The 72,089-nt window shown below is 37.7% G+C and overlaps 2 protein-coding genes across 4 annotated transcripts; one reads left to right on the top strand and one right to left on the bottom strand.

Moving 5' to 3' along the window:
* Window positions 1-12,940: 12,940 nt before the first annotated feature.
* Window positions 12,941-32,419, bottom strand: APIP (APAF1 interacting protein). The gene is made up of 8 exons (XM_071558684.1): window positions 32,169-32,419; window positions 26,816-26,916; window positions 24,160-24,208; window positions 22,739-22,856; window positions 21,544-21,679; window positions 18,865-19,032; window positions 18,229-18,351; window positions 12,941-17,156 (listed from the first exon to the last, which is right to left on the bottom strand). The coding sequence occupies exons 1-7, from the start codon at window positions 32,196-32,198 to the stop codon at window positions 18,252-18,254; spliced, it is 702 nt and encodes a 233-aa protein (XP_071414785.1). The 5' UTR covers window positions 32,199-32,419; the 3' UTR covers window positions 12,941-17,156; window positions 18,229-18,251.
* Window positions 32,256-70,660, top strand: PDHX (pyruvate dehydrogenase complex component X). 3 transcript variants are annotated; one of them, XM_071558681.1, is made up of 11 exons: window positions 32,256-32,636; window positions 38,860-38,943; window positions 43,450-43,550; window positions 49,323-49,525; window positions 50,894-50,992; window positions 55,770-55,953; window positions 58,220-58,367; window positions 63,236-63,294; window positions 65,913-66,071; window positions 67,850-67,914; window positions 69,482-70,660. In XM_071558681.1, the coding sequence occupies exons 1-11, from the start codon at window positions 32,501-32,503 to the stop codon at window positions 69,744-69,746; spliced, it is 1,503 nt and encodes a 500-aa protein (XP_071414782.1). In that variant the 5' UTR covers window positions 32,256-32,500; the 3' UTR covers window positions 69,747-70,660. The 3 variants fall into 3 exon arrangements, with proteins under 3 accessions (XP_071414782.1, XP_071414783.1, XP_071414784.1); XM_071558682.1 differs by having other exon boundaries at window positions 32,523-32,673; XM_071558683.1 differs by lacking the exon at window positions 32,256-32,636 and adding an exon at window positions 33,023-33,128.
* Window positions 70,661-72,089: the final 1,429 nt, after the last annotated feature.

The following is a 72,089-nucleotide window of genomic DNA, read 5'->3' as shown; positions in this document are numbered from 1 at the left end:
GTTATACCCCCAACTCTTACATGACCAGTAGTCAGTGCCTAACAGACTGCCTGGAAGAACACTGTTGAATTATTTTTAATCCGTATATATTAAAGTGTATCACTCTTTGGAACATGTGACTCTCTTGCTGTACTCAAGGATGCTAAATTTACAAGACTAGTAATTATTTACAGCACTAGGTGGTTAACTTGCTCTTGTATCAGCTACCAGTCCTATCCTGATTAATCAGTATTTAATTCTGCATTCCACATCTCTGTTGACCTTTGAAAATACTTTTTACTACCTATCAGATAATTGTATACAGTAGGAATTTACTGCAGTCGATCTTATTTGGATGATTAATTCTTTGTTTTTCAATGCAGTGAGTGCATTTCTCAAAATTACATTAAAGTAATTCCTGAGCAATAGAAGTGGCAGATCTGTGACATGGGTGCAGAAATCTGAGCTATATGATAGAAAATTACATTAATGCCTTTTTGCTTTTTTCTTTTTAAGTTATTTGTTTCCTTATTTCCCATAGCCTCTTTTCAAAGATTATCCCAAAGATAATGCTTACCTATAGCAGCAAGGATTGAATAGTAGACATGCTTTGGGATGAGTTTTAATCTGTACTGAATCTCATCACTAAATAATGAATGATATGTAGCTGATGGAAGAGATACAGGAGAGAAAGAGCAGCTGGTGTTTTGACTGATTCTATGATATTATAATTATGTTTCTAAATGTCTGCCAGGTGCTTTAACAATTCTAGCTAGGATTTATTCTATGTGGATGTAAACAAATAGAGATTGTGGTTAATTTTCCTGTTTCCTGAAATAAGAATTCATGGGTGTCAGTGAAAACCATGTAATTGAGGCCTAGAAAAAAATAGGAGACTTAATTATTGAAACTGTGCAACTAAAGAAATGGGGTGCTTGAGAGGTTGGCTAGGTAGCTAGGGATGATTTAGAGATGATTTAGCAGGTTGTTTATAGTCCATCAAAGGGTCTGTATTTGTCTTTTAATAAGCACATGAAAGCTAGGAAATGACCAAACTCACAGCATGAGCCCACGGTGCAGTCAGTGCTTGGAGTTAACATGGATGCCTATTGTTTGGGTAAGTCACTAATCAATGGAAAATGAGTTGCAGATTGATGACAGAAGCCAAACAGTAGAGAATACAGGGAAAATGTAAAAGGAACAGATTACATGTAATTAAAGAGCAGGGGAGAATAGATTTGCATACAAATTTTTTTACTCACCTGCTTGAAGCTTGACCAGCATCATGCTTCATTACTTACTGTGCTACATCAGTAAAGAGAACCCAAGCAACAAATCCAGTCTTGATGTAAGTATGTGGTTAAAGGCAACTCAGTGAGTGAAAGTTCCTGGCTGGCAGCACAGGGAGGCTCCTGCTGGGGGTGAGGAACTCATGGATGAACAGTCAAACCTCGAGTAGCAAGCAGGGACCCTGCAGAGTCAGTGGGAGTGGAGCACAGAGAGCAAGAAGGTATTTGCAGCTGACAATAGCACACATATCAGTTTTAGGTCAGCTTAATTATATATTATTAAAAGTTTATTTTGATTTCAATTTAATACTTATTTTAACACAACATAAATTGGATAACAGTAATAGCATGTTATTTTTTACTCCCAAATAACTGTATTTAACACTGACTGCAATTGACTCCACTGGAAGCATAAAAGTAAGTGGGAAAGAAACAATCTTGTTCAACTTACAATGCAAAAGGCTTGAGATTTTTGTGAAATGAGGTCATATTTTATATTTCACAAAATAATTTTTGTTTTTGTTTGTTTAAAATGTTCTGTAAAGCCATGTGAGATTATAACAAATCTCATAATATTCCCTTTAATTCTATGATGATTGTTATTGTGCAATTTGCATTTCAACATACAGTTATGCTTTCTGGACTGGAGCCCTACTAAAACATGATTAACTTCAGGATAAACAACAAAGAAAGTATATAATTATATGTACTCCGAAGAGATGAAAATTAAAACCATTTTCCAGTTTATAGATGTTAAATGCGCTTGAGTCAATCAGAAAAAAATCATCTTTCACCATAGCTTATAGCAGTTAATTAATTTTAAAGTGAAGAATGGTCACCTAGTGCAACTTCTTAAGCAGTTGTGCCTCTTTCAGTGATAGGCAGAAGTCTCAAATATTTTCTCTGCTGCAGTACCTAGCAGTGGAAACAGTCCTTGCCAAAATCCATAAAGCTAATGCTTTATCCTCCTCTAAATCCCTTCTCAAAACCTTTTTCTGCTGTGATGCTCATGAACCACTCCCATCAGTTAGTCAAGTAGTGAGCTGTAGTGAAGTCTGTTTGCTTTACAACTGTAAAGCAGTCTTTCCAATCCACTCCCACCTTGTTTATCTCTTTCAACCATCACTTTTATCCTGTCCGATAAGAACTCTGTTAGATCTCTGATGCAGGAACATTTTCTTATTATTGTTTGCAAAACACCTTATTAAATTAGACCCTTTCATTTGGGGTTTCTAGGTGCAACTATAATATAAATAGTAAATAGTCACTTTGTGAGATTATCATAATCTCTAACCCAAATAAGACTTCATTAATAGGTGATTTGCAGTGCACTGGGGTGCCACAGCTGGATTTCAGCATCAGACAAATCCTGCCCAGTAATATGCAGGAATGCTTATAGATTTGTGAAACTGTGCATGTATATAAGTCTATACAGCTTGGTCTCAAAACACCATGCAGACTAGGAAGTTAGAACAAAAAGTATTTCCATTGTAAGACATTGTTTAGTGTACAGTAAAATATTTTGTCCATACTTAGGTTTGTTTTATTAGTTTTCTTGTGGACCACTTGTGCCCAAAAAGTCTCCCACATTAATGGAGCTTAAAAACAAAATGTAGCCTGAGAATCCTCACATTTGAACTGCAGTAACATATTTTTTCCTGCAATGAAAAGTGTTTCATGGCAGAAGTTATGAGAGCAGTAGTTAAACTTTACAGAAGAGGTTACAGGTGAAAGTCCTAGGTCATAACTTCAGTGTGACTTGGCTTTTTGTATGTTACCATGGCTGTAATATTGATAATTAGGTCAAAACTGGCAATAAGAATGAATTCACAGGGCATCACTAAGCCAGGAGGAGGACACATTGTCTTTTGAGGACTCTGTGTAACTTGTCATACCTGTTCTAAAATGAGTACATTCTTTGAAAAGCTTGAAAGGAAACTGACCTTACCTTAGTGCCTCATCATAATAAATGACAGACTGAGTTAATTATTACTTGATAATTCTTTATGTAAACTTTGCACTAAGATTCATTTACAGTATATTCTTTCATGCAGAACATAAAAGATGTAATTGTGTGCAGAATGGGCGTGGTGTTTCCCTAGGTCAAGTAAGGAATAATTCCTTTATATATTTACCCTGCATGAAAAATACATGCATGCTGTATATGAATACGCCAGTTTATAGGATTGTTTCTATTAGCTGTTTGCACTAATTGAGGATAGTGACTTTCTTAATCCTTGGGTGTCACTTTTCTTCTTAGACTGATATAAGGGAGCAAGGTAGAGATGCATTTGCACAGTGCAGCAGTAACTACATAAACACCTCAAGAACCAGTCTTAATCCTTCCACACTCCACATTTCAGTATTTGTAAATTAGCTGGCCTGATTATTCCATTTCATAGGATTGTAGGAATTCTTAAAAGGTTAGGGACCAGACTTTGCTCCCAGGCTGTTGATTAGCTGTCCCTGGGGATAAACCAGTTATTTTTACCAAATCTTTTTACTCAGTTGACTGAAGCTGGTGTTCTGCCTTCAAGAAATCTGTTAGACACTCTCTCACTGGGTCACTTTTTAAAATCTAAACATATGTGCGACTTTTGTAGGTGTTGCACCAAGGAGTTTGTATGAATCAACAGAGATGCTGGACATGTGGAATGAGACATGGGCAAATAAAAGCAGAATTCACTTTGGAAACAATGTAATATTTTTCATAATAATGTATTATCCCAAGAAAAGGGTAATGCTAGCAAATACTCTAGTGTTTTGCTAGTTCTTCTGCAAAATAGGATTTTTTTTAATTTAATTATCCCCACCCCAACTGCCCCCCCCAAAAAAAAAAACAAAACCAAAACACCAAGCTAAAACCCTCCCCCCCCCAAAAAAAAAAGGGCAAAAACCCAATTATCTAAAAGCTTGTGAGCCTGACTTCCTCTGCAACCATCAGGTTTCTATCAAAAACAACAGGATCCTGTTGAAACTGAGATAATTCAATGCCAAAATTGTAATTAATTCCCAAGCAGGCATGAAAGACTTCTTCCAGCACATTGATCCTCAAAGCTGCAGACTTTTCTCTCATTTTTGACCTTTCTTTCTACAGGTCACATCAATATTTTGAGCTCAAAGCCCCTGGCTGTTCCCTGCCTCAGGAATTGGTGACAAGCTGGTACCATCTCCCTGCGCTTATTTTTAGCACAGCGTTAATTTTACCCTATGTGAGAGAGGATGAATGAGCTGAGTCAACATCAACACAAAGGTTAAGAATGAAAGTCAAAACTAATCACTTCGATCATGGCTGGCCAATGTTTGTTCTTACTGTCTGGGCCAGTACAGGAGGATAAGAGAAACCAACAAAAGCCTGAACTCCACTGAACTGCTCACTTTGGAAGTTTCCATAGAGAGGGAAAAGGAAGAAGAGAAATTACCTTTGCTCCAGGTGATGGGGAGCGATGTGCTAGCTGCACTACACATACAAAAATAAACCATAACAGTCATCTCTGGCCACCCTGTGGCAGACAGGAACCACAGAGCTGCTGAGCAGCCACTTTAATTAGGACTAAATTTACCAGCCCTCAAGGCAACCTTCTCCAGTAGCCCTTTTCTGGAAGTGCTTTGATTCTTTGAGCAGACACACTGCACTGTGGAGCTGTCAGCTCAGAAGTGTCCAGGTGCTTAGCTGTACCACAGAGAAATACAAGCCATTCTAGAGGAAGGAAACTTGTTTTCTCATCATGGAGAAGATGGGTGATCTGCCACAAGGTGCTCATTGTTTCATGACACAGCCACTGTTTCTTCTGTTATCAAATATATTTACAAAGTAAATGTTTTTCTAAGCTCTACTATTTTTCTGCCCTTTACATACTTCTGTTCTGAATCCTTCACCCTAAGTTTCTCCCTAATGTTTTCCTGTTGTATGTTTCCTAATACGCCCTCGACATCTTTAATTCTTTGTCATGTTTGATGTTCTCAATATGCCTGCTTTTACCTTCATTTATTTTCTTTCCTACATTGTCTCCTGCAGAGTCCTCTCCTTTTGCCCCAGTATTATATTTATTTATTAACTATCCAGTCTTAATTGGCAAGGAGGTCATTATATGGTGGTCACAATCCACAGAGTGGAAAGGAGTTTTATCCACTTTTTACAGATAAGGAAAACATGGCTCTGACCACTCAATGTCTCGACCTAACTAGGTAGGCTATGCTGGGCTAGGCTGGGCTGAGCTAGGCCAGCCTAGAGGCTAGGCTAAGCCAGGCAAGGCTAGGCTAGGCTATTTCAGTTGAAAGGGACCTACAATGACCATCTAATCCAATTGCCTGATCGCTTCAGGGCTGACCAGAATTTTAAGCCTGTTATTAAGGGTAATGTCCAAATGCCTCTGAAGTACTGACAGGCTTGGGGCATTGACTATCTCCCTAGAAGCCTGTTCCAGTGTTTTCACCACCCTCTCTGCAAAGAAATGCTTCATAATGTCAAGTCAGGCTTTATCTTCTCTGACACAGCTTTAAACCATTCCCATGTGTCTTATCACTGGATACCAAGGAGAACAGATCAGCTCCTGCCTCTGCACTTACTTTCCCTTCATCAGAAACTGTAGAGACTAATGAGGCCAGCCCTCAGCCTCATATTCTCCAAACTAGACAAAGCCAAAGTCCTTAGCCCCTTTCTTATAGGACATTACTTCTAGCTCTTTTAGCAGCTTTGTTTGCCCTTCTCTGGATACGTTCGAGTACCTTCACATCCTTCTTAAATTTGGGCAGAGAACTGCACACTGTGCAGAGTAAAGCTGCACCAGTGCTGGATACTGGGTGATGATTTGACCTGGCAAGTGATGCTATTTGAGGCACCCCAGGGTGGGGTTTGCCCTCTGGGCTGCTGGGACACACTGCTGATCCCTGCTGAGCCAGCTTTCACCCACCACCCGCAGCCCTGTTCTGCAGGGCTGCTCTCAGTCACTCCTCTCCCAATTTGTACTTGCACTTGGGGTTATGCCATCCCAGGGGCAGAATCCAGCAACCGGACTTCATACATTTCATCCCATTAATCATAGCCTGAACCTTCTGTCTATCTCAATCCCTCTGTAAGACCTCTTGTCCTTCAAGACAGTCAACAACACCTCCCAGTTTGGTATTGTCAGCAAACCTGCCAATAGTGCATTTAAATCCTGTACCCAAATCACTGAGAAATATATTGAACAGGACTGGCCCTAGAATGCAACGCTTTGAGCCCTGCCCTTCTGCCAGTTCTTGACCCAGTACACCATGAACCTACTCACCTCACAGCTGGACGACTTGTCCAGAAGGATGCTGTGAGGGACAGCAACAAAAGCCTTAGTAAAATCCACAAAACCTGGTGTTTTTGAGTCACGCTGACACAAGGCTATCAGTTGTGTGGTGTTTGTGTTTTGTGGGGTTTGGTTTTTTTTTGTTTCTTTTTTTTTTTTAATAACACACCCTTTCCCTCCCTGTATTCTTTCTCTTCTGTTTTCTTTTGTACTTTTCCAGAGTGAACAGTTCATTCTCTTTAGTTACTAACCTCTGACCACTTTGCAAAGTGGATACCTTTCCACCCATTCAGTAACAATGATCTCAGGTTACAGGATGTTTCATCAACTGCAGAACACCTGTATTGCATAACTCAAGCAAGTTGAACAGTACACACATCTTGAAATAACAGTAGACACACAAATTAATTGCATAGTTACTGTGGAAAAAAAATCCCCACTAAAATTAATTATTTGGTGGTAACTATTCAGTGACTCTATCAGTAATGGCAGTAACTTGCTTGTTTAACTTAACATGTTCAGTGCTTGCTGTTTTCCAGTAATCATGGAATTGAATGGTATTAAAAAAAAAGCCTTTTTGGAAGAATGCTTGCACATACGATCCCAAGCTGACACAGCAAGAAAATGTTATTCCCACTACCTCTCTAAACATTACTGACAACTGTTACCATAGCTCATAAAAATAACTGGAAAAAATTGAGTAAAGTGCCCTTATTCATTTTTATACATGTTCAGCTGCAGGGCAATGGAGAGACACAACTGGGAGAGGAGGAGGAAGAAAAGAGGTACTTGATTGACATTTATAAATGAAGATCAAATAGTCTTTCTGGTTTTGTTCTCCTCCTGTGTGGCTAATGATTTGGATGAGGGTAGGTTATTTGAACAACACAGTGAAACATGGTCTACCTCATTTACAAAGCAAAAGGACTGCTGTCGTGTCACTGAGTGACTAACTCTCCAAACCTAAACTTCTAGTTCTGAGAGCTAGATAGAATCAGCTTCAGAATGGAAATTAAATAACCAACATAACTAACAATTAGATGATAAGTTTCTAACATGGAAATGAATATCTGGGTGATAAAGGAGAAAATTTGTTCATTTGGACTTTCTAAAAATTAAAGAGCCATTTTTTGGTCAATTCTCTCAAAAGCAGTTTTGAATCAATAGGTTTTCCCAATGGATTTTAGCATTTATGCTTGCATGTCAACAGAAAGAACCATGTTTGGTCTACATGAGGATCACCATCAAAGAAAGGAAGGTATGAATAAGATGTTGTTTATTCAAATCCTAAAGTGGATACTTTAAGCTAAAAACTTATCAGTATCAAGCCACATCTTTCAGACTAGGGGGCTTCACCAGATACAATGACACTGTTACATGGGTACAACAAACTCCCTTCCTTTAATACAACACATTTGAAGGCTTTTTCTGCTTTTCTTTCATTTGAGCTTAGCCTTTTCCTAGTCAGAACAATGTAGCATTTAAAGTAGTACCATATTCACAAAGGCACATTCTATCTGTGTTACTGTATAATTTTAAAAATGGATCTAGTAATTTTTACACGTCAGCAATTGAATTGACCTTGTTACAATATTCCCTGGGTGTCTGGAAGATTGGAATTCAGTGTCTCTAATGCTAATGTAATACAGGGATCTTGCAGAAATAGCATCTACTGCAAGTTCACAGCAGCTGTTTCTCTGTCTGTATTTTGTTAAGGTGCTTCAATATTAATGGAAATTCTAAGGGAGTTATCCCCTATTAACAGATAACAAGAGATTTGAATCTATTACTGAGTCATAATAGCTACTGGCATGGTGGTTTTTTGAGCAGTAAGTGGTTGGAGAGCAACTTCTGGACATGTTCCTGCAGCAACACCCACTCTTCTGGGGAAAAGGATTATCAATGCAAATTAGAGGGGTGTGTTTATTAAAGGTTACTAATATGAAAAATTTGCTGAGATGAATGATTGGACCAAAAGATGATTATAGCAATCATGGAAAGCAAAAGGGGTTTTTGTTAGAAGGGAGGTCTGGAAGCTGAAATTTCTAATTTCTTTAGATTTGTTCTAAAATGCCTATTCAAACCTCCATTTCAAGCATCAAGAACTTTTCTCAAGCATCTTAGGTATTTCTGTTAGAGAAATCTAGTCCATATCCTTGTCATCTAAACTTTCCTAGAGCAGTGTACAGTAACCAAGAGCTTTGAATAACCAAGTATATACATAAAACCTAAACCCTTTCAGGAGCCAAAATCTTGGTATGTCTTTGGAAGCTGTAAGCACATCCAGGTCAGGCTCTGAATAAAATATTTCCCACAACTAGGAGACACAGAACAGTAGTTGTTTTTAATTCCACATTACATAAATCATATTCATCCAAAAATCCCTAGTACATTTTAATTCCTTCTTCTGTTGGTGGATCTTCATATCTGAATCTCCCATGACAAAAGCTTTGCTGAGTGACAGTACTTTAACTTCCTTCTGCTGACTTATTTTACTCTAGCTCATGATAAACAAAAAAGTGTGACACAGAGTCAAGATTTTATCTATAAGTTAAACTCAGATTAGAACTCAAGACTCCCTTTCCCCATGTAAATGATCTATTGGTTGCTTGAGGATTCATAGGTACCCACTGATACATCTTTCCAAGCCAGTGAATAGTTGCACAGCATTTTCATCAAAAAGGAATGAGAGTACTCCCTTCAAAGTTAGAATAACTGAATTTTTAGATCTCTTCTTGAGATGGCAGAAACTTGGTTGCACCTTCTCATTTCAAAAAGGTACCAGGTACCATTGTTCTGAATAACAGCCTTGGATACAATTTGATAGAGCTGGTACTTCTTTCTCCTCGGGAAAAAAAAAAGTAAATTTTGTTCCTTTTTTTTTCTAAGACAGTGCTTGGTCATCCAGCTTTATGAATGGATTCTAGGTCGAGATTTCTCATATAGGAGGAGGCTGCTATCTGCTCTGTTCTAACACCCAAATCTGGCTCAAGGTTAAAGACCTTGTTCAGGTTGTGTGCTGCTGGTTCCTTACTCCACATACAGCTTGCATTTTAAAAATGTAAATCTTATTGAAAGCAATTTTTACAAGGCAGCTCGTTACAAGTATCAGAAATCTACCGTCTCTTTTTTTGGATAGCACTTTCAAGCGGTAAGTGCTCAAAAGATGAACAAGGAAGTACAAAACCTTTACAGAGCTTATGTGGATCATATGAGTCAAAGACCTGATATTACTTCTTTCAACAGGAATTGATTCATACCCAACTGGGAAATGACACTTTCATCTTTATTCTGGTTTTAGCTGGGATAGAGTTAATTTTCTCCACAGTGTTTAGTATGAGTCTGTGTTTTGGATTTGTGCTGGAAACAGTGTTGATAATACAGGGATTTTTTTTTTGCTATTGCTCAGCAGTGCTTACATAGACTTGAGGCCTCCCCCCTCTAACCACCGGTGATGACGTGGGGGGGGGACACAGCCAGGACAGCTGGCCCTCACTGACCAAAGACATATCCCACACCATATGGCATCATGCTTAGCACATAAAGCTGGGGGAAGAAGGAAGAAGGGGTACATGTTCATGGGGATGGCATTTTTCTTCTCAAGTCAGCATTACATGTGATGGGTCCCTGCTTTCCTGGGGATGGCTGAACGCTTTCCTGCCTGTGGGAATTGGTGATTGAATTCCTTGTTTTGCTTTGCTTGTGCCCGTGGCTTTTGCTTTACCTATTAAACTGTCCACACAAGTTTTCTCACTTTTCCCTTTCTGATTCTCTTCCCCATCCCACTGTGGGAGAGCAAGTGAGGAGCTGTGTGTGGCTTAGTCTGGGGTTAAATGACAGCAGTCCTCCAGGAACTCAAATGTGAAGTTGTAATTTGGGGAATGATGTTCTGGTTTTATACTACTGTTGTGCTCTCAAAGCTGAAATGGTCAAGTAGGATATTTTAGATAGTCCCAAGAGCCTGCTTGGGTTATAGAAGCTAATTCCCAAGGACATATACAAATCCTGAGGAAGTGGTATACTCTCTGCTCCTGAAATCACTGTCTTGTGCCCAGCCCTTAACAAAGGGCTTGCAAGAATTCTGCAAGGAAGGATTCAGTTCCTTACACTACTCTTTATCCTGATGAAATTATGTCTGGCCTGATCTTAGCCTTATTGACATGTTAGTCTTTCTATTCAGTGTAAAGCCCATAGAAAATAGTGAGAATTTCCTTTACAAAGGGAATTAGTTCATCTAATGAGTTAGTAGTATTAAAAAGCACAACTTGAGTGCACAGCTGACAAAGTGTAAAAATGCAACCCATGAAAATATCCTGACTTTAACCTCTCCTGGCCTTTTAGTGATATGTGCTGTATTACTTTGATTTTGGGTTTTTAGCACTCATTCTTTATGGCTTTTAGCATGACCCTTCCTGTTCATCTGCACCATATTCCCCTGTTCAGGAATCCCATGTTCATTCCTTGTCCTTATGATGAAAATTCTTTACCACATGTGAATATTTCGTATTCCATCTTTCATCCTAAAGCAGTTATCATCTGTGGACATTTATTCCATAAAGAAATATTTGTAAAGCTATCCCCTGTGTTGTTAGGATCAATTCTGAATATGGCATGAGGTGAAAGAAACCCCAGAGACCTGCAAAGATAGGTAAAGCAGATTGGAACACTATAGGACCTTGAAGGATTTCCGGAAGTTATGCTGTGAATGGCCTATCAATAATAAAGGAAGTAAACAAAGTAGTTTCAGGATTTTTTTTCCCCTCAGAGATTAAGCCTTCTGATAAATTTCTCTATATAGATTTCTGCATAGATTTCCATATATGCAGAAACATGATTAGGGAAAGCTTATGACTTGCACAATGCTGTTATATGGCACAATGCCACAATTTTGGTCTCAATGTTGCAGCTTGAGAACCTTTATCAAGGTAGAGTAAAATATAGACTATATATTATGTAGAGAAATTAAATATAAGCAGGATGATTGTCTTCAGTCCACTGTCTCCCTATGGGAAGAGGTTGCAATGTATTGTCATTTCATTTTATTTGGTAATTAATTTTGTGCAATATGAGTTTTGGATTACACTAAGGGTTACACTGCGGTTACACTATTGTCTACTTGACCAGACATTGTTCTCTTCTGGTCTGAATATAATTAGTTCCTAATTTTCAGTATTGGATAGTTTTGCTTTTAGCATTCCCAAAATCTAGTAGTAATCTGTATTGTATAAACTACTTAAAATGTCTAGACCTTCTCTTTCAAATTTTGCAGTCTTTCTTACTGAGGACAAGAAGTTTCAAACAGGACAAGACATCCTAATGTAAGTTAGTATATGAATTTTTTATTAATAATATTGAACTATTCAGACTCCTAGAACTGTGCTGTTTTAATCATGGTTAAAGTAATAGTGAACATGGTACAATTTCCTAGTACTGTGGAAGTGTTGTATTAGTGCGCAAACCACAGTAGACAGAGATCATGGTCCTATTCACTTAACTGTGCTTATCTACTAATGTTACTACCATTGCTACTAGAGGCTTTCTTATTTAGGTGTCTACGACCCTAATTATATTCTCTCTTGCCTTTCCTACAATTAAATAATTTGTTATGATAATGTTTGCTCTTCCCTCACTTAAAACGCTACTCCCCTCTTATGCTATGGCTTGAGGCTTCATGGACTGAGCTGTCCCTGAAATGCTGCTCAATGCGTTCTCCTCCCTCTATTGCTTTTCAGAAACAGTAGCTGCACTCTTGCTACACCTACATATCTCTTTGTAACCCCATTTATTTCAACTGTGGCAAGCTGGCATGAGAGCAGCCCCGGGATTCTTTTGCTTGCTTTTTTTTTTTCCCCTGGAAACTGGACTTTCTGGTTCGAATAATTTACTCATGCAAGATGAGTAAAAAAATAAATAATCTTTCAGACAGCACTATAGCACCCCAGCCATAAGCCTCTAAGCAACAGGAAGGAACCTGAAGGAAGCAACAGGTGACAAGTGTGACAAATTCTTTGCCAGTAAGATTCCCCAAATGAAAACTTAAAGCACGCAACTGAATTTAAAATGGAGGTCAGAAAACTCCAGCCCTAAGAATTAATTTTTTTTCAGAAACAGCACTGTTGTGTGCCTTAATTTCTAATTGCCAATGTACTTTCTCTTAAGGTTCTTCTGCCAAACTCGTATGTGGACACATCTTCATTTATATACAAGTTAAAAAAACTACCTCTCTTATGAAATCACATTGGTTTTGGCTGTTTTCCGTAGGTGTAGTCCTGAACTCTTGTTTTGTGGTGCATGCAGTACTTCCAAAGTTATCATATCCTGAAGGCGAGGGCATCAAATAAAATGATGACCCCAGAAGATGCCGTATCTTGTTTTTGAACACATGACATGACATAAAAGGAATAATTTTTTTATTGTATTAATTAAGTTGTAGGTACTGTTAAGTTAAACTTAAAATAACCCTTTTAAAAGTTGTTGAGGATAATGAATTACCCAGGAGGAGTTAGAGCCTTCTGCTGCCAACTAAAGTGCTTGGAGACTTAAGATAGAAGGGAGTGATAAGAAGCAGCTTTCATACATTCAAATAAATTACATGTTGGGCTTGGCTTAATCCTGGCATCAGAATAATCTCAGGGGTTTTCCCTACATTATCTTAGTCTATGATTATGCAAATATCCTTTTAATGTAGCGATTCCTTAACAGGAAATCAGTCTCATACTTGCTCATACCCTCTTGCAATCAACAGACATTTGCTTGCAAAATCCTAGTGTGTCTGAAATACAAAAGGCACATTAACAGGTTTAAGTACCAAAATTCTGCAAACACACAATAACAGGACATGCCCGGATATGTCAGGGATGTAGCAGATGAATCAAGAAAGAGCTGTTTCCTAACACAAAAATATTCTTGGGTTTGAAAGTTCAACCAGAATGCAAATGGTACTATGTTCACATTTGGTTTCAAAGATGGTAAGGAAAACAGGGAAGGAGGGACAATTTTACAGAAAAGCAGGACTAGAACTGAATAAAACATGGAAATGAGACAAAGCATAAAGACGAAGAAATGTAATCATTAGTGTTAAATGCCCAGCAACCTGCAGAGCCCAGGTAGTCTCCTGAGATACTATTTTATTGCAGTGGTATTGTTTTCAGGAACTCCACTGAAACGGGGACTGTGAGGTCAACCTGCTTTGTCTGAACAGGAATTTAAAAATGACATCTTAAAAAAGATGTTTCATCTGAGAAGATAGCAGGTATCCTTAGGGAGGTGAGGAATTGAAGTCACAAACATTGTGCTGTGTTATTTGTGGTAATGGTAATACATATCTGAGTAAGCAGGAGAGCTTAGTTCCTTATTTCTTGCTTTTGTAAATTTTTTTTAGGTTAAATTATTTTTGCAATTTTTTCCCTTAAACTACAGGTTTCTACTATGGAAAAAAATTGCAGTTAAGCATTTGATGACAAACTGGGATACAACAGTGATATGTTGGTAGCTTGTACTGAAGGTGACTCTCACTATGCTTTTTTTGTTTTTATTGCTCCTGGTTGAAGTAAAGACAGCTAAATCCTTGGAGTGAAGAGGGGAGCTGGTGAAATTAAACGTCCAATGTTTCAGTGAGATTTAGGGTAGTAATAGAGTCATTCAAGGTCTTTTGAAACTCCCATCAAAGCAAACTGTTCAAGGCGTGACCTTAAGGTAACACTTGAATCAGCCACAAAATCTAGACTTCCAGCTCTATGTTTTAAATGTAAGACCTATTCTTTCTTCTACATCCAGTGTATTCTGTTCGTAATTACCAGAAATTACCATTAGAGAAACTGGAGATAATGTGCGTCTCATTAATGAGTGAGAATTTATCTTTAACTATTTAAAAAAAATGTTGTTGATCTGGTTTCTGGAGATTAAACCTGTAATTTTATCTGTCATAGATGGGAAAAAATTGCTAGTACAATAGCACAGTATCCTAGAGTAAAAAACCCCAACACATATATATATATATGGAGAGAAGGAATATTTGTAAATGCCTTTCAGACTATGTGAATTTCCATGATTCCCCATTAAATCCCATTTAGACACTTTTAGTCCATTTTCTGTACTGAGCATAGCCAGTCAATAGTTTTCTGCTGACTGCTCTAGCAAAAACTAGCAGATGATAAAGTCTGAAGACTATAGAAAAATTTAAAAATTTAGTATTTGGAAATGCTTTTGATTTCAATATATTAAAATTCTAAGACACAGAAATTAGGAAGGATTAACATCAAACTACGTATTTTCTTTTGCTGCTTGATAAAATAATAATCCATGTAAAGTGCTACAGGGGTTTTTTGTCAACTTGCCATCTGTAAAACAGCAAGAAAGTGTTACAAACCTATTTGCCAACAAAGCATGGCAAAAAACAACTCAGAGGAAGGCTACTGGTTCATTTGTATTGTTCCATTAGTCAGTGGACGTTTTTAGATATTTTTAAATTACAGTTTCAGAGATAAAGCATATTGGATGCCAATTGTTCAGGCATTACAGCTTTCACTACAGAACATATATTGGCATCATAACTGCTTACTCCAAGTTAAGAGTTCTATCCCTTAATGTTTCAAGATGCTGTATTCTGCAGTTTTATTTCCTTCTTGGAAAGCAAACAGGATGTTTGCTAGGAAGTCACTTTTATTGAGAAATGTTGGAACTTACTTAGCTTTTTGGATGAGCCACTTGAAATGGGAATTATATCATTTTGACATAAGCCTATCTGGTGATGCTAAATCTAGGTAATTGGCTTTGAGGGAGATCAAGCCTTTGCTGCAAATGTATAAAAATATCTAGCTGGCTTATTAGCCAACAATTCACATCAGAATATTATATAGACTTAAAAATTACGTGAGCTTATAAGCTTTAAATCAGGAGGAATTTTCCTATTTTTGTTCTACATAATTGGATCTGAAGTGCAAGAGCTTTCTGAATACTCCAGAAAACAGTAATCATTTCACAAATTTATGCAATCATCAAAGCTGTAAAGGCATTAATTTCTTTGCTGAGAGTTTACACGTGAAGACAGGAGAAGAGTGCACATAGTTCACTTCCGTATCACTGAGTGGGATTCTGAACATCTTGGAATCCTGTATGACAGAACATAACTATTACTATAGAAACTGGATGTTTTCCACAGATTTTAGAAAGGCTGCAGAATGGAAAACTGTAGCTGGATGAGAAAGAAAGTGTTGGTAATTAACACAAGAGGAATATATTTGGCAAAAAAAGCTTTCCTTGTGAGTGTTCTTTTATAGTTTGTCATTATACATGCAAAACAAACCAACATCAAGTGTAAAATGTGCTTTATACTTACAAAATATCAGTATTATGGAATGACACAACTATGAACTATTCTGAAAGCATCATCAGAATACCACAGGAATTTACTTTTTGCAGAAATCAGGCAGTTTAAGTATTTGCCACAGACAAACCAGTGTCTAGTAATTAAAAAAATATAGATATAGCAAATAACCTGCAGTAAAACAGTGATAACCACAATTTCACAATAACCAAGGTCACCCTCCCCCTAAGGGTTAAAGGTTGCACACTGCAGGTGCAAGTAGGGAAGGACATAATTTAATAATTTTCTTTCCCCAACTCTCACAGTAGTTTTCTTTTAGGCTGAAGAGTTAATTCACCTCATGGTTAATTCCCCTCCATTTCTTTGAGCTCATGGAAGCTCAAAGAAATGCCAGAGATGATGTAAGGGGAAGTGGTGGGAATCCAGGGCCCCCAGCAGAAAACAAGGTCAGTTGGTGCTTACCCTGTCTCAATGACCCCTTGGGAAGAGAGTCTCAGTCAGAAAACTGGTCAGTCAAGGCTTACACTGCAGGGCCATTACAGAAAATTTCGAAAGATGCTGTGTCATATATACGTAAGACTACGTTTTAATGAACACTTGATTAAATCTGCCTTGGAGGGGGCTAATCAAAAGGTCATATAAAGCTGTTTTAAAGTTTCAATAAATAAAATCTTACTCAAAGTGATGACCTAGAGCAGCCTCTCAATAACAAGTACAAAATACACACTATAAAATTATGTGTTTCCTACTCATTATAATGACAATTAGGAGAATTTAAAAATACATATGATACAGGCTTAATTTAAAAAACCCTAAAAATAACCTAGGAACATGGCATGAAAGAATCAACAGTTCAAACAATGCTTTAAGTTTTAACTTCTAATTAAAGGGTTGTCCTCATTTTTTTCCTGAAGAATAAAAGCTACTATAACTTTCAGAAATGGTGACTTATAACAAGTTAAATGATGTAGCATTAGAGTAGAATCAGCCAATCAGGGTTGCTGAAATATCAATTCTTAAGGCACACAAAATGTCACATTAGTTCTCCAGTTTTTCAAAATCTGTTTTTGCATCTGAATTTTCACTCCTCCTACACTAACACTTGACATGATTCATAAATAGCAATGATTGCTCAGTTGTTTTTAACTCTTCTTTTCCTCTTGGATCTGTTTAGCCATCAAAACTGCCTGCTGACATCTGTAAATCCCCTGAGTATAACAGCACCCCCTTCTGGCTTCAACAATGTGAGGTGAAATCTGGAACTCCCATCACTGTGTAGGAAACCTGTATGGGACAAACAAGGTAAAAGTGAAAATCCTCTAAAACTAGGTATTTAGTCACAATAAATAGGCCACTACAGTAGCCCAACCTATTCAACTGCAGGAGCTGAGGAGCAATTTTAGAATGGTTCTCAGGGGCCATGCAGCCAGCATGTACGCAGTGGCAGCATTCCAAATGCCTGCTAATGCAGAGACTCACTGACAGCAAGCCTCCTGTCCCACTGCTTCCCCCTCCAGTGTGGGCATAAAGGCTAATGATCCAAGTTCCTGTCTGTTCTGGGCACACGTGCCCTGAGCAACCATTTGTCATTTCTTCTGATGAAGTCGTGGTGGGTGCAGTGGATTATCTAACAGGACAACTCTGCAACAAGTTAGTCTACCCTGTTTAACTACATCACCACTTTGGCCAAGAAACCCCTTTATAATTTCTGTAGTGGTACCTTTAACCTTGCTTACATTTTCAGGAAGAAGTGTCTCAAACTCTGAAGTGTTATGCTACCACTGTGTTTTGCCATACTAAGTTGCACAGTGCCTTATGTGAGAATTGTTTCAGGTATCCTTCATGTAAAGTACGGCCCGATCATGTTATCTATGTGCTTTTACTTAAAAAAAAAAGACAAATCCACAAAAACCCCCAACCAACCCACCACACAAATAACACCATGAGATGGACTGAAATCAAATGTGATCCTGCAAGCTGAAGAACAAATGTGGGTGTTCAGACATCTCAGTACAGATTAGCTTACGAGGTGGGGCGTTCTTAGCCCTTGGAATTACCATTGGTTTTTAGTGGTAATGCTTGATACCATTTTCTTTTAAAAAGCAATTGCACTCCATGCTATACATAGGTTCTAAATATGCACAGGATATACTTAACTATTAATACATAACTTTTTGGTTACATTGTGTGGAAAAGGAGTGTTACTTCAGGCACAGAGATAATTGCAGTGGTAACGAAGCAGACTGGGGGAAGATGAGCAATACTGATGGTTCCTGAGTGGGAAAGCAGACTGAAACGATGGTGTCATCTGTAGTCCTTCCCTCTAAACAGATCATCTTTACAGATAAATTCACACCTGAATATAAATGTTGTTGACATTTACAAGATCCCATTTTCTCCGGCTGGATGTTTTGAAGGATCTAGCCCGTGCTGCTTCATCTGCACTGCGATATCAAACAAGTAATCATAGCACTCACACCTAAAATTAATAGGGGAACAAAGTGATACGTAAGTACAGCTCAAGTCTTACCATGATACATGAAAACTAGTATTTTCCTTCCTTAGCTTTATATCACCAATGCAACAGTCTGAATGGATAGCTCTATTACTGTTATTTCCAATACTGTGGTATGGAAAGTGCCCAACATTTTTGCTGCAGAGGAAATAAATTCCAAAAATGGTATGAGAGAAGACTACACAAACAGTATTTGGCAGGTGTCAAAGAAAAGCAGAGATTGCCTGCAGGTTTCATATGAGGAGAGACTTGTCCATATGGAAGAAAAATGTTGTCAATCTTACTAGCCAACACTGATGTGAAAGAAATCCAAGCGATAGAATCATGGATGAACCCACTCCCAAAAGCTTCCTACACACGCAGTGAGGCCTTAATGTTCTGAATCATTGTCCATGGGTTGAAAATACACAGGAATTAAGTTCATTAGGATTTTGAGGTATAGTGGCAAAACATAGAACATTTCTAAATTGTACTCACATCGTTTTGGCTTTTTCCCATGTTCCTCCCCATACGTAAACACCATGACGTCTGACCAATACAGCACAAGAGTCTGGGTATTTTTCCATTGCATGTGCCATTCTTTCCTTGAGATCTTTCTCTTCTGGTGTATTTTCAATAATGGGAACCACTAGTGTATCATCATATCTAAAAGAAAAATGAATGTTCAGGTATTTAAAAAAACCCCTGTGCTTAAATCTATGAAGTTTTTCCCTAAGAAAGAGATTCTCCTTTGACTCTGTAAGGATGTTAATAAACTTTCAGCACTAGTGATTTTATGCTCTTCTTTTGTGAGTCATGCTGCAACCTAAGAATTCTCAGGAACATCTCTCACTCACAAACACATAGTATGCTGGCAATACCTGAGCTACACTTGAGGCACAAAAAAATTAACACTTTAATCTATTAGGTGTAGCTGTTTATTCAAATACCACTTTGTAGTTTAGTCTTTTTACAATTTTCTCAAACTCTCCATCCTGTATTGGCATCATCTACAAGCTTTACCTCAGATTAAATTATTTAAAAGAATCATATCATGAAGAAGGAAATTAAGATGTTTGCTTGAGAGCAGAAAAAAAAATTTAGGTAGTCCAAAAAGCCCCTGGAAGATTGTCCTGCTAAGACATATAAACAGAAAGTAGTCAACATGTGAAAAATAAATTCGGTGTGCTGGAGTCATTGGTGGGCTACAGGAGATCTTAAGAGAGCCTGAGAACCCCAGTTCCAAAGACAAGATGATGCATGTTACTCAGTGGAACTTGCCTAAGAGTTTCTTCTGAAGGAGGACTGGGATATTTGGCATTGTTTGAACCTTAATTAACACTGGCAGAAACTTGTTTTAAATAGTTTTAATAAGTCCCCACTCCAGGTTCAGGTTTATCATTGAGATCACATAGATATTTCGTAAGTGGATGCTAGTAGTACTTGTATAAAATATAGAAATAAAGCAAAGGTAAAAAATACCAAAAGTAACAGCTTATACTTCAAATTAGATATTCAGAAAATGAAAGTCTCATCCCTTACAGTTTTCAATGCTGATGCTTTCTCAAAGAAGCCTATAAAAATAGTGAATGAAGAAAATCAGGTGGCATTTGTAGCTTTACTTTGACTCTTATGTATTCTGATCACTAAAACTAGATTTGAGGCCAAATGAGCTAATGGCTTGGCTTCCTAGGTTCTGCTTTCTACATGAGCTTGGAAGCAGGTATAAACAGCATAATTTATTCTTCAGTATAACCATAAGATTTTATCAAGAACTAGTATCTATAAAAATGTCAAGAAGACTCAAAATGAGCTAAATACTTGATGTCTCTTCAGTTTCATTGAAATAAAAGCAGCCTACCTTTAGTCAAAACTTCATTTAAAATACTTTGTGAAAGTCTGGATTTTTAAAGCTGTTTACTACTGATCTAACTCTTCTTCTACAGAAGGTGAACGGAAAACTTCTTTGGCATCACTAGAGTCGTATTTAGGCCAAAAAATACTTCTGATCATCATATTTTTAGCATTTTCCTGGATAGCTTTCAGTTAGAAACAACATACTGTCAATCTCTTTTTTGAAAGGTCCCATTTTCTACTAACAAATTTCTTTGGAATTCAATGGGAAGCCTTGAGAGGCAAGACAGTGGAATCAGTTTAGTATGGACAAATATGTGCTCATGAACCATATAATGTGGAGTTTTGATTTCTTTAGTTTTTCTTATAAATTAACAGGGTGACAGAGATATCTGGAGATATGGAACCCAATAAATACAATGTCTCTTGACTAACATTTAGGAGTGTTTGTGAGTTCAAAGTGCATACCCAAAATAGAAAATTGCTGTGGATATTTTTAAAACTAATGTTGTTAGACAATTCAATACAAGGAATTGTATTTTGCCACATTAAAAATGCACATGGTAATGCTGACAAGAAGATAAAAGTTGGCACGTCAGCCAAAATGGAACAAAATATGCCTGGGCACAAAATCATATACGCCTTGCTCCCTTGCCAAAGGGCAATAGTTAGATACAAAAATTAACATCAAAAAGTGGAAAGAATTAAGCATTTCAATTTCTCATCTACTTGTCACATGTTATATAAATGTTGTTTGCAGATCCCAATTCAACACTCCGTGGGTGGAGACCTCAAAACAAGCCATCACACATAATTTGGAATAACTCAGCACTTACCTCAGAGCTCATCCTTGAAAAGTAATAACACTACCTTTAATGAGCTGTTTATTCTGAATTTTCTTTCAAACTCTGTCAAGTAAAATCTGAAATCCTCTACTCTCTTAACATGCCCTAAACTAGCACAGGCAGTGATACATGAAATCCACCTAAACATAGTTTGTACATGCTATCAATCCAACCTAATGCTGGTTGGCTCCAGTTTCAGTTTAACACTGTATAGATGTGTCAACATCTCAGGACGTAGCTCTTTATTTGGTTTGTTTCTGCAGCTCAACACACACAGCAGCTGTGACATTACATGATTTTATCTCCATCTCTTCCACCAGCTTGTGACCTTACAGAAATCCAATGACTCATTTATTCCAAAGATCTTTTTACTTCATATTCTTAATACCTTATATTACACACTTTAATGTCATTTATTTATATTGTTGAAAACAAATGCCCAAATATCATGCCTCTTTTCTTAAATATAGAGAAGTACCTGTAATAGCCTCCTGAAGTACACTTCTGGATTCCTTTTATCATCTCCTGATGGGTGATACGGAACTCAGTCCCTGGGTAAAGAAGGGTAGCCATAACAGCAGCCTTGGAATGAGTATGGATCACTGCACCTGCACCTAAGAACACAAAAAGAAAGAAATAAAAAAACTATTTGTAGAATTAGTTTAAAAATGTGTCTATTAGGAAAATTTTATTCCTATACTTAATTTCCTTTGATTAGGCATCTTAGCAAATGGTGATCTACTGCACTAGAGGAAAAAGTACACAGCAACCTAAATGAAGGTATGAGATCATTACTCACCTACAAAGGGTAATTACAGATTGTCTTAGGACACCAGTGTTAACTTTTAGTAACAAATTCCGGTAGAGAAACTACTTGCACAAATTCAAGGAGAAACACTATTAGTACTTTTCTTTACATACTGCAATGACGGAAACACACTATTAATTTTATCAGTCCTGAGATTTTTAAGAATTCCCAAACTTATTTGTGAGATGAAAGTTTCAAGACTTTTACTTTCTTTTTATGTCACCTCCAATTATCCACTGATTTTCTGAAAAAATATTTGTTGTTATCTTATGACATGATGAAAAGATAGGTAGACAACAATTATAATCTACTTATAAATTTGCAGTGTTGCCATTCATTGGGTACACATGTAAGCTTCTTGTGCAGGAAGAACAGAAGATATTCCTTAAATCTTTTCTAAAATAACAGATCTAAGTCTCACACAACATGAAATACTCTCAATTACTGTCCACCTGAAGAAGAAAAGATTCATACTTTTTTCTCCTATTCATAATTGATAACATTAATCTCAGCCAATGCAAAAGGATCTAAACCATAGTTGGTGAATAGGCAAAACTACTGGTATAAAACTGCTGTAAATTCCCCAGCTTCCCTTACAACCTACCAATACACTGCACTAAAAATTAGCGCTGAAAAGATGATCACAGGAATAGTTACATAAGAAGAAAAAATTGTAAATGACACGAACAGAATGTCAATACAGATTCCCTTCCATTGTGTATATATACCTTCAATTTATTTTATAGTTTCATGCTTATTTCATTGTAACTTCTACGTATAAAGAGTACAGCATTAAATAACAATTTTGTGGATGTACATTTACAGTGTTTCAGACATAGCTGAACAAACAACATTTGCTTCATACCTCTCATAGTGTAGGCATTCATAAAAAGAGGTGTGCACTGGCTTTTCTTTAGCTTCTTATGCAGTGGAGGACCACTGATGTCCTGTTCATTCATGTCACAAACAAACATATCTTCTGGCTGTAAAAATGAAGAAACTATTTTGACCTGGGATGACTCAGATAGTTCTGTTTTCCTTCTACTGAAACAAATACATATGAATAAATACTTAATACAGAATGTGACTTTAGCTTTATAAAAGTGCCACATTTATTCTAGCTTCTAATACTACTTATTGACATTGTGTAATGGGAATTAACATTAGGTATTCTTTATTCATACTGGTGCCAGGCAGGTATTTGTACAACTACAATTTTCTCAGAAAGGAGACAGCCTGTGCCTAAATAACAGAAAATAGATCAAAAGTAGTTACTGACTAAAAAAAAAAAAAAAGAATTGTAGATGTACTTTTCCCTCCCCACCTAAAGAACCAACAAAGGACATGAGTTAAAACCCAGAAATAATCTATTTAACCTGTAGTATTACTTCTTTTTAAACCTCACTTTTAGTAGCTTTACGTGAATGATACCTTTGCATCAATCAGCTACTCATAATAGTACAAAAAATTGTACAGGGCAGTAATGAAACTTTCTTTTTTAATGTTATTTTAAAAGCCAGCAGAAGATACAGTTGCAAGAGATTTCCTCCATCACTACACTCAAACCACAGCTGGTGATAGCACAGAACAGACTACCATGGTTATCCTAAATACCTTTGCCTGACTTGTTCACATGCCCTGCAAACTCTGCTGTGAAACCCCAAAGTTTCAGGAAAGAGATTCCTTTCACTCCTCCTTGTATTTATCCTCAGATCTTTGAAATGACAAATCCTTTCCACATATTATGCTATTCTGGGGGGAGTTCCTGCTGTCACAAAATAGTTACCATTTACCATTCTCCCCTTCATTTACATTTTGGGGGTTTTTCCTGGAAAGGAGACAGATAGACAAGGTCACCTTTTCATGGGGAGAGCCCAAATATTTACATAGACAAATATTTGTAATCACTCAAATGAAAATATACAGCGATGAGGTGTTAATGCTTATTTACCTACGTGCTACGGTAACTTGAACCTGTAGCCAGACAGCTATAAAGATAATCAAGCTTGACAAAGAATAAAACTGGACTTGAGTAGTGTTTGAATCTCACAGGGGTTTGTGTTAATTTGATGCAACAAGATCACCAAGACTAATAGATACTGGCCACTGAAACACATATTGGCTTGCTATGATAGTGAAATACTGGGAGAAATCATCAATTTTTTCAGTAAGGTAGTCAACAGTATAACAAGTTTTTAACTTACATAAGGAAAAATGAAACTCTAAACAAAGGCACTTTAATCCATCTCCAGATGAGCTCTGAGGTAAAAGTACAGCTTAACATACCTGTATTCTTTCCTTTTGGACTCCTGAAGGAGCGATGTAGATTTCATTCCTATGAAAAGTTGCAGACAGTGAAAATTAGTAAACACAGTTGAACAACAACTGTTCAACTGCACAGGCATTAGAGCTCTTGATCCACTGAAAAGGAAATAGCAAATCTAGCTTCTCATAATTTAATAACTTTCCTGCTCCTTCCATACACTGATATGTAAATGGTTTCAAAATAGAACCAAACTGTACAAGGGCATATGAAATCTCTAACTCGCAGGGGTACAAACCCCTGCTTTCAGCTTTGCAAGAGATCTGAAACACACTAGGAAGTGCAGACTTATTTCTCCCCCTGCTCCCCCCACCACCAAAAAAAAGCCCTCCCTGCAATAATCCAAATTCTAATTCCCAGAATTCAGAATAAAAATTAAATGAGAAATTGCAAGCAGATGCTGATCTGTGATAAAGCAGGTCACAAAACTATTACATAAAAATCCAAGACTACCTATTAACAGTAATAATTATCTGTAGCATTCTACAATAAAAATACTTTCTTTTTTAACTTTTTAACTTTGGTTTAGGTTTTTAGTGCAGTTATATATTTATTTGCATTGGTAAAGAGATATCATTAATACAATAAAATTAAATTAAATGAAAGTAGAAGTGCATCACTTCTTGCAAGGTCCACATGAAAAAAACCTACATAAATTGATATAAATGAAAAGTATTTTAAGATGGTATCTGAATTACTTTCCTTATTAGTAAAAATCCCAACTAGCTTCTCTCTTTCAATTGCAGCCACTATTCGGCTTCAACAGTCACATAGTACATTCAGGAGCACAGAGACATCTAGTGAATAACTAGTCAAGTTACAGACACATTTCCTACGGACCATGAGAAGTCTGTATTTCTGGACAAGAGCAATGGAGCTGGTGAAGGGTATGGAGCACAAGTCTTAGGAGGAGTGGCTGAAGGGGCTGGGGGTGTTCAGCCTGGAGAAAAGGCGGCTCAGGGGGGAACTTACTGCTCTCTACAACTACCTGAAAGGAGGTCGTAGTGAGGCAGGAGTTGGTCTCTTCATTCAGGCAACAAGTAGAGAAATCAAGTGTTAATTTGCTTACTAATGAAAGACAATTAATTGTTCTTAAAACAGACTTTCTTTTTAACCAGAAAGGAAAAATCTGATGATAAAACACAGCCTTCAAAATACAAGATTCCTGACAATGAATTCTAGATCCATTTTTAATACATTATCCCACATCCAAATTGGCTTTTTTTTTTTCTGAGTAGTTGATACAAACCATACAGTGAGTAAATGCTGATTAGGATGAGCTGGTAAAACCAGTTGTTATATATGAATCAAATTTCAATTGTTCACTATTCCTGTGTTACAATTCTAAGACAGTCTGACCTCTGCCTTATAGCTACTCATTTTGAAGCATAGCTACTGTTACTGTAGATAAAAAGCACAAACACGTAACTATTCATAGACCATGTACAATATTGATACCAGGTCAGAAAGGATTTCAAAAATGTATTTCAGTGTGGCCTCAGCAACCAAATAATAGAACTGCTGAGAAGTCAGGTACTCTCAAGTTGGTGTCACAACCCTGTGACTGGGGACAGAATTGCAGGCTCTGTGTAAGGCATTTTGCAGAATGAGGACATTTTTCAGTGGCCACTGAGAGGAGCTCTGTCTCCACTAAAAGCTTGGGAATTATGAATAGAGGGGAGACAAGAAAATTAAAACACAAAGTGGTGCTTCTTAGTAGCAGATGTACACCAAAAATTGTTGCTGTTATCTGTCCTGTTTTAATTACATGTCAAACACGTCTCCTTAGAAATTATCTCAGTAGAATAGTCATTTCCTCCTTAAAGGAAATTACTTACCTGCAAAATGTCTAGGGTAAGATTGATCTCATTTAACCACGGGCATGTGAAAGCAGTGTGCCTGTGTAACCCACTCTAAATTCCACAGTCAATGAAATGAAAGAAGGGGAATGCATTTCAGGTGCATGAAGTCTATAGGTGCACACACAGTACAGGGTTCTTACAAATTAACAGCATTACTTAATTATCATATCTAGTGGGTTTATCCAACCCGAGAGCCTTCTGCCCCTGGTACCACCCTCAGAACTGCCCCGTTGGAGCACCTCCAAGGGTTCTGGGCCTTCTGTCTTCTTTTGCCTTGTTATTCTGGTCCAGGTGCATGTGTCCCAAACAAGATGTCCTTGCTGCAATCTTGTCCATTGAAAAGACAGTTAAACAAAATTTAGGAATGTGACACAAACCATGAGAAACTGTGAGAAATTGTTAGCTGCTACTTAGAGTATGAGAAACTATACAGCTATATAAAAATCTGCAAGTATGTAAAACTCCTAAGGCATCATTTTAAGGACAATTCATCTACCTTAAACAGAGATAGGAAAAGGACAGGAAAAACGTTACTCTAAAGTTGTCTCTCTCCATTTGAAGGGACTATAATGATTAATTCAAACTAGTCACCTCCCTCCTATATGGTTAAATTTGGCACACTGTTCTTCTCCCTCTGCCTTTTTGCTCATTCTTGACTTTCAAGCATTTTTGATGGGACTGAAATGCCCTCAACAACTACTAAACACAGCCAGGCTCTCTCTAACCATCACATTCTTTCTCTTTCATCATGACTTACCCATGTTTCAAGCTGATTCCTCCACCAGTTCCCGTCACCCAGCCTAAACCATAAAACAGTCTACAAAGCTCCGGGATAAGATTCCTTGGATGTAACTTATCCTAAAAATAAATGAAAGAAAAAAAAAGAAAAAAACAGGAGAAACACCACAAATCTAAGAATTTAAATTCTGAAACCGTGTTTAAAGGAGTAGTACTTTCATACTGCAGTACATTTATGCTTATGAACTTCAGTTATAAAATGCTGTGCCAGGGACCTTCACATCTTGAAACAAACAAACAAAACCCCCACATATAACCCATGTCTGATTAGAAAGGTCTCATTTCAAATTTATTTGAATGCAGCAGCCCACAGGTATTATACCAGCAAGATTATGTCATGCACTACTGCCACAAAAGGAAAATAAATGCATCTAACATCAGCCATTTTGAAAAGTTCAAATAATAGTTTTTCCTGTTTTCCATGTTTATTTTGATTGAGTTACAAATTACAATAGAATAGACTTTATTACTTGTAATATATTTTTAAATAGCAGACAAATATACCATAGAAAATATAGGCAAATTATTTTATGAACTTCACACTCCTACATTTTTACAATGTGAGGTTACTTCACATCCAGTTTAGCCAGCAGGCAAATGGCATTATTTTAATTTTTCTTTCAGAAGGGAAAAAAAAATTTCTTAAATGTTTCCAAAATCCATCATTTATTACATCAATAAATAAATCTCTATCTATATATTAATCACAAGTATCTGTAGTCAGAGATTCACTGATAGTTAATATAATACAGAATTATGAGGTTTTCTAGTTAATTATATAGCTAATCTACTACAAGCCAAAACTATTGGAAATCCTAAACATGACTCTGCATAAACACGTGAAACTAAGGAAGCTGGGGCTCACAGTACTGGTCTTTGAAAAGTGAGTACTACACTGGAAAACAAAAAATGTTGAATATTTGAATCATTTACAATCAAAATGTAACCAGTAATCACAGAGAAAGCTCTGAGATGCTACTTTAATCCATGCTGTGTGCTTGAATTAATGCATTTTTATATTGTGTTATTTCTTTTAGCTTGAGAGAATAAAAAGCCAGTCTTTCCTCAATTACCACTGTAAAACTAAAAATCTTATGTCCTTTCAGAAAGACCCTGACACAATTGAACCCGTCATGTAGGAAATTCAAAGTAGAGAAACAGAAGAGTATATTTATTTACATCAATTTAAATCCCAGGAATGGGGCAAGATTTCCACCTACATTACCACAGTAGTGCAGACACTTTTTTTTCTTCTATGGGTTTCATCTGAACTGGGATTCAATACAGATGCTATTCCTGCCCACTCTAATTTTCTTTCTTTTATTTAAAGTATCTTTTAGTGTATTAAAAATCATCTCTCTACTCATTTCAAGCAATAGAAACAAAACTTTAAACAGGACTGCTGGGAACTTATTAAGAAGTTCAGATTTTTAGAGAACAAACCTTCATCAGTTCACATTACCTGAAACAATTAGAACAGCAGATACAAGAGTATAGGAAAGAACAAAGACTCCAGGACAAAGAAGCAAATACCTAAACTAATAGTCAAAAAAGCATCTGAGATCTGCCCCATTCACACAACTGAAAATGAAACCTCTCCTTTCCAGCTGTACTCCACGGAAATAACAAGACACCTGAAGTACAGTCTGACTGGTGAAACATTCCTCAGATACTGACTCTGAAATATGCTGTGAACCTGAAAATATTAATGCATGTGTCAGTTTCCAAATATAAAGCAAAAACACAGTATGTGTTAATTATGAGTCCCTGTTTTGTTGTTCTGACTTATTTGTATGGAATTAGTAGCTGTGCATAATTTTTATCTATTCACCTGTCTCAAACTGAGTCCCACAGTATCTTGTGTTAAGTCTTATTCAAAATTACACCCCTTGTATTTCATTTTTATTTCTCACCTGTACTACACTGGTACTTTTTCACTCCAAAGAAAAATTATATCTCTTCTGTTTTTGAAGGAATAAACTTATATCAAGCAGGTTTATATTGCTGTGGTTTATGGAATGTGCACAGCCATAACAAACCCAGATTACAACACTCCTATAGTTGTTACATATTTCCCCTGTTTGATAAATCCAGACATTTACTGCAAAATTCATATTCATGGGAGAACACAAGTGCTGTTAGCCAGTTATTAAAAAGAATTTCTAGAAGTTCAAATTCAGAAATTCCTCTCATCAAGAATAAACCTAGTTGAGAGATTTTTACTATTTTTCTGCAGATTTCCAAGATTACAAATCAATCCTCAGAGCTTAACAGTATTTTTTCCAGGATCAACGGATAGTGATGATAACCATAAACTATCTAAATAAAAATATTACTGTACTTCATGTCTAAAATTACTGATAATAAAAATGACAGTACTTCCCATAACTACAAAATGGTTCTTGCTGTACTGAGCCAGGGAGCGAACATATGTGAAAGCAGGAGGCAGCTCGACAGGATTATTCTTTGACAAATCTCAGCTGTCAGTACTTAATAGTTGATGTTTAAGCTGAAGTACAGATGCCACTGGTTATCTCTTCCTTCCTATCTCCCTCTCAGGATCTGGCCCAGTAGTTTTCTGATACTGCTTTCATGAACAATTTAGTTCTTCACTGCTGTGCTGTTGTCACATCAGCCTAAACTTGTACACACTGTTAGGTGAGACAAAAACTCCAAGAATTCCCACAAAAAGATGTGACTAATTTTTAAATCCATTAAATATTACTCAGAAAACAAATTTGCTACTGAACTTCTAAACAAAACTGAGTGGAAGCATTCACTGAAAATTTTCAGCAGTCAAATCTTTTAGAAAGAATTATTTTATTCTACAAGACTTGGGTTACTGAAAGAAAATATTTTTTCCTATTTTATTCAAATCACTGTACCTAATATAATTTAGGAGCCTAAAACCCAAACTGAAAACCCAGAAAACAATATGGATCTAATATAATGAAAATCAAGGTGGTCCCAGGCTGCTTGTGGAACAAACAAATTTGTAAAGGTTTTGGAGGTAATTGGCAAAAGGTGTAAACTGAACTACAGTGCGGATATGGTGAAAGATTACAGTAAATAAACAGTGTACAGTAAATATACTATATCATAGCAAATAAACTATGCATCCCCCCTTCAGAAATTGCTGAGAAACCAGTGTTTTCCTCAGAAATAAGCACAGACTGCACAGATGAAATCACACCATTGATGTATCTTATCAATGGGTAGTAAACCATGATGGGTTTCCTTGAATAGCCATGAAATGATAAATCTGATGTGGTAAAACAGGTTTGTGCTACACTGTACACATAAAGTCAGAAAAGCATCATCAATAAAATATTTCTGGTTAAAATATATCTTCAGTATAGAAATGGATCAAATAAATCAAAAGAGCAAATATAATGTCATGATCCTTTAAAAAATTATTTTCTACACCACCTTCAGCATCACACAATGATTCTATAATGCAAAAGGAGGGTATATTTTAGTAAGAAAAGAAATAATTCTACGGGAGGGATAGGAAAACAATGTGGTAAGAATTCCTCCTCTGCTTAAAAGTTTTGAACTGTCAGTTTTTACAGCAACTACAAACCTCCCACTAAAATTATCATTTATGGTGTGCCCTTCTCAACTTTTTTTTAATTGTAGTAAGTAGAACCTTTAATAGTTTTTTAAAATGACAAATGATTTGCTGCCCTATTGCCCCCTTTAGTCATTTATGCCCATGGAAGGACATTTCCAAGACAAACATTCATTTAGCAGCAAGAATCCACATTAGGGGGGAGTACTTTGCCAACACCCACTGGAGAGAGCAAAAGCCACAGCAGCACAGGGCAAAATTGGCAGGCAGGTTGTTACTTTGTGCCAGTATCTCCCCCTTGAAATATTTAGAAAAAAGGGCTGCTGTGCCTGCTCTCCCTCAATGCCACAGCGACTCTAAGGTTGAATCCTGCATGATCCTTGACTGTTTAAAGATTGTAAGAACTAAGCAAAGGGCAACTGGGATTTTGAGAGCCCCACGAGATTGTCTCCTGGCTCACAGAATCAGGGCAAGCCCAGGCCCTGCCCATTGCAGTCCCTCTGCACAGCCAGAACACCTGCACATTCTGCAGCTGCCAGAGGAAAATGCTTCCAGCTGGTGTTGGACTTGCAGGATGAGGTGTGGGGAAGCAGCGTGGAACAGGCACAGGTGCCAGAGCACAGCAGGGAGACTGAGGCAGGAGACAGGGAAGGGGAATTTATGGAGATGGCAGCCTGGGGCAAGTTTGACAAGGTCTGGAACCTTCTACTTTAAACTCCTCTGTACAGCCTCCAATGACAGTGAGTCACAAGATCCTCAGGCAACCTATTTAACTGTCCCAGGTTAGCAATGTTTTCTAATGCCTACCCTAAATCTTGCTTGCTGCAACTTTAATCTGTTCTCTCTGCCCTAACAGTTATGTTAAAAGTTAAAAAAGAGTCTCCCCTTTCATCTCTGTAACATTTTACATATTAAGACAACAACTCCATTTGCTCTTCATTTTTTTTTACAACTAAGTAGATTCTTTGCCTCTTTCCTGACAGGCCACATTACTCAGTCTGCTGATAAGTCTCGTCTCCCCGCTGTAGGTTCATGCTGGTCTCCCGCCCAGTGCCACACACAGCCTGGAGAGCATTCCGAGCCCCATCCAGGTCACATTCCATGGGCTCCAGGGCAGTGTTTGCTTCGTTTGGTGAAGCACAGCACTGCCAACTCACCTCCAGGTTTTGGCCATGTATAAAGCCCCGGTGAGAGACAAGAACATCAACAAACCAATCAAACAAAACCTCCACAAAACGAACCTAAAAAAACCCCGAGCTACCATAATAAGGCCCACAAGTCCTGCAGCTGTAACCAGACTGACAGCTGGCAACACTTTGGGAACTGCAGTCACTTTGGAAGGGACCTCTGGAGATCATCCAGCCCAACCCCCTCTGCCAGGACAGGGTCCCCTAGAGCAGGTGACACAGAAACCTGTCCAGGTGGGTTTGGAATGTCTCCAGAGAGGGAGACTGCGCGACCTGCCTGGGCAGCCTGTTCCAGTGCTCTGCCACCCTCAAGGTAAAGAAGTTCTTCGTTACGTTGAGGTGGAAATTCTTGCGTTTTACTTTATGGCTATTACTTCTTGAATACAGCTGGCTGAGCACGCCCCGGTTCTGCCGGCTGGATTTCCCCCTGGCCACCACAGTCAGCCTGTCATCCGCCGATACTCCCAGGTCCTCTCTAACATGGACAGCTACGAAGTTCCCGGGTGACTGCCCCGTTTCCGCGGCAGCCGCAGCCCCCGCGCCGGCCCCAGTACCTGCTCCGCGTCCCCCGCGACGGCCGCCATGGCACGAGGACCTCGCTCGGGGGCTTCTTGCGGATCCGCGGGGGCGCCTGCGGAGCGCCGGGCCTTCCCTGTGCGCGGGCACCGGCCCGGCCTGGCCCGGGCGGGACGGAGAGCGCGGTGCCCGCTGCGGCCGAGGGGCGGCAGCGCCCGGGGAGATGTGGAACAGCCCGGGGGCGGGCGGGCAGGGCGCGGGTGTCCCTGCGGGTGGCTTTGCCCTGCCCGGGCGATAGAGGCGCTCAGAGCGAGCCTGGTTATTTGTGCTCAGGCACAGAGTAGGGCAGCCCCGACTCGGCAGCGGCAAGATGGCGGCGTCCCTGCGGCTGAGCGGGGAGCGGGTGCGGCGGCTGCTTCGGGCCGGGCGGGCGGCGCTGGGCGCGGGGCTCGCCCTCCCCGCACGGCCGGCGTGGAGGCACCTGCATGGCACCCGGGACCTGCGGGGTGAGTGCGGGCTGCTGCCGTGACTGCCCTGCTGCAGGTGTGCGGGCGCGGACGCGGACGCGGAGCGGGTGAGGGCGGTGTCGGGCTGGGCTGACCTTGGCTGGGTGTCAGGCACCGTCCGGAGCCGCGCTGTCCCTGCCCGCCGCAGCCGGGCACGGCAGAGACGAGATAACAGGGCTTGTGTGTTGAGATAAGGGCAGCGAGAGGTCACTCGCCCGTTTCTGTCGTGGGCAGGAAAGACTCGAGTTGGGCACATCAACTGAATGTATTACCGTTCGAAATCAGGGCAGGATAATGAAAAGTAAAATCTTAAAAGCAGCTTCCCCCCAGCACTCCCTCCCACCGGCAGCTGCACAAGGGGCCGGGAATGGCGGCACGGCCAGGCCATCGCAGGGGGCTCTGCCGCTGCCCCGGGAGAGGAGCTGGAGCCCGGCCCCTGCTCCAGCCCGGCGTCCCTCCCGCGGGACACGATTCTCCACGGACTTCGCCAACGTGAGTCCTTCCCACGGGCTGCAGTTCCTCCTGAGCTGGGCCGGGGCGGGCGCGGCGGGTGCCGGTGCTGCCCCGGGGTGTGGGTGGCCAGGCCGGGCAGGGCCGGGCACGGTGAGAGGCCGTGACCGACCCGGAGTTAGTGCAGGGGTGGCTTCGTTTGGGCTCCGCAGGTGCTGGGAGTACATCGGGGTGCACGTGGGCTGATAGGAGAAAATTGGGAGAGAGGTGAAAATTACTAAAGGTCTAGAAAACAGTGTCACTGAGAAAACAGCTGGAGGGGCTGGATCTAGCGAGCAAAATGAGTTGATGGGAGATCAGGCCTTCAAATACGAAAATATTCTGTTGTGAAGAAGGTAGAAAGTTCTTACCATGAAAAGCAGGGGAGTGTTTTCTTGGTGTAAGTATAGCTAAGCACTGAAAAGGACAGTGTTTTATTTGTTTTTTGTTTGGTCCATGTTTGGAGATTCCACCACACTTCTGTTGTCTTACTCTCCAGGTAATGTTTCAACTAAATGGAGAAGGGTATATTTTATGTAATTATTTTTACCTTTATAAATTTTTTTTAATGGAGAAATACACAGGAGTTAAGATCTGAGGTTATGATAACAAGCTTTCAAGATGCATTTTTTTGAAGTTTGTTACAGAATTATCAGGCAGATCATCTATTTATGTTCCGTATCTTTGTCTGTAAGAGATTTGGGAGGATTTTTGGATGCTGAAATGAAATGGGATCTTTCCCTACTGGATCTGTAAGTTACAAGTCGTAAAACATTTAAACAATAATCAGGTGCATTGTTAGGAGGTCGTGGTGTGATACTGAGCATGAAATACCTGAACTCTTTGGATTTTAATGCACTTAAAAGAAGTGAGCTTGTGTAATAAAACTCCGTAGTAGTTCAGAGACTTTTTAATCATTAGAATTTAGATCTCAATATTCCCTTCCTTCCAGCATTGTTCGCCTTTGTGCTTTGCAGTATGAAAATCTTTTCCTTTGCAAACCTGCTCTGTGTGATACAGGGAAGTCTATCCCTTTCTTGAAACAAGTGTTACTTGTTTTCAAATTTTATTAGAAAAAATTTGTTTCTTCATATAATATGTTTGTCTTTTTGCTCAGTGCAGAATTATCTACCTCTAAGTTAGTCTTATTATTTAACTCAAGACCTCTTGTCTACAGTCCTTCCAGACAATCTGTTTTAGTAGTTTATATATACTTTGTAGTGACGGTATTTAATATATAGTAGAATTAAATTTCTAAATTTGGATATGGAAATGAATGAAACCTTGTTTACTTCCTTACAGTAAGCTTTTGTGTATTAAGGATGTACTGAACTCATTCAGTCTTCCCTGACTGAACCCTTCTAGTATTCCTTACAGCTTTTCAAGGTGGAGCATATCTTGGTGACACTTTCTTAAATGTTTATTGTGGCCTCTAAAATGAAAACAAAGAGAGAAGTCATATTTTTACTGGTAAAATACAGCTCTTTGAACGTAAAATTCACTCTTTGCCTGTAGTTTGAGAATTTAAAGTTAAGTTAATTTTATTTTAATATTAGTCTAATTTTTCCACTTTTCTGTTTCTGAAAATACCATTATTTGAAGTGTCGGCTCATGTGGATCTAGTTGTGTTACTTTAGTTTTTTGTTTCTCTCTATGTTTCTGTCCTTGTCTGTAGTGGTGGTAGACAAGAAGTTGTTTTGCGTAATTAAAACAATTAATCCCTTGTTTGTTGGTCACAGGAAAAGAAGAAAAATAGAAAAAATAAAATTACCTCTTTATGCTAAAGATCTGTCAATTTTTCTTTGTTTTTAGTGTTTCTTAATCTTAGAATTGGCATCAAGTTGGAGTAAATCTTTCAGTTCTCTACTGACTGCAGATCATGGCTTAAGAAGTTACAAAATATCTCTCTGTGAGCCACATTATAAAGCTTTTATCTTCAATTCACTGCAGGGTTTTTGGTTTGAAAATGCTGTAGCTGGTTCCATATTAAAAGGGAACAAAAGGAGGTAATGTGTTGTGCTGAATAAGTTTAAATACAAAATTCACTATCCTTGAGATTCTTAGATTGTAATATATAGTAAATGATAGAGGTCTACTGGTCTGTTCTTCTCTTAAAGCCCTGCTCTTCACTGTGTTTGATATACAAACTAAACATGCATTGAATCCCTTCAGGGAGAAAGTGGAAAGCTGAGGAAGGATGAAGGAAAGAATTTTTTGAGTTACCATTGTGAGTATTTGTCTGAATTCCCATTTAGGAGAGGCTTTGCAGTTTTTATCTAGTGTCAAGTAGGTCTGTTCTCTGTGACTGGTTTTATTTTAGTGTGACTGTTGGTAATTGGCAGTGAAGTGCCTGGGAAGGCTGTTAGCACTGCCTTGGCTGTTAAAGGTGTAGTCAGAGACCTTCTAGGTCAGCTTGAGTTCTGCTTCTCTGTTACAGCTACCAGTCCTGCAGTAGGACACAAGAGTAGAGAAAGTGGCAGCTTTTCATTTTCAGACTTGACATGTGCCTTGATTTTTTTTTTAATTCTTCCTTGTGCTTTGTATCCTGTTTAATTTATTTTTTTTTTAATTTGACCATTTCATGCCTACTTGCTGCTGGATCTCCCCTCCTGACTTGATCAAAGGACGAGAATGGATTGTATGTTTTGTGTTAGTTGCTTGTAACATTGAAGGGAAAATGTTACAGTTGCACAAATTTATTACTCCGTTTTGTATTTATGCCAAAGTATGGAGTCTATTCTGGGAAAAGAATCAAGTGGCTCTTCATGGTAGTGCAACATTTAAACCACCATGTTTAAAAACTGATTTTTTCCATATTAAAAATGTGTATTATTTTCACTTTCTTTCAGGGAATTTGTCCACTAGTTCTCAATAGTTGTAGACATTTGTGGGATGTGACTTTAAAATAATGTTTTGATTGTCAAAGACTCATCAAGTTAGACCAATGAAACTGAGAACACTTCTCTGCATCCTCCAATATATTCTTTTCTAGTTGCTGTTATCAGTAAATATTATTTTTGGGTAAATATGTATAATGTAAAGACAACTATTAACTCATACTATAATCTATCAATCATTCTTCAAATAGTGCAAAATTATATTTGGAAAATGAACGTGGATAAGCATTCACATACTTAATGTTGGTCCATTTTTCTGTGTATTAGTCCTGGATGAGAGATTGCAAGAATAAAATTTAAAATCCCTGGAGGAATTCAGATGGGACTTGCCAGTATTACAAGGAACATTGTCTGGATAAATTTCTAAACGTTACAGTAATGAATAATATTAAACTGAAAATCTTTTAAGTACCATGGAAAGACTTAGGCAAAAAATATGTGTATTTGCTCATGCAGTCTTCTGAGAAGGTGAACTGTGCAACTGGGCTCTTTTCCACGAAGTACAAGTGTTCTGGGGAGCCTGATCCTGATTGTGTTGCTATCTGGGGGCTCTAGGGAGTAAATAACTCCCTTTCTGCTCTTGATACATTTTAAAGTGTCAGAATCATTGATGGTTGTTTGTCAGTAGAGGTTTACTATAATGTTTCCATTTCACATTTTTAAAAAAAACATCTCAAAGAACTGTTTGGGTTGGAAGGTACCTTTAGAGGTCATCTAGTCCAACTCCCTGCAGTGAGCAGGGACATCTTCAACTTGATCAGGTTGCTCAGATCCCCATCCAGATCGACCTTGAATATTTCCAGTCATGGGGCATTTACCACCTCTCCGAGCAACCTGTTCCTGTGTTTCACCACCCTCATTTTAAGAATCTTCTTCATTACATCTGGTCTAAATATACTCTATATATACTCTTGTTCAGTTTGAAACCATTACCCCTTGTCCTGTTTCTATAGGCCCTATTAAAAAGTGTGTCCCCATCTTTCTTAGAAGCTCCCTTAAGTGTTGAAAGACTGCAGTAAGGTATCCCTGGAACCTTCTCTTCTCCAGATTGAACAACCCCAACTCTCTTGGCGTTTCTTCATAGAAGTGGAGTTCCGTCCCTCATCATTTTTGTGGCCTTCCTCTGGACTCCCTCCAACACATCCATGTCTTTCATGTGCTGAGAATTCCAGAGCTGGATGCAGTGCACCAGATGGGATCTCACCAGAGCAGAAGGGCAGAATCACTTCTCTTGGCCTGCTGACCACACCGCTTTAATGCAGCCCAGGATACCGTTTTCCTTCTGGTCTGTGAGCCAGAAGGCTCACACATGACCAGCTTTTCATCCACCAGTACCTCTAAGAGGTATTTGTTACTGATGTCCCTGTGGGGTGTTGAGACTTTGACCTCTACCCTCTCGATGTGACCAACCAATTCCTCATCCACGGAACGTTCCACCCATCAAATCCTTATTTCACCAGTTTAGAAATACAGTGTTGTGGGGGATCATGTCAAAGGCGTTACAGAAGTCTGGAGAGATGACATCCACAGTCCTTCCGTTGTCCATGATGTAGTCACTCCATCACAGAAAGCTGCTGGGTTGGTCAGGCAGGACTTGCCCTTGGTGAAGCCGTGTTGGCTATCCTGAATCACCTCCCTGTCCTCCATGTACCTTAGCACAGTTTCTGGAAGAAAAAGGGCAGGAAAGGACTAGCAGAATTTTGAATTAGAAAGCAGATAACGAGTAAAAAATGTTAAAAAGAATTCTTTTCTATGTTTTTCTTTAGCCATTCCTGCTCACTCTATGCAGTATAGCAACTGGGAGCAATGTGGTGGTGTCTCCTGTTGAATGATAATAAACCTTAGTGCTGGATATTAGAGAAAAGGGAATATGAAGGAGAATTGAACCTTGCCATTGTATACAATGTACTTTCTTTGTGTCTGTTTCTACTCTCTAACAGAATACAGATTCAGACATAATAGTTCAAAAAAGAGCCTCAAAAATCAGCCTGGTACTGGAAAACTGCTTTTACAAAATTAAGTCTAAAAAGATATTTATCAGAAGAATCCCACGAACATGGCACGCAGGTTGCTGTTATGTGGTCCCACTTCTGCACGAGTGTTGAGAGAGCCAGTTCAATCAATTGAAGTGACCTGCCAACTGGCTGTGTATGGTGCAGGGTGTTGCAGGACCAGAGAGCTTGTGTTGTTGTGTTCCTTAAACACATCAGGCTCTTCAGAACTTTTTATTTGGCTTGTCAAAGGAAAGAAGAGTCTAAGAATTTACCTGTTCTCTCTGTAGACACTCACCCCTGAGAAGCAACACTGTCATGAGAGAATTTTCCAGCTCTTTTAACAGATGTGTAAGATGAAAGCACTGAAACTTGAAATTAGGCAATTTCTGCTAAGTAGATACAGTTTTCTAGTAAAAAGTATAAATAAACATTGGACAATATCATTGAAGGAGACAGATCATCAGTGCCTGGAGTACTAGCATCATGAAAGCTTTACTAATTAAAAGAAATGCTTTAAGCTGGAAGAAATTCCATGAGCTGGGTCAAGGAGGACAAGGGCAGGAGAAAGGAGGGTGAAGTGCTTCTGGTGGATTTCACTAAAATCAGCAAAACTTCAGGTCTAGGAATTCAGAATTACGGAATTTCCATTTTTTTTGTAATGTGCCTTATTTTTCTGTGTGCTCTTTGGAGGGCATGCTTGTATGTAAGCTTTAGAAAAAGAGCATAATAGTGAATCTTTTGTTCTATCTTTAAGATTTGTGTACTTTCATTTGTGTTAAGCTGTTAATTGAGAAAATGCTTACATTGAAAAAGTATTTAGATGACAATGTGCTTGTTTTGCAGGTACGCCTGGTATTAAAGTTCTTATGCCTGCACTCTCTCCTACAATGGAAGAAGGAAACATTGTGAAATGGTTAAAAAAGGAAGGTAAGACAGCATTTTCTGTGGCCATATCTTTCATAATTTTTAGCTATGTAAGTCTCTTCTATAAGAATAAGATTGTTTTTTCTTGTTTTTTCCTTTAGTTGCCTTCCAAAAGGTTTTATTGATGATATTTTTTAAGAGTTTCCATTAGGATGTTCCACACTGGGTGTGTTGTTTTTAATTGCCAGGGTTGTCAGGCTGGTCCATAACTTTGAAATCCTGAGTGCTGTTGACTGAGGAGGGTCTCTGTTTCATTATTCTGCTGTGACATGTATAGTTGCTTATTGGGCTTCCTGTTTTAATATCTTCATTATAGTCTGTAGTCAAGGCTGATTCACAACCCTGATTCCAAATTGGGCAATTTTTCCCTAAAAGAACTCAAACAAAAACCCAAACTACTCCTCAAAAAAAGAGCCCTAACAGCCTTAGTTATTTTAGTTTCTCTGTGCTCTGACAACAGTGTGCTTCTGTTAAAATAGGTTGGAGTAACTGGATAAAAGGTCTGTCAGTTTTGTCTTCACATAAGTTGAATGTAAATGAAAAATGATCTGTATAAGAATCAGCGGTTTCTGTTCTGTCAAAAGACCTTTTCCCTGTCTCCTTCTACTGTTTCCCCTCTTCAATTTAGTATTAAAACTGAGTTTTGACAGTAGCTTTGGATTCTAGGTAGCAGTTGTCCATTTTTATAGGATGCATCACAGAGTTCTACATGACTGTAGGAGTGTATCTTGTTCACAGTCATTTTTGGTTTGCTAAAGAGATGAATACATCTGGAGAAAAGAAAATTTTTTACAGCTTATTATCTTTAACAGACACAATTTTAATAGCTAAATGTGTTTTTACTATTCTGCCTAAGCAAGCCATTTCCTTTGGCTTGTTGTTTCAAGTGTTGCTGCAGCTTCCATCACTGTATTACCAGAACACTTTTGCTTTTACACATTTTGAATACATTTTGAGAGGTGACTGGAAGGCAGCTGTTGCTCCTGTAGGGGATGTGGCCTTTTGTGCATGAAACTTCTAGTAAGAATTTCTGCAGAATTTACCAGGAACAATATGTCAGTTTATGCCTATTAAAAGAAATTGTATCGATGTTCTGAAACTTGAGGCTTCAGTTAATCAAGTCTAAGATTATGCAGAGAGAAGGGAGCGATTCTTTTTCTATTTTTTTAGTTGTCAGTAATTTTAAGACATTAAAAATCAGCAGTGGCCTGTTTGACAATAATTATAGAGTTCAAAATTGCAAAGAAAGCGAAGAGAGCATGGTAGGAGTTGAAGTAGATTCCTCTTTGCTCCACAACATGAATGAAATAAGCTTTCCTCATAAAAGGGTGTTAGGATAAAAAGCCATACACTGGTTTTCCTCAGTCTTTCCACTACATTTCTACCTTAACACAAAAGGGAAAAAAGCTCCGCACCTATTTTAGTTAAATTAAAATCAAATCTTAATTGACAGTTGGACTTTGAGAGAAACCTGTTTTAGTATTTTTATTACTCTACTTTCTATTTAGAAAAAAACCCCAAAATAAAATACAGCATGTTGCTTTATTTGGCCACATCTGTGACCATAAATAGTTCCTATCAATATCTTTTTTTCTTCTAATAGTCTGGAAAATAAACATGGTGACAACATTAAAAAAAAAGTCAAGGTAAATTTGAAGAGCGAAGTAATTTAATGCTTATACTCCTGTGTAAGGGATGCTCTTAACTACTTGCTGAATATAAATGTTTGATAGTTAGTATCCAAGAAAATAAATACTTTCTAAACAATTGATAGAAGAAAGCTGCTTCCATATGAAGCATATTTCCCACTGTATAACCAGAAGAGGTCAGTATAATACTATTTTGATAATTTTTCTTGTTCTTTTTATAAATATCAAATGTTTTCATTTTACACTTTCACAGCATGGACAAAGGATGTCAATACTGCAGAGGGAAAGGCATGGCTTTTAATTGACAGCTTTACTTTTCCTTCTCATTGTTAATGCAGTTTCATATTGATTCCTATGGGTAATAAAGTCATTCTCACAGAAATAAAAACTATGTTTTTAAAAACTTGTATTTATTATGTATGAATGTAATGTTGATGAAAGATGATAGACTGACAACCCAAGAGACCAAAATCTTCTTGTTATTGTGGGCAGGAAACAGAATATAGAAAGTGATAGCAGCTTCCATGTGCAGTGTAACTCTGCCACCTTTTGAGACAGCAACTCCAGGGACTTCAGTCTCTACATTCAGTCAACTCTGATTTGATTTGCAAAGAGTTCATTAAGGAATGCAGTTTGTATCTTGTGATTTGGATACTTCTCTGTCAGTAGCCGAACAGAGCACATGAGTTATTGAATGCAATGGGGTGGGATCTCCTAGACAGGAGCTGCTTCAGTGAGATCCTAACCCTTCAGCCCAGCTCTAAGAAAGTACTTGTTAAAAAAGAGTTAAAAAAAGGCAAACCCCACCCAAGATATTTCAAGGGCATTAGATTTAATCTCAGAGAGCTGCCATTCAAGCAGCTTCTGTTGCAAATACTGTGCTCTCAGTTTCAAGTGTAATAGCAAAGATGTGCTTTGTAAAAGTGTTCTTTCCAGCCCTTGGTATTGGTAAAGCTGATTTGTAATTGACACCGAAGTGGGCATTGATTAGGAGCTATTGCAAATTTTGCAATCTCTGCTGAAAATAACTGTCTCTTTCTATTGCACTTGGGTACTGATACAAGATTTGAATGCTGCTATGAAGTCTTCTTAAAAGTACATATAATCAGTTGCCTTCCAAATTTGTGACCCCTTTATGGCTGCAGCAGTGACGTGAAAACAAAAGAAATAGTGGAAAAGTAGTTTCTGGTTCTCTGAAGACTTTTCCTTTTGCCTCACTGTGCAAGGGAAAACTTAGTTTTCTGTGAACCACCTCAGATACCCAAGTTAAGAGATGTCATGTGTGACAAACCCATGGATTAAGGTATTTGCTTTGACTGTCTATGCTGCTGGAGGTAGTGCTGCGGGTTTCTTAGCACAGAGATTTCTTTTTAATGGTGCAGAACATTTACAGTCTGATTGCAGATTAAGATACAGAGTTAAGCTCCTTTCTGCTTGCCAATCTCAGCTCTGTAGATTACAGAATTTATCCGACAATTTGATTCCTTAACAGCTAAGAAGTACTTGCCTAATGAGCTGATATATGGGCTACGTGAATTAATGATCCACTGAAATTAAAACACTAGTGTAGAGCCTGGAATTCTCACTTCCTCTTATAAACTATTTATGCTCCAGTTACTGCAAAGTGGAGTGTGGCTGTTACATTATTACATTAAAAAGATCAGGTGCCACCTTGTCTATTTTTCTGTCAATTTCTGTAATCGGACCGTTTATGACTTAAAAAAATATGTGACTGAGCGTTGAATGTTTCCATTGTTTCCTACTGCAGAAATCACAAGGATCATACAAAACCTAATTTTCCCCTTCTAATTCATGTAGTCCTGAAACAGGAAATAATTATTATTTGTTCTTTGAAACATTTGGCTCTCACCTAAATACAGGTGGTAACCTGCACTTGATTTATTCTGATGCTTAAGTACAATAGAGTGACATCAGGAATTAAAGTAAGTGCTTGGATCAGTAACATGGTTGCAGCAGTTGTGGTAATGAGGAAATATTAGAATTTTACTTCATATAAAATTCTAGGCATGTTTTAGTCATGTATGTATTGTCTCTATGAGGGAAGAGTTGTATTTTGTTGGAGGCCAAAAGGTTCAACTACCTCAAAGTTTTTAATGTAATTTCCATTTTAGTGTTGACCATCTAGTCAGTATCAATTTATTGAAATAATCCAGACTCATAATACCTTTATCATCTGCTAGCAGATACAGATATTCTTCAAAAGCAGAAGAAGAGTATGCATCAGAATTAATAATGGATTTATGTAATGTAGCAAAAGCAATTTCTAGCACTTGTGCATATTTTTATTTCACAAAGTAAGTTCCTAAAAGACCCTTTTTTACTATATAGGAGCTTAAACAAGCTTGCAGATATGCTTTCCCAAAGATTAAAATTCCTGAGGCTTTTATTTGACTGTCTTTAATAGTGTAGATACCAATTACAGAACTGTGGTGCTTAAAAGATGTTGCTGCCTGTGACCATTGTCTTACACAATTTTAAATAGCTTGCTCTGAGTGGTGGCTGGCAATGAGTATGGAAGGGTTATATTTTCTTCATGGCAATGTTACTGAGTATGCGGTTCTGTAAATAAATTTCACTGTGTGTGTGCTTTCTCTTGGAAAACCTACTGTAAACATCAGTATTTGGAACATTTCACAGCATTTTGTGTTTCTTGAATCTTGGCAGTTTTATTTGGAAAGAAGAGATACAATATAATAAATAAGGGTGGGGGAACAACTAACTTTAAAATATATTAGAGACTAGTGACTATTTTATGTGGCTAGATCACTATCTTTCATGGTTAAATAGATCTGAAAGGAAGTTCAGGATAAATATTCTTAAGTTCTGTTGTATTTTGCAGGTGACACAGTGAATGTTGGAGATGCCTTGTGTGAAATTGAAACTGACAAAGCAGTGGTTACCATGGAATCGAGTGATGAGGGCATCTTGGCTAAAATACTGGTAGGGATTCTGCATTTCTGATTAGGATGACCTAACTTCTCTTCAGACTATTGATTAGCATATTACCTCAAAAACTAGTTTACCTAGCTCAGTTTTTGCTCAGCTTGGAAAATAATGCACTTACTTACATTCCTAGGGAGAACTAATTGCTCTGTATGTTTCACACATGTGCCAAACCACTGGTACATGGGACATGATTCTGTATGTATATGTAATGGATTTTCAGTTACCCTGACTGAATTATGTTGTTTTGTATGTTTTTCACAATCAGTTAGTTGGAATATGGAATTATGGATGAGACTTTATTCAGGATGTGTGGACACTGTGCTGGGTTATCTTGCACTAGTCATTGAGGAGATTATACAAGACCTGACCGAGAGGTCAATTCCCGGAGTTCATAATTTTTCTATATTACATTAGTTAAGGTTAATAAAAAGAACAAGAACTGGGATGCTTAATATAAAGAATGAGAACTGAGATGAGTGTGAAGTTCTCTGAAAATAATTTGGGAGTATTTGTGTTTATGTGCATATATAACAGAGGTAATGCTAAGTTTGTTTGGGTTGCTTTTTTATCTTTGACTTTAAATCCTGTTCTGTACCAAGCTGGAAGTGGTAAAAACTGGACAAGAGAGATCAGGATGAAGGACTTGGTTCTAACCCTGCATTGCTTAAGGTCTACTTGCAGGTCCTATGCTGTGGTTTACGTACAGTGGTCTAAAAAGACAAGTTAAATTCTGTCTCTTTTCCTTTCTCCTCCTTCTTCTCTTTCTAACATTTAAAAAAAATGTTTCTTATTTTAAAATAGCCTGGTGCTAATTCTCATCATAATTAAGAAGGGTGGGGCTGTAATACTGAGAAATTCTGTTGTGCTTCTAGGTAAAAATAAATATTACATTTTTTGAAAGGTCATATTTGATGCTTAAAAATCAAGGGAGACTTTTCTTGTGCATTAAATATGTAAAATGGGAATATTTTCAAGTTTCTTATCTCTAGGGAAAGGAGTTAAAGTTATTAATTGTGTATAAAGACAGGGTAAGTATTTCAATATTCACCACTTTTCTAAAATTTTCTCCAAACAGTACTCCAGTCTGTGGATTTTCTCTCATGTGTCCTGTGAGGACTTAAACTGCCCACTGGCAGGCAGCACTTCCAACAAGGACAATTATATCTTTTCTCCTTTTAGAATTGTGCAGATAATAATGGATGATCTTAAATAGTAAATTTACTTTTTGTTGCAAAACATGTTTTCCAAATAATCCTGGTGCTTATAAACTAGTCTGTGCCTCACTTGAAAAGAAAAGAGCACATGTAAATTGTAGCCTCTGTTTCTTACCCTCCAAGATTCCATCCTTGGTTTAATTGGGAGGACCAACATTTTGTGTCTTCATTTCTTATGCTTTTCTCTCTCAAATTCTTCACTTTGAAATTTTCCAACTGTTGCATTTCTATGCTGGTGATGTATTCCAACTGTTTCTTCTCTTGCTCCACAATAATTAAACAATTGCGTGAATTGGAAGAACTTGAAATCAAGTAAAAATTAGATACGTATTTATAGTAAATATTATGTAATTTGATCAGGGAGGTCTCATCTAGAGATTGTCTACACAAGAAGTGTGGATTGCGTAATTATATATAGTAGGCATACTGGTATTAATTGCAATTCAGTTGCTTAGGAAACAGTGCCATGAGTACGGGCTGGGTCCTGGAGCCAGGACAAAATTCTACCCTGAGCACAGTGAGACACATGTTTCTGCTGTTATTACAAAGCTTTTTGTTGGTATATTAAGTTGCCTGTCTCTGCTACAGTTGCATTTTCTTACAGCAGCAAGTATTTGCATAGTCGGCCTTTGCAGAAACAGATAAGGGAGGGTAGTTTTCTGTGGCAGCTTCTAGGAAGTGATGTTCTGTTTAGTATCTTCCTTTTTTGTATAAGCAAAGGCAACACGCTTTGCAAAACTCAAAGTATCAAAATGGGTGGGGGTCTAGGCAGGGAGGAGAGGTGATGAAAGATGGAGCTCAGCTGCAAGTGAAGTCTATCAGGATTTACATGAAATTGTCATTAGTGTTTAATTTCTACAGGGTAACTTACATTTAAGCTCTAGTAATATAAACAAGATTCATGTAAGTATTTTCCTTCTTTTAATTCCATTTCTAAATAGTATTTTTTCCTAGATTTTCAGTTTCTTTGTAGCATCTTGAAACTTCTGAGATTTTGTGTTCAACTGTGGAGCAACACACAAGTTTCAGAGAATCTATTCTGCTATCCCAGGATGAAGCATCACATCAGATGTATATTTTAATGTGATTTTAATCTCCACATAGTTATTTAAATAATTGCTTGGTAGTGCTTTATCTACTTCTATGTCTTTCTTCAGCTTTGAATGTTTCCAAAAAAATTTTTTTGTACTTGATAGCTGTGACAAAAAACTTGTGCAACCTATTCTGCATTTGCAGACATTGCTTTGTTAGATTATGTGAGAAAGAGGTGTGGGGATTGTCTCTGTCAAAAGCATTAATGAATTAATCCTAGAGAAATGTTAGCAAAAAAACTAGCAAATTCCAATATTGATTAAGTTTCTTTAATAGTAATTCATGATGACTACAAATAATATAGAATTTCAGAAGCTGTGTTTTTCTGTTTCCTGTCTTGTATTCCAAATGCATTCCAAATTCCTAAATTTCTTGGGGCGTGTGTCTGTTCTGGCATGCTTTCTGATAGATGTAAGCCAGACTTTGCAGCACCTACATGATACCAGTATCATGGAGTAGTGACATTCAGCCTTAGCTAAGATATTCATATCATCCAGTAACAATCCTATGCCAAGAGCTGAGTCTGAGAAGGAGTTGCCAGGAGGTAGAAAATATCTTTCAGATTAAGGGGAGAGAGACAACTCTATTGGAGGAACATGAACAGATTATTATGCAAAGCCAATCTTTAATGGATTTTTTAATCCTTGGGATCTAGAGATGGTGGGCCTAAGTATTAAAAGTACAAAACAGGAAGACTTTTATTCCAGTCTCCTACAAAGTACAGAAGAAACCAAACCTAATGTTTTGAAAATGGGAATACTACAAGAGCAATAAGATCAGAAATTTTCTAATTTTTTTTTTGTTCTGTTTTTTTTTTTTCCTAGCTTAGGTGTGATCCTTGGTAGTCTTTCTGCAGTATCCAGTGAATATTTCTACACTGTTGGGGTGTTCAGTAATTGTTTGCATAAAGTTTATAAATGTTTTGTGTCTCTGAGTTAGCATCTGGCTGAATTTTACTCAATTCACAAAGGGAATGAGAGAAAAATTTTGTGTCTTTCAATTCCAGCTGTAATTCTGAACCATCTTGAGTGAGTTCAGTATGGAAGACTGAGTCAAATTAGGATTTTGTCTGCCTTAAGTTTTGGGTTTTATTTTTAAAGATAGAAGGTTCACTAGGTTAAATTAATTCAACTTCTGTAACCCTTCTTGGTTTTTCTTGACTGTATCTAAGTATGTATGGTTTGAGAAAGAGCAGGCTAACAGTAAAATAGAAACTCATGCATATATATTCCTTTTCTGTCTGAATAGGTCTTTTAATGATCACTTATTATTCAGGATAAAACCCAGTAAAAGATTAAATAACTGAATGAAATATTAGGAGGGTAATTTCAGAACGGTGATTATTCTTTCAGGAGTGTTGCTTCTTAAATTAACACTGATTTCCACCCCCCACACCCCCAAAATACTTCAATGCAATTTTGAACACAACAGATGGTGATTGTCTAAGAACTGTATTTAATTGTTGAGTACAATTAGTGCCGGTAGCTGGGTGTGCAGTGCAGTGTGAGCTGCAGGTTGTGTCCTGCATGGAGGGAGATACTGGGAGTCCCAGGCCAGGGGCTGTGACCTGATGCTGACCCTTTGCACGACAAAGGGCACAGGGGCCTGTGTCACCAACTAGATGACCAGGCACTCGGGGACAACAGGAGCCCATGGCTCAGCAGGAAAGACCCCAGGCTATCAGGGCCACAGCCTGAGGATATAAAAGCCCAGGGATTTCTTTGTTTGGGGTCCCTCCCCAGAGGGATCAGCTCCAGCTGGTTTTGTGTTACTGCACCACAATTAAAATTGCTTTAAGAATACATTTGTCTGAGACTCTGCTATGGGAAACCGAGGGTTGAGCTGATAAGGAAACCTTTTCTGACTGTGTGAGTGTCGAGTGTGCAGGGAGTCAAGTGAGGCACTCATCAGGTCACTGGAGCTACTGGATGAAAAGGGATTTCAGTCCCAGCAGTAAAAGTCTGGGCTAGGCCAAGTGTGACTGCCAGAGTGGTTCCTGGATAGTCAGAGAGAAGTTTCCTTAACATTAATATCCATGACCATTTTTGCATTTAAATGAGAATTGGTATGAACTGGAACTGCTTTGTATAAAAATTCCACTGCAAAGTGAGCCAGCGTAAGTTCTGCCCACCTTTCTGCCCAGTGGAGGAAATAAACATTTACTTCAGTATATGTGTGTTAGTGACTATGTTGCAGTGGCAACAGCTCCAAGGAAACTATTTCTCTGTGCATTTAATCTGCTCCAATTTTTTTCTCCCTGTCATGGTCACCTGTGCTTTGTTGGTTTGTCAGCGAAGTCAGCATCTTTTTGACTCTTCTTGGTGACGTGTACATGCAGTAATAGAATCATAAAATTGTAGATTGGTTTGGGTTAGATGGGACATTAAAGATCACTTTGTTCCAGCTGCCCTACCATGGGCAGGGATGCTGTTCACTAGATCAGGTTGCTCAGGGCCCCATCCAACCTGGCCTTGAACACTTGCAGGAGCAGGCCAGCCCAAACTTCTCTGGGCAACATGTTTTTTTTACTGATGTAAAGTGCTTCATCAACCTCACAGTAAAGAATTTCTTCCTAACATCTAGTCTAAACCTGTCCTCTTTCAGTTTAAATCCATTGCCCCTTGTCCTGTCACTAACTGCATGTACAAAAAGTCTCTCCCTCCTTTTTATAAGTCTCCTTAAGGTACAGGAAGGCCACTATAATGTCTCTCCAAGGTCGCCTGTTCTCCACACTGAACAACCCCAGCTCTCTCAGCCCATCTTTGAAGGAGAGGTGCCCTAGTCCTCTGGTCATCTATGTGGCCCCTCCTCTGCACCTGCACTAATAGGTCCATGTCTTTCCTGTGTTGAGGACCCTAGACTCAGACACACCACTCCAGATGGGGTTTCACCAGTAGAGGGACAGAATCCCCTTCCTCAACTTGCTTCTCATGCTGCTTTTGATGCAGCCCAAGATGTGTTTGGCTTTCTGGGCTCTGACCACGCACTATTTGCTCATGTCCAGTCTCTTGTCAGTGCAAACTCACAAGTCCTTCTACTTCAGCTCTTTCTACATCTGACATTCTAGTGTTTGTTGAGATTTATGCAGAGGTTTTTCGTTATTGTGAATAATGAAAATGAAGCAGTGACTCACAAATTCAGGAGATGAAAAGTTAAACAAAATTTTTGTCTATTCTAGTTCTGAGCTGTGAAGGCTGTATGTTTAAAAACTTACTTTGATTTCTGAATGCTAACTTTGGGTGTTTGGGATTTGGGGCCATAAGTTAATATTCCTCACCTTATAATAGAAATTATAATTAATTTCAATCTTGAGTCATCTTACTAATAGTAGCAATAAAATGGGATATATTTTATCGATGAATTGTCACCAACATGCCTTAAGCTTGCACATCTACCATTTTTAGTCATATTAGAGTAGGCAGCACAATATCTAACTTAATGTTCTCATTGTTAAATTTAGGTAGAAGAAGGCAGCAAAAATGTACGCTTGGGCTCGCTAATTGGTCTACTGGTAGAGGAAGGACATGACTGGAAGCAAGTTGAAATACCCACTGATGGTAGCGATCCATCTCCGGCTCCACCGGCACCTGCGCACACCTCAGTTCCTGCAAGTTCTTCAGTTTCAGCCCCTCCTAAGATGGAACCTCAACCTGGAAAACTGCAGTGGGTTTCTGTGTTTGTTATGAAATGGAACTTTTCATTAGATTAGTAGATGTCAACGAAGGATAATCTTTTATCCTTTCTTACCTTAAGTAATGAGCTGTTACTTTAAGAGTGTTTCAGTATATGTGAGGCAATAAAGTTTGCATGCCTAGAATGTTTCTTTGCTTGTAAGCCAACAAAGTCAGTTCAAACAAGATAATTTTATTAGAATGAAATGTGCTTTTATTCAGACATGCAACTGCTTTACGAAGGATTTTAAGCTTACAATTTGGAAGAAGTTATGGCAATATACAATGGACATTAGTGCTTATGCATCAGATGTTCAGTGTACCTATAACTTACTTCCTATTTCTTTTTTTAGGAAATAAAAATCCCAAGCAAATGGCACACTTCAAAACTCTTCCAAGCTCTTGCATTTTTTACATTCTTCTCATTTTCATAACAGTGGAATAGGAAAAACTCAAAACAAGGGTTTTATGTGATCTTTGTTTGTTTTGTTTTAATCTGTTAGGGTGCTCTAAGCACTGCAAAACATCCTGGAGGGGGTGTCAGCCCCAGAGTATTAGTCAGGTAACAATAATCTATAAATCAGTTTCATCTCACAGGATGTATCTGGTTTGGAGATAATATTAGAGCCTGTTAAAAAAAAAGATAGGAAATTAATTTGGGTAGCATGTGTTATGTGAAGTTTGGGTTTGGTAGTTTGAGTCTTTGTATTTTCTTGTTTGTGGGATTTTTCTTCTTTTCCCCCAACCTCACTACTTTTTCAGTCTGGTTTGCTGTGCTTAATAAATGCTGTAAGCATTTTGACTTTTCTCATTCAAGTGGAAGACAACTAATTGAGGTCATTGCCCAAGCCTCACCCATAGTAGGAGGATGATCTACTGAAAGGTTCCTTGAAAGGATTATGTCTTGCATTTTAGTACCAAAGAATATCAGACAGTGATGTCTCACTGCAACTGTTAATTAGAGATTTATCTACATGTTCAGAACCAAGTGATCATTTATGACATGCCTTTTTTTGGCAAGGGCTTAATAGACAGTTCTTAAAATTCAATAAGGTGCAAATATAGTCTACTTTAGGAAATAATGAATGGGAAGTTTTGTGGACAGACTTGAAACCAAGTATTTATTCTTTTATGAATACATTACTGCTTTTGTATCTGAGAATTCTCAAGTATCATATCTACATGTTGGCTTTTTCCTCACTTCAGAAAGCAAGTCATGCTAAGGTGCATTGGGTTTTCTGCTCTGTAGTTAATCACGTCTCTGTTTTCAGTCAGAAAAGTAGTTTCTCTTGATGTACATTGAATGGAATAGATTGATCTTTTCTTTTAAATAGTTTATTTCCTCTCCTCATTTCTTTAGGGTTCGTTTAAGTCCTGCAGCTCGCAACATTCTGGAAACACATGGACTAGATCCAAGCAATCTGAGACCTACTGGGCCCCGAGGAATTTTCACTAAAGAGTATGTAAATATTTTGGTAAAGTTGCAACCCCGTATTCCCTGAGTTTTTCCTTTGAAAACAGAGTAATCACCACAAGAAAAATGTCAATGTATTTAAAAAGCCTAGTCTTTATTTCATTTTTTTCTTACAGTTTGGCTTGATTAAATTTGAAAAACCTAATGAAAAGATGAATATTAGGAAAATATTAAGAAATATTTTAAGAAGCCTTAATTAAAAAAAAACAATCAAAAAACCCACAACCCCCCCCAATGCTAATATTTTTTATATCTGATCTTAGCTGTGTGGTAATGCAATCACATTTCCTGCAGCTCAGCCTAATGATGACTATTGAGTCCTAAGAGCCACTCTGAGCTGCCATTGTGGATCTCAAGAATTTTGCTACTCTGAGATGAATACAGAGCCAAAACAAAATACCAGTGGCCTGTTTCCTGCAACTCTTTTTCTTTGAGGAGTCCAAATCTTTTGCTTTTTGCACTGAAGTTCAGTTAGGAAATCTGTCAGGGTTTCATATGTTCCCATTTTTATTAGACTGGGGAGAGCAATGAAGTGTAATGATAAGAAAGACCAGAATTCTGTCCTTATCCCATTTTTCCTTTTTTTCCTGTCTGTGATTAAAAGAATATTTGTTAACAAAACTGTGGTTTGTTATGATCAGACTTCTAGTAGTTTATGATACTTTTTGGGTGGTCTGATGTAACGATTGGCAGTCAAGCCTTTGAGTGGGAAAGCTGTATATAAAACCATGGTAGATCCAGTGCCTTTAGTCTTGAAATGATGCATTATCTTCACAGGAGCATGTATGTTATTGGAGGTGAGGATTTTGACAGAAGTAAATATTTTTGTTCCCAGTAAAATGATTCCTTTTGACAAATGCCATCATTCGCTTACACAGACCTTTCAGGCTGCTGTTGAGTTCCATTCAAAGACAACCAGGACAAAGTCAATGTAGCTTGGAATTGAACCCAGAAAAGCAGACAAGTTTTTCAAAACCTTTTTTTCTTATGATTGTTGCCTGAGTTGAGACAAAATAAGGAATTTAATAGATATAATATCCTATGTAACAGAAATCATCAGAGATAATTTTTTCTTAATTATGTAACTGTAATGGTAATTTATGTTGTGTAACAAGGCTATGGCAGGTGGAAACCCTCCAGGACTTTGATCTAGTGAATTAACATTTTACAGTTGTCATGGAGATGTAGCAAAGATTTTTTCTGTAGTTATGAGAATTATCTAGGAAAGTAATTTCTTTTTAAAACTGCTTTCTTTCATACAAAAGATTTGACTGTAATGTCATTTTAAGGTACAGAATGCCTGGGGTTTTTTAACTGGTTTTTTTTTGAAATGGGGTTAATCTTTCATATGCCTGTGGACTCTTGTGTTATATTCAGTTTGAAATGAAATGTGTGCAGATCTTTATAGAAAGCTGCTACAGCTATTCAGGGAAATAGTTCCTTTGCTATGCTCACCAGATTATGAGAAACAAAGAAAGATAGTGAGTTTCATAAGCAAGCAAGGTTCTTTCCCCTAACTTTGTCTTTAAATTCAATTCACTTTAAAACTTTTAGCAGCAATGGGAATTTTCAAATAGCTTTCTCTGTCATAATCTACTCCCTTAGTAGGCTAATACTTTATTTATTTATACACTTTTATTTATTTATATTTTTCATATGTGTCTGTGCAAAGTTGAATTACTGTTGTTTTCTTCCTACTTGTTGTTGGTTTTTTGTAGTGGGCTTTTTGTTTTATTTGTGTTGTGGGGTTTTTTAATTGAGTTGGAGGGCTTTTTTTTTCTTGCTTAGCAATACCCTCTGCTTTCTTCAAAAACATACTAGAAAACTGGTGTGTCAGTATAAAGTAACTCTCACATTCTGTCAAAGATTATACCATACTTTTACTTAACAGCTCAGACACTGTGTTTGGGAGAGCTGTGTTAAAATTGATTGTTCCAGGCCATTTCTGTCCTTTCCCATCCTATTTAGTGATCTAGGGATTTATAAATGCAACCATGAAAAGGAGGAGAGGCTAGTTACTGAGAACTGTGTTTTTCTGAGGCCATGTTCCTCCCATCACTGCCTTCCTACCAGCTCTCATTAAGTTAATCTGGTCTGGGATCTCTGAGCTGCTCAACCATTTTCAACTTGCAAATAAAGCACAGTGCACACATGTAGTGCTGTTTTTCTGGCCATCACAGTCATGAGTATGTGTTGGGTACAGATGGGTACAGTGTGCAGTTTCTCAGCTGCCATTGTGGAAGAGTGAGCTCCTTCTGTAATGCTGATAGTGAGTAAATTTGATACCTAAACGTTTGGTGTGTAGCATTCTCTGCTCACCATTTTCCTTATTCCAGGATATCCTCTATGAATTAACAGATGTTCAAATGAAAGGGATTAGGGACAGTTTAGTAACAGTAGCTGCCACCAGAGAAAGTTTGTGTCAATCCATGCATCTCGTGTGGCACCTTAGGTCCTCAGTAATTTTTAGGTCTCTGTGTAATTGCCCATATTGTGCAAAGTATACACTGAACACAAAATACTCAGTTTACTTTCACTGTTTTTTGGTATTTTGGCTAATGACTGTATAAAAGACTATACACTTCTGTAGAAGTGGTAAACTGAAGTGTAACAGAGTTGTGAGAATCTAAATGCTTCTAATAATAACGGTCTGATATGGCATGTTTTTGTTCTAAAAGTGTTTATCAAGCTGTGACAGCTTTTCTGGGGAGCAGACTGCTCGTTCATGTTTGTTCCCCCTTTCTCTTATCATTTCCTGTTGCTATCCTCTGATGATACTTTATAGAGTTGTAGGAAAGATGTGGCCAACCCTTCCTTTTCTAGTTCTAGTAAAATATCAGTTTACCTGGCTTGTACTAAAACCTGTGTAATTTTATTTGCTTTGCATCAAAGCCTTTGAGGAACCTTTGAGGAGGCAAACATAAGAGTTGCTACTTATGTTCAGGCTTGCAGTCTTGCAACTGTGACAATCATAACCCGTTTCTCTTAAGCAATTAAATAATGTGGAATTGGAGGGGGGAAACTATTCATGTGTATGAATAACAAATATATATGAATGTTGATTTTTGTATATTATGTACCTGATTGTATGACATACTCACCAATGAGTTTCAAAAAGTCTTAAGTGAGTCCTCTAATTTAAAGATAAATTTTGGCAATGCATTTTTCAGTTAACACACTGAAAGCCACCAAAACCAGATGGTCTCTTTTATGACTGCCATGTTAAAACCCTTAAGGAATTTTTAGTAGCTTCTTTTTAGCTACTTTGGTAGCTAAAAAAGTTGCATTGTGTCATGCAGGGTTTTTTTTTGTTTCAAATTGTAATGGTAAGAAATTATTTTCATTCTATGAAATCTAATTTTTTCCCTGATTATAGTAGTGGTGTTAAATACTAAACAGTTAATTTTAAAACAAATTTTGGCTAGCATGTTAATGTGGGAAAGCAAGTAACAACTCCTTATTATGTCAAATTATATCTTGATCTCAGTCACTTTTTTATTTTTCATACAATTTGCTGAAGTATGTGTTGAGCTAAAAATAAATTGAAGCAAATCAGCAATTGGTAAAAGGCATTATGTAGAGGTTTTCAGTTCTTGGTGCTGGAATGCTATTTTTCAAGAAGAAATAATTAATGATTTTCTCAGATTTTGTTTTACATTTAATTAATAAATTTAATAACAAACTCTTGGCGCTCACTCAAGAGTAGACTCTCAAACAGTAATCTACTGAAACTAGATAACTTTGTTTAGTATTTATGACTTGTGTTTCAAAACCATGGGAGGGTTTTAAGGAGTTTGATATTTTTAAATTTATTTTTAATTTCCTCTGCTAAAGTATGGAGTAAAACTTTATGTACATGCTGTGGTGATGTCTTAAGGAAATGGTAGAGATTTACACAGGGTACCTGATACAGGCTTTTCTCATCAGATCTGGGGCATAAAGAGAGAGGATCTGCAACTTAGTTCTCTTGCAGTGGTGGTGTAAATGCAGTCTTTTCCATTCGGCCTCATAGGTGCTAATCTTCAGCAGGCTGCTCTATAAATACTCCACCTGGGTAGGTGTCGTATCATGGCTTAAAGATGAGAGTTACTCATGTCTGCATGCAGTGTCCACAAGAGGGAAATTTTGTGGTGGTGGTAGCTATAAATTCCTGGGAGAATGTGAGTAGACAAGGTGCAACCACACCTGGGACTGTTAGGTGTTACCCTGGTTTTGGCTTTGTTTCTCTGGTGCTGTCTTTCACATGACTTATACCATGTGTACCTGACTGTGCCTATATATATCGGAAAGGGAGAGAGAAATGAGTGATAAATATATTACTCAACTTTCAATCAGTACTAAGTAATTATGTTAAATTCATATTATTACAAATATAACAGATGAAACAACTTTTACTTGAGACTTTATAGCCTAAGTGTACTGTCTTGTTTAGAATTGTTACTGCGATTCACGAATCACTTTGTATGCTCACAATTGTTGAGGATGATTGTTAGGCTTCTTTAACACAAATGTTTTCTGTTACTGCCTATTCAAGCCCTTTTATTTACAGAAGGTAATGAGACTTTCCTAAGAAAATAACACAGAATCAACACAAAATTATTATCAGTTAATAATAATCACCTTCTTAATATTTGGTTTGACAATAGCAATTTAAATGTACAGAAGTGGCTAATTAATTAGAATAAGTGATGGAATAGTAATACTTAGGGTCTTGTCAAATAGTTTTCTTTGTGGTCAGTATTTTACTGTATTTAATTGCCAGGGATGCTCTCAGACTTCTGCAAGAGAAGCAGAAGGGTAAACCCAGTGAACTGAAACCTATGGTTTCCCCAGCTCCTCTCCAGCCTGCTGCAGTGCCTTCTGCTTCACAAGCAACACCTGTGACTTCTGCTTATCCAAGGCCAGCAGTTCCACCAGTTTCCACACCAGGACAACCTGCTGCTCCGGTAAGACTCCTGTTAAGATTTAGGCATTCCTACAGCTGAATAGTGCAGTGGCTATTTAAGTAGCTCTATGAGATTTCTAGAACTGGAGAGGGTGGGAACTAAGGCCCCATCCAGATGGCCTTAGAAAGCCCAGTCATTTGCAGTTATTAGTGCATTTCAGGGATTCTAAAACAGTGTAATTCAAACTGTGAAATTTGAAATTATGGTCTGCATAGTACTTTGTGTAGCTTGAAAATTGAAACCATGGAAAAATTTACACTGCAGGCCTTGGAAATGGGAAAGTCAGAGAGGCAGCAGCTTTATATCAGTCCTGAAACAAGGTGGGAATTTGGAAATCAACAGTATTCTCTTTCTCTCAATCGGTACAGGATCAATATGTCAGTGTGTTTTTTCTAAACTTGGAGAAACTGTATTTTTACTGTACTTCATTCATTTGCTTTCCTGCAAGATGTAAATGCCCATTGATGAGTTGTCAAGAAGTGAGGAAGGAAAGTGCTTAGTGGTTGTTTGAAGAGTAATTTTGAAAACTCTAGCACCTAAATACAGTTCTGTGTTAAATTAAAGTGTTAGAAATACCAGATTTTTTTTTTTAAGAATAAATGACTTTGCTGAAATAGTTATTGAAATGGAAAAGCTTTTGTGAGAAAACATTCTGGCTCTAGAACTAAAATTGATATATCTTTGTAGGCTGGAGTTTGCAAAGTAGGTACAATTCATAATATTCAGAAAATGCTGGGGTTTCGTGGCTTTTTTTTGCACTGTACAAGGAAAGAAACAAAGAACACGAAGCTCAAACTTAGATATTTTTCCATTACAGAATAAAATGTGTCTGCGATTGTACTGGAACTTACAAGTTGCAGTTTGTTGTGTGTTGAGTACTATTCAGTATGTACTAAATATTCTATGAATCCTTACATGTTCAAGAGATAGGTGTTAAAGATTAGGTATACCAAATAATGTTTTGCAGAATCACTTATTTTCTTGCTTTTGGTAGTTACTGATATTTCAAGATATTTCTTTCAAGTTGTCTTCTATGAAGAAGTTGGCCATTGAAACATTAGTAAATATATCTGGAAAGAGAGAGAAGAATTACAAAAAAGGTGCAGTCAAGCCTGTCTTAAGGAACCACTCAGGGATCTGAAAGAGCAGTAGCTTACTGAGGATAATATTCTATTATAATTTAAATGGAACAAAGCATAATCTGAGCAATATACCGAATCTGGAGGATGGAATAGTACTTAGATACTCTGGCTGAAAATTAATGCCTCAGTATTTAGATGTTTGTTTGTTTGTTGTTTTGTTGTTGTTTTGAAAGAGGATTCATTCTGTACTGTTGTGCTGGTTTAAAGGTAAACTGGCAGGAGAAGTGAACCCAACACAATAGAGATTATCAGTCAGAGTTACAATTTAATAAAAATATTACAATAAATGCAATGATACAAAGAGAAATTGGTTTTAACCCACAAAACCCCAGACGTGTAACCCAGCACCCTGAGGCACAAACCAAATGGTGTTCATTAGCCCCTGTGCTGAGACCCACGTGGCTCCCTTGAGTCCAAAGTAAATGGAAGGGGAAAAACCTGTTGGTGCAGATGATGGTTGCAGTCTGGTCCAGAGTGGTGGTCACAGTCCTGTCAAGGTTTTGGTCCTCCTCTGGATCTTACAAGGGTTACCAGAAGTCCCCAAACCGCAAGATTATATACCCTCAGGTTCAGGTGGGAATGCCCAGTACCTTCCCCAGGGCAGGGAGTTCCACAATGGGTGATCTGACTCTGTGACTGATGGGGTATTTTTTGGAATCATGGATGGTCCATTAGCAGACATGACGCTCAGGCTGGGTGTGAAGGTGCTAGCGACTCCCCAGAGGGGAGTTATCACAGCTCTTATCTCACAGGCTTCTTTACCACCCAGCTTGCAGCCTGAGGGGTCAGGTGTGCCCTGAGCAGCTGCTGCAAATGGTCCATTGTTACCAGTTCATGAGAAATTATATAGAGGGTTTAGAACACACAGCTTTGGTCACCCCCACACAGTGATAAACTGGGTTGTGTTGATCCCAGTTAAGAGGAATAGAGTAGAACACTCAATGGTCTTTTTCATATAAATTTCAGTAATTGGAATATATCACTTTTGCATACTTACGGAATGTTTGGAGTGAACAGGAGTCACTGATGTTAACACAACACATAAGTGCTGGAGTACTATTTCAGCAGAGAGGAAGTATGTTAGCTCTCTTGATATTTAATATGCAGCATGTGATTTCTTTCAGGGCACATTCACAGAAATCCCAGCTAGCAACATCCGAAGAGTTATTGCTAAGAGATTAACAGAGTCTAAAACTACGATACCTCATGCATATGCTGCTGCTGACTGTAACATTGATGCTGTTTTGAAGTTAAGAAAAGAATTAGCCAAAGGTTAGTAGTTTAAATGATTTTCTGTAATACATGTTACTAATGCACAGTTTGCCTTGTTTACATGAACTTCTCCAGGAGGTGTAGGTTTTCGTGTAGGCAGATGACTGTGCATTCAGATATTTTTTTGGTATTCCATATGTTGGACTCAAGCTGTAGTCCCCAGTGATTATTGAATTGGGCAACTTACCAAGATAGGGGAAGACAGAGGTGTTACTTTGATGACTGACAAAGCACTGTAGACATCTGCAGTTTGGCACAGGACTACACATTGTCCAGCAGGTTTTTGTTTCCTTCCATCTAGATGCAGCAATAGTTACTTCTTAATGGTTAAAATATCAATTTATTCATATGAAAGATAATGGGGGAAGCTTTGAATTAAAATACTCTCATGCTCTGTACTTGTAGGTACAATGCTAAGATTTAGTTTTGCTGGCCTCCCTGTGGAACTAAGGGGGAAAGGAAAGCTATTGCATCTGCTCAGATGTTGAGTGAGAATGGCTTTATCCATGGTGAGCAAAGAAAGTTTTAGTACATGCCAGCCAATGCTTGGTAAATTCTTGTAGCAGGCAAAGTAATGGTGTTAGTGTGAAGTAAATAGGGTTATCTCTTTCACCAAGATTTATATGCATTTGTACAGCTTGTGCTAAACTGTTAGAATAGAAATCTGACCCACATAGAATGAGGTGATTTTAAAATTGAGAATTAGATTAAAAACTATAAATGTCAATATATATGTGTGTGTGAATTCCAATTTTCATATGTCCACCCTGTCTTATTTATACAGAAATGTTTAAGATCAAGAAGTTAAATTTCCCCTTTTTATCTCAACTCCTGTTCACTGAGATGACTTAATTAGAAAAAGTTTTTGAGGCTTAGTCGTAATCAAAAATTACTTTGTTTTTGCTAAAACTGTTTTTGTTTTTGCTAAAATTGGCTGAGTGTACTGTGCAATAGATGTTTTAATAGTTTCAAAATGAACTTTGTAGACTAGAATCTTCTTTTCCAAATATCAGTTCAGCAAAGTATGTATGATCTGCCTTTAAAAAAATAAGCAATAGAATTTTTCAATAGGGTGCTTTTCAGGCAGGTTCTTCATTTTCATGCAAAATACCATAAAAGTGGTTTTTGCTTAGTGTCTTTTTGTTTTAGAACTTCTATTTAGCTGGGTAAAAATCCTGAGTGGGTTTTTTACTTTGCATCATAATCTTCTGAATTTAAATAATTTTTATTATATTTAAAATATTTAAGTGTATTTAAATATATTTTAAATATATTAAAAAATATTTGATCTATGCACTGAATTTAATGTAGTCTAGAGGAAGTGGTTCTAATTTCATGGTTCTTGAAGATACTAAACCAAAACCTGTGGAAACCCTTTAGGAAAGCTCTCCCTTTTACTCTCAGGATTTTCTCCCGCTTTCCTCTGTGGGGGAGTGAGTGAGCAGCTGCCTGGTGCTTAGTTGCCACCTGGGATTAAACCATGACACACCTGCACTTATCTCCTAAACTCCTTGCAGAGGCTACAGATTTTTTTGGAGATAATTTTTCTTCACAGAAAAGCTGGATTAAACAGTTGAAAACATCCACTGCTTGTTTTTGCCTCTCTAGTATCTTCGTTCCTTCTGATGCCAAAACTTGAGTTATTTTAAACTTTCCCAATCCATGGATGCATTTTGGCCTCAGACCTGTAAAACTGTGATACAAACCAAATTGATGTGGTAACTGCAAAGTGGGAAGCAGTGGCTGAGGGGAAGGGAGACAGGGCAGGGGCAATGCCTGGCTGCAATTTCCTTCTTCATGGACCTCTAATTCTAATACATTGAGAAATGAGGCTTGTCTGCAACAGTCCAAGAAGAGTAGCTTCCTCAGGAAATCTTTCTGGTTTTAAGGCAAAACTTGGTAAGTCAGTCAAGATCGTGTGTTATTGCAATATCTGCAAGGGATTCTTCTGGTCTTAAATTTCTGTAAAATGTGAATTGTTCTTAAAATAATCATATTTATTTCAAGTGTTGGAGATTAAAAATGTTGTTTATTATATTGACAATATCTTATCTCTGCCTAAAATGACATCTATCGCCTTTTATCTGCTGGAAACCAGTTGAGATCAGTTGATGTCTACTTTACCAGTTGCAGCCAAACTAATTAAGAGTAACATTTTAATTACTTTTCATGCTTTTAGAGGTGATGTCTCTTTTCAAATCCAGTTGGGAAAATATCGATTGCTTTTTCTTTAGATACATTTAGCTAATTATGCTGGTGAAATAAGAATTTATTTGTTTACAAAACTTCTCAAGGCCTACAAAATTTGGGTATTGCAGGCACACAGATTAATCTCTGTCACTTTATACATTTAATTTTCATTCGTCATTAAGAAATACAATTTTCTGCAATGTAGAGGGTGCTTAAGCAAGTAGTGAAGTTCTGTTTGCTGAAGGAGACATGCAGACATGCACCTTTATACACTGGTATTAAGTCTGTGACTTGAGTAAAAGTATCTGTAGGCCCATTTTTTTATAAAGTGAAGAAACAGTGGGGTGGTTTTTCTCCTATTATACTATTTTTTTAAAAGACCCAAGATCAATTGTAAAGACTGATTGCATTGTTGGGAGAATACAGCTGTCTACACAAGAGAAAGGTACACAAACAATTTCACATGGGTTCTTTGTAGTGTGTTGTTCAATTAGTTCTTTTTTTCTGGTATGACTTATGTAGTTTGTTCTCAGTAGTTTAGCTTTGGGATGATTATCCTCATTACCACAAGAATGAAAACTGAGTAATTGTAGGTCAAAGGCACTTCAAGTTTTGATCTAAAGCTTCATCGTTGCTATTGTGGTTTGAAAGCTTATAGGTTCAGATGGTAGCTTTCCAGAGCCTTGTGTCCTCTGCATTAAGAATAACATAGCAGGATAGTCTTCGTTTACATTTTTATTGCTGTACTGATTGAGAAACCAAGGGCAATTGTGCTGTACTGGTGACTAGCCCCTGCTTGTTTATCTGTGTGGTCCTAAATTAAATTTGGCTGGTATATTCAAATTTTCCAAAAGCCGCTTCTCCTTTCTCTGAAGTTTTGAATGACTAATTTTTAATGCAACAATACTCAGGTAATTTTTCTACCATTTTTTTTCCTAATGATACCTTATTCACAAGTTAATGTCAAAAACAATTTATGACGCTGATACTTTCTTTAAGCAGCAGCATGTCATAAGAAATGAACCAAAAAATTGTCTCACTTGTAATTTTTCACACCTCTTCTGCTGCTGTGGTTTGTTAATGAATTTTTTTTAAATCTAGAGGTGGGAAAGAGCCCATATGGCTTTGGATGAAGTTGAAGAGATCGTCCTGATAGATTTTTATATTTTCTCTGATGGAAATTACGGTGTTTTCTACTACTATAAACTTAAGTGATTCAGGGTAAAATATTATCAGACATACATCATTTAACTGTATTCCTGCTCTCTGAGTGGACAGTGACATTTTTGCCAAGAGTTCAGAATGTAGTATGTAAATCAAAGCCAAAACATATTTGATGACCCAGATACAGATTTGTCTAATGTGAAATTTCATCAGTGTAACAGAATGTTATGTTGGAATGTTGTCTCTCTTCTTACACGTAGATTGCTAATCATGGCAAACGTTGCAGGTCAGTTATGTGGTAAGTGGATACTTGGTTAATTCATTCAAATTTGTGATCACTTAAGGATATTAAAATATATTTTAAATAAATTTATAAATACAATATCATAGATATTAAAAATATGTAACAATACTTACTATAACTATCTCAAAATTATATTCTCTTTGTAAAAATATTTCTAAAGGTGTGTGTGTTACATGTCATAAAACAGATTTGAAAATTAAGTAATTTTGCCGCTTGATCTGTTCAGCTGACAGTGGTGATGATGGTAGCAGAGTGAAGTAGTTTTTTTAATGTGAGAATGGTGCATTTAATGTTGTGTAAATACCATGCATTTCAGGGTAATCTTGTGGCATGAGCTGCATTGTATTTATCGTCCTTGCTTCTGCTGCCACTTGTGATTTTAGTTAGCACTTTCAGTCTCCTAAAATTTATAAAAGATAAGAGAGAACACCTGTAGGTGTTGTTTCCATCCCTCCTTTCTCCTGAGCTTTTGGGGAAAGAAAGCAGATATGTACTGAGTGTTACACAGTATTTCTTAGGCTCACATCAAAAAAATCCAGTCCTCTTGAAGTTATTTTATCTGCTTCTGGCTAATGCTGCTTTTTTTGTTGTTGTGTAGCTTTACTTTTGATTTAACACCTTTGTCACTGTCATATGATTTTGCAGTCTGCTTTATAATATGTTGTTAACTCATTTTAGTGATTGACAGATGTCTTTCACCTTGCTAATTTTTGCATTTTAAGACCCCTAGATATCACTGGAGAGTAACACTGGAGGGTGATTTATAGCTGAATAAAAGCTTATCTCTGCCATTGTTCCTGTTAATGCATTACATTATGTAAAGAATATTAGTCTCCAGTATTGTCTCTGTATATTTAGATCCTACTGTAAGTTTCATTTAAATCTGTAAATAAGTGAAGCATAAAACACGGATGGCTGCTACATCTAAGAATGAGTAGTGATACTCAAGTTTGCAGGGTTTTTGACCACCTGGTAGCACCTGGGAAGAATGTCTCTGCTTGAGACTTTTTCTTGAAAATACTCCTTTTGTCCCAAGGGGAAGAAAATTTTTCTTACTTCTATGATTGTAGTTTGAAGATGAATGACTTTTTGGCAATGCTTCAAAGAAGTAAATCTGCTGAATTTCTGGAATCTTGTCTTCACAGAAATGCTGATAAACAAATCTTAGGAGCAGTGATTGTTGTCTTTTTTTTTCCTTTTCTTTTTGTAGATGACATTAAAGTATCTGTAAATGATTTTATTATCAAGGCCACTGCAGTTACTCTGAAGGTAAGCAAATAATTGGCTTTTAAAATATATATTTTAATAGTCAATTACCAAAGAGACAAGAGTATTTTGTGAGCCTATGTGGAGCTATGAATGTGATCATACCAGAGCTGGTAATTTGGTATTGCTTATTGTCAGGTTTTTTTAGGTCTCCAGGTACAATTCTCTGCTCTGTCTGTGCTGTGAACTGAAAAAAATGAGAACTTCATAGTAAAGGTCTAGTTACTATAGTTAACTGCAGATAACAGTAGTTCCTTTGTCAGCAGACTCAAGCAGTTGTCAGAATAAGTCTTCTCTTCTTTGTTGCATCTTATTTCTCTTATAGTTATAAACAAATACTTATCTAAGTCTTATACCAATCTTGTGTATTACCTCAGATGTATTCTGATGGCTTATTCAGTGATATCTGCTTTGAAATAAAAATTCTTCAGGCAACCAGTCTTTCTTTATTGCTAAGAATTATCATTGTTGCCTTTATCACATTTTATCAATGTAAAGCTTAAATGATTGCTATGCATCCTGAAGTTAAAATTTAAATTTCATTAGTATTTACTTATTCCATACCGTACAGAGGCTTTATAGTAACTCTAAGCTGTTTGTGTGTTCTCTGTGTAGAACTGGATACATTACCTTCCAATTTGTGTCTATTGCTCTGCTTGGAAAGCACTCCCAGGGCCACTTAATTTTTTGATACTGAAACGTTACAGAAATCCTTCTTTAGGAGAGCTCCATTGCTTTGGAACTAGTCCAAGGTGTCTCAAATATAATCACTTGGAAAGCATAATGTAAAATTAATCTTATTTCTGAACTTACAAAAAGAAAGAACTGTGATGGTTTCACTTAGGTATGGAAGGTGTTTGGAAGGGTTTTGGTTTAAATTCGGTTTGTACTTATTTTAGCAAGGGGATAGCTGTGACCAGCCTAAAGGCCAGTAAGAGTCAGGAGGAAATAGTGTCTTTTAGTGAGCGCTAATAGCTGGAATGTAGAAAGATAATAAAGTGGGACACACACTTGATCCTTCAAACTGTCCTATGGAGTTTGCTGTTGTTATCAAGACAATATACTAATGTGTTACAAGGAATGAATGCAGATTTTGAAGCAAATTGGTGTTGCCATGAATTTATTGCCATACCTTCTTGAATGCACAGTGACAACACCTTTTCGCTATATGTTAAATGTCTATAAAAGCAAAACTGTTCTGATATCAGTACATTATTTGAGCAGCCATTTCTGAAAGCTAAAGACTGTCAAGATAAAGCAGAGCAAGGATCCAGACTAGTTGGATTACCTCAGCCATATAAAAACATTGTAAAGGGTGTGAGAGCTGTTTTTCTCATTTGCGATGATTAATTTAACTATTCCAAAGCTGAGGGAGGAAGTTACGTTTAAGTTGGGGAGCTAATTCCCATAGATGTATGGAATTAAGACAAAGTATGGACTTGACAAATTTCTAGCCAAACATGTTCTAAATAGTAATGTATAATAGTGAGAGCTACAGGTTAATGTGTAATTGCAGTCTGTACAGAAAATATACAGGATTCTAGGCAGTTTCATAAGCAAGTGCCTGAGAAAAATTCTGGGCATTAACTAGACTAGCAAAAAACTCCAGAAGTTACTCAACACCAGAAGCAGAAGGAGAAGCTAAATATGTGTTTTTGTTAGATGTATACATAGCAAGAAGCTTCTTTTTATGGCGTACTGAAACCTTACATGAAGATGGGTTGCATCCAAAATTCACTGTTAACTGCTAAGTGTGAGCATGGGATGACCTGCACCAGAGAGCAGGTGAAAGGAGTGGGAGACAGAGAGCAAGAGGAATGAAATACTAGGGTTTGTGTTGTTTTCTGAGTGGGTTGTTATTGTTTTCATGGTATATTAATATTGTGTTGATATGGAAGTAATCAATTTATTCTGTCATCCTATTGCTGTCTTACAAATCTATGCTAGCATTTGTTTGACTATTAAAATAATAAATTTTTAAAAAAACGAAAAGATTTAACTCTATATCAGGAAGCAAGTTCATGATCAAGCTCATGTCTCAACTACTTTCTGTCAGCATTTCAGGAAGACATGTGGGCTACAAGTTTAAAAAAAGAAAACCCACTTTCACCTGCACCTCCCCACCCTTTAATTTGATGCTGTGAATATATTTGCAAGATTAAATTCCAGACAGTGTTATTGACTCTTTTCTGGGCACTGTTAAAAGCATATTTTGTTAAGAGTCATGCCTGAGACACAAGTGGAAAATAACACCAGTATAGTAGGATGTCCATTTCCATGAATTTTGATTCAACATCGTATGATTTATTTTGTGTAATTGCACTGCTTTGAAGCTTTATATGCTGGGTAACCGTAGGGTGGTATCAATGAAGAAATTTTTGGGCTTTTGTTAATTTATTTTTTTTTCCAACATCAAAAAACCTGTCCTGCCATTTTCAGTTTCTGGAGCATACATTCAGGCTTTTAACAAAGTAAATTTAAATAAAATAAGGGCAATCTAATTAATTTGGTGAATGCCTGTAGGTAGCTATGTGTCTTAAAGGAATTTCTTTTTTTTAATAACTGATTGCATCATTATTCTTTTAACAGCTGTCTCTTCTTTTATTCTCTCTCCTTTTTAGCAAATGCCAGATGTGAATGTAACATGGGATGGAGAAGGCTGCAGGCGGCTGCAGTCCATTGACATATCTATTGCCGTGGCAACAGACCGAGGTCTCATTACACCAATCATAAAAGATGTTGCTGCCAAGGGAATAAAAGAAATTGCTGCCTCTGCAAAGGTAGGTCTGAAATGTGCAGTAGGCTGAGGAATAGAGTAGCTACACTGTTTTGTGTAGCAGAAAATGTAGCATGACCCAAATACACATCAGTAATAGCAAAGGCAGTGGATATAAAAGGAGTATCAGCATTACTTATACTTCAAAGTTTTTTTCAACTCCATTCATTTTTATTTAACCGTAAGTTTGTCATTATGTCACTCAGCTGAATGATGGCTAGACTGCTTGAAAAATAAACCTATACAGACTTCTGCGATTTCATATAATTGTATTTCTTTAACCCTCATTAAAGCTAGATAATGTTAATTTCAGTAGTATTTCTGGTTTTGGGGTTTGAGATTTTGTGAGGTTTGGTGTTTTTTCCCCCCTTTTCCCAGAAATTTGCTTGTATCTGTGCTACACTCTTTACAGTTATATTATGGAACTTCTGTCTGCGTTTTTTCAATATGTAATTCAGTTGAGGAGGTCACTCTGTAGGTAACATTAAAGTCCTCAAACTAAAAAGCAGTATTTTGCATAGACCAGGTGCCCGTTAGAGTGATCTGTGACCACTGTTACCAGACAAAAAAAGAGGAATTTTTGGCTGGCAAAAGTACAATGAATGATGAAAGGCTGCAACACAAGCCTTTTTCAGTCACATTCATAACTGGATGTTACTAACATTCTTCTACTCCATATTTCTTATTTCATGTGTTGTAAAACCAATTTTCACTAATATATTAGCCAGTGGAGGGAGATGGTCAGCTGAGTTTGTTCTAGGATTATGACAGAATGACGACAAGAAAAGCATTATAAGAAGTAAAGTGTATGTCATGCTTTCCCTATGATCCCCAATACCTGTAATATTATGCAGTATCCAAACCTCTCTTAACATGAATTACAGTGTCCTGCAGTTCCCATGATGGAAATGCATGCTTGCATCATGTTTAATAGGGCCATGAGAAAGTGATAAATCTTTCTGTTTCAAGTGGAATGTGTGTAACATAGGTCATGCTACTCACTGTAAAAGACACTGGGTCACATAGGTTGCAGGTGTCCATACCAACCTAATTTTGCTTTTCCTTCACTGAATTAGTGAAATAAATATGTAGCTGACGTGCACAGGGGGAAGGCACAATCTGAAGCTGCAGCTGCTTCTCTGTCAGCCTCCCTGTAGTTTGGCAGGCACTTCTTTTGTTCAGTTGCTTACATATCCTCTTCTACTGCATGTTAATTTTAGCTTCTTTCCAGGTCATGTACATCTTTGCAGCATATTTTCATCATTCATATATTGCAATTGCACAAATGCATTATGCTTATATTGACCCTATTGTGTGAGTGTTGTTCCCATGGCTATTGTCTTCTGACTCACTAGTTATTCAGTGATTAATAAAAGCCTAAAATAAAACTCAATGTGTCCTTGTAACTTTGACACCTTTATTATGAATTTTAAACTTGCTACATTTCAGTTTCTTTAAACAAGCTGTTAAGAAGAATACTGTAAATTTGTCTCATCAGTATTTTCTTGGATAATCTAAAAACATCAGGCAGAATGGTGGTTCCATTGTAAAAACTGGAACAACCTTTGGAAGGTGAGAGAAGGTGAACAGCCAATACTGTGGGCAAAAGAAATGTGCTAGTCTCTTTGCTGTATTATTACAGATATAACAACAATGTTGCTGAGGTGCTTTCCTAAATCCAAAAGCAGATGACTTTTTAATGGTTGTATGGTACTGAAGTAAAATGAATTAGTCTATTGCAACACACTAATTTTTTGCCTTTTTTTCTTTAATTTTCCTTAGGCTCTAGCAAAGAAGGCTAGAGATGGAAAACTGTTACCAGAAGAGTACCAGGGAGGATCTTTTAGGTAAAACTCTTAACACCGGTTAATACATGCAGCATGGGTTCAGAACTGTTTTCTCCTCAGCTATTCCACTGCGTTTTAATGCATTGCTTTTAAAATTTTGCTCACTCTATTGAAGGGTCTGGAGCACAAGTCTTGTGAAGACTAGCTTGGGGAGCTGGGGTTGTTTAACCTGGAGATAAGGAGGCTTGGGGAGGACCTTGTCACTCTCTACAACTATCTGAAAAGAGGTTGCAGTGAGGTGGGGATCAGTCTTTTCTCCCGGGTAATAAGTAACAGGAGGAGAGGAAATGGCCTCAAGTTGCCCCAGAAGCAGTTTATATTGGATATTAGGAAAACATTCTTCATGGAATGGATTGTCAAGCATTGGAACAGGCTGCTCATGAAAGTGGTTGAGTCACCATGCCTGGAAGTGTTCAAAAAACATGTGCATATGGCACTTAGGGACGTGCTGAACATGGTGGTGGTGCCATCCACCAGCACTCCCAAGTCCATCTCTACAGGCATGCTCTTGATCAGTTCACCCCTCAGCCTATGTTACTATCAGGGGTTACTCTGACTCAAGTGCAGCACTTCACACTTGGCCTTGTTGAACCTTATGAGATTCCCATGAGCCCAATTCTTGTGCTTGTCCAGGTCCCTCTGAATGGCATCCCATCCCTCAGGTTTGTCAACTGCACCACTCAGCTTGGTGTCGTCTGCAAATTTGCCAAGGCTGCATCCAGTCCTACTGACTGTGTCACTGGTGAGGGCATTGAACAGCACTGGTCCAGTCACAGACCCATGAGGTCATAACTTGTCACACACACAGGTTGCCCAGAGAGGCAGTAGGTGCCCCATCCTAGAAACATTCAAGGTCAGATTGGATGGGGCTCTCAGTGACTTGATCTAGTTGAGGATGTCCCTTCTCATTGCAGGGGAAGCTGGACTAGATGACTTTTAAAGGTCCGTTCCAACCCAAACTGTTCTATGATTCTATACAGTTTGATTGTTTTTCCACTCTTCGCTATAACTATAACCAAAATGGGGAAATGGTTTATCAGCTTTCTCAGTTGACAATCTGTCACAAAAGAGTCCAAGCCTTTCATAATATACCACTTCACAGCTGGTGACACAGACAGAAATGTTCAGGGGAGAAAGGCACAATGATGCTTTTCTGTGCCTGAGTGGTAACAGATGCCCAGATTGTGTCACTTGGTATCAGCAGCCATTGTAACTTGAAGTTGTGAGGTTCAGTCTAGAAGACATTTGGCTTGGAACAGGGATAGGCGAAGTGTATTTAAAGTCATTACTTTGCTGGTCTACTTTCCGCTCTTAGTGTGTCCAGAGGAAGAATATATTGCTGTAAAGAAATGAAATTTTTTTAAAGGTACATTATTTGTAATTGCAAAAATCCCAGACTCTTCAAAGTCTAAATGCGCTCAACTGAAAACAGTTCAGATCTATTTTTAACTTGATGGATTTTACCTTGGAGGAGATTTACATCATAGTAGTCAATGACTGTAGATTATTTCTTCTAGGGAATGTGCAATTTCTGATGTTTCTGATGAGTCTTTTCTCTTTCATTCAGTATCTCCAATCTGGGCATGTTTGGCATCAGTGGTTTCACTGCAGTCATAAACCCTCCTCAAGCCTGCATTCTAGCTGTGGGCCGAGCAAGACCAGAGCTCAAGATTGTGGAAGATGAAGAAGGGAATGAGAAACTTGAACAGCATCAGCGCATGACAGTGACTCTTTCAAGTGATGGTCGAGTGGTGGATGATGAACTGGCTTCAAAGTTTCTGGAGACCTTGAAAGCCAACATCGAGAATCCAATACGACTTGCCCTATGTTGAACTTGGTGAAGATTGGTTTCTGTTTTGGCAATATAGAAAACTATTATATACTTAGGAATGTTTTTCTGTATAGAAGAGCAAAAAACTGGAGACGGACAGTTAAAAATATTTAAATTATGAATTATCATGAAACACTTCAGTTTCATGCTTTTAGTTTTCTGTAATGACCAGGTTTTATACTGTAAAGCTAAAAGACTTTAAAGTTAACATACTACATTTCTTTAAACTCTTAGTACCAATGGCACATGTTTGCATGGAAAAGTCAATCTCGTCTGTAAAGAAAAACTCAATAAAACTTCATGGAATTTAAAAGGAAATAATAGAATAATTTGGGTTGGAAGAGACTTCTAAGGGTCAGAGCCCTGTCCAACTGATCTTGAATGTTTTCAGAGACGGGTCATCTGCCATCTCTCTGGACAACCTGTTCCGGTGTCTCACTATCCTCATTGTAAAAAGTCTTCTTCCTTATATCTAGTTTGAATCTACCCTCTTTCAGTTTAAAACTCCTTGCCCTGTTGTAACAGGTCCTGCTAAAAAGTTTTTTCCCATCTTTTTTAGAAGCCCCCTAAAGTATTGAAAAAAATGCAAGTTAATTGTGCCTACAGTGTTCTCATAGAGGTCCCAGTATCAAAGGTCAAATTTTGCACACTGAGTGTTTGCTGATTAATGCTGTTCTTTGCATGGTTTGAATATAGATATAAGTAGAAAGTGTTTCGTCATCTGCGTATATTGAAATGTTAACTCGGAGGCTCAAGTGCTGTGGCCAGAAGTTTAAACTAGCAGAAGTAGGTTGGTATTTCTCTTATATGTAAATATAGAACCACATATTGTATGTATTTGTCATGAAATAACCGTGTTTACAGAACTTCATCAGAATATAAATTGTCAATAGAATTACAGGATTTTGTCTGATTCTGGTTTGTGCAAGTACTTTTTTTTTAAATCATTTCTAGGATTTAATTATGGCAGCACCTCTGCAAGTGAAAACTTCATTCAAGATGAAACCTTTTAGTTAATACTAAGTTGGGAGCTCTTGCTAAATGAGCTTGCTTTTTTAGTTTGTTCTGATATCATAAATTTCATGGATTATTGATCTGACTGTAGGGAGAGATTTTGATTACCAGATCTAATTTCCTGTCCAGTTATGGACATCCATTCTGTATTTCCAGGTGTTTATCACTGATAAAGTATATTAAAGATTGGGTGCTGAGGATTAATTTGCAATTTGAAATTGCTAACTGTTAATTTTTCCAAAGCTGTTTGTCACTCCCATATTACTTTGAAAAAAACCCCAAACTGATTCATATATTTTCCTTAGTGTACCAGAAGCTGTCATTATGTGTATGGCTAACTCTGCCCAAGAGATTAATGCGAATTTAAAACCTTACATACTGCTCTTTGTTTTTGTATGTGGTGCCCTAGTGGTGCTGTGTGCTCCCCAGTGTATGTCCTTCCCACAGAGAAGGGTTGCATGGCTGATGTGTGCAGCTGTGGTTTTGCATGTGTGTGTGTTCACATATTGCAAGTATGTTTTATTTTTGCTTTTGGAGCCACTGGAAGGCGCTGTTGTATGTAAGTATGGATTGTTTGTCATGTCTCATTTGTGTGGGTACTCATTCATTCATTATGTTTTCCCTGCAGACAATGCAGCCTCTTCTCCAGGTTAAATAAACCTTTGTAAAGTTTGAACTGGGCAAATCTCAGTAAGGCTAATACAGACTTGAATTCCAGTTTCTTTATACCTGCCTGCTTGCCAGCATTGCCAGTTGAAATGGATATAATTTGTCAGTCATCAGTCTGGGCAGGAAATGTATGGAATTCAGACATACGATAGCAGTCAGTTCTCAGTAACTGAGAGTAATCTTACTGTTTGTCAACATGTTCCACTTTAGCAGAAGTGAGACAAAAAATAGTTGCCCATACAGATTAAAATTAAATGTTCAGTGTCTTTATGATTTGGGGATGGGGACAATTGGTAAAATGTCCCAGGAAATGAATAATACGTAATGGTTATGCTTACTTTTGAAGAAAATTTGCCTCAAAGTAAAAATTTCACAGATGAAAAATTTAGCTTTTCATGTTTTATTCTTTCAAATGTCTTCTGTCAGCCTACTCAAAGCAAGAAATACAATGAAGACATCTAATTTCTTGAGTAATTTAGAAAAAAACCAACTAAGGAGTATACTAGTATCTGCTGGAAATGTGAGTCTTTAGGATACTTACTATCTTTGTACTATCTTCCTTTGCAGGAGGCATGATTAGGAAAAATATAAAGGGTAGCTATTTTGGACTTTGTGATTGTTGGCAAATCTTGAACTGCGTCCTACTTTAATCCCTAATTAC

This window comes from Pithys albifrons, chromosome 6 (assembly GCF_047495875.1).
Source record: "Pithys albifrons albifrons isolate INPA30051 chromosome 6, PitAlb_v1, whole genome shotgun sequence".
Classification (NCBI taxonomy): Eukaryota; Metazoa; Chordata; class Aves; order Passeriformes; family Thamnophilidae; genus Pithys; species Pithys albifrons.
The sequence above is the reverse complement of the archived record's forward strand: the minus strand, read 5'-3'. Positions and strand labels throughout refer to the sequence as shown.

Bases quoted from the DNA above. Each gene is read 5' to 3' on its own strand.
- APIP (XM_071558684.1), bottom strand. From the start codon at position 32,198: ATGGCGGCCGTCGCGGGGGACGCGGAGCAG. The intron at 22,857-24,159 runs GTATGTTAAGCT...TCATTTTTACAG, and splicing joins TCCAAAAGGAAAGAATACAG to CCAGAAGATATGTTTGTTTG. The intron at 21,680-22,738 runs GTATGAAGCAAA...TTGTGTTCTTAG, and splicing joins GAATGCCTACACTATGAGAG to GTGCAGGTGCAGTGATCCAT.
- PDHX (XM_071558681.1), top strand. From the start codon at position 32,501: ATGGCGGCGTCCCTGCGGCTGAGCGGGGAGCGGGTGCGGCGGCTGCTT. The intron at 38,944-43,449 runs GTAAGACAGCAT...TGTATTTTGCAG, and splicing joins GAAATGGTTAAAAAAGGAAG to GTGACACAGTGAATGTTGGA. The intron at 58,368-63,235 runs GTTAGTAGTTTA...TTCTTTTTGTAG, and splicing joins AAGAAAAGAATTAGCCAAAG to ATGACATTAAAGTATCTGTA.